Here is a 72,089-nt window from a genome sequence, read left to right on the forward strand (position 1 = left end):
GTCACTTTTGATACTCCAGTTGTCTCATCTTTCCACACTGGAAGACTTTTCAAGTTACATCCTTGTCTCTGTAGGCATGACATCCTTACTGTCTGGCTTTGAGTCTGGCTTTGAAGCCAGACAAAATGTTCCTGCCTCATAATGTGCACATCCTTCTCAAAACAAACAAACAAACAAACAAACAAACAAACAAACAAACAAGCAAAAATCAACTCTTTGCCTAAGGAGTATTAGCTCCTTTTAGTGAGAATTGGTATTTAGAAACTACAATCAGATGCTAGCGTTGCTCACCGCTACTAGGTTGTTATTGATGTCTTTTCTATCTACTTAGGAAGTTTCTAAGAAAGAAAAAATTAATCATGTCCGTACCGATATTTTCAGTTCACTGTTTAAGATTACATAGTTTTTAAATATAATATTTTGGTTGCATATTCTTTATCTCTTTCCCTTATGCTGAAAATCTTATAAGAACACACAAAAACACACATACACATGCATATGATACATACCAATATCACTAACAATATGATTCATGAAGTAATAAATGCCGTTGTTATCGTTATTGTTACATGACATTGTCATTACCATTTTTTCTATTACCATTTATCCATTTATTATTATTATCATTATTTGCAAATATGTATCTACCCCTACGTATGAACAAGCAAATGCTGTTTCAGGTACTTGATGGTTTTTCTCTGTATGACTTTACCACCAACTTGATTAACAGTTAAACTCAAATTTTAATTTTTTTAAAAATTTCACTGATTGCATTTTTAAAATTGTTAAGTTTGGGCTTTAGTTATGTAAAATATTTACATGGTTGCCAAGTATAATAACACATTATCTTTAATGTGATCTAGTCTTTATATCTATCTCATAGGTCCTATTTTCTCCCCTTTGACATAAGGTAGCCATTATTATTCAATTTTTGTTGTGATTATCCCATCCTTTTAAAAATATAAATACAAAAATGCATATACCACCCATTTCCCTACACATTTCCTACTGTCAAATAAAATTTAGTGCTCCATTTGATGTCCTTCATTCAAGGTCTAACAATCCATGGATTGGGAGAGTACATACATGATCTCACAAGCAGTGGAGGACTGTTCTTGAGGGATCTGTGGCAAGAGTGAGTCTTACAGAGCATTAGACCAGGCAGTGCATGATTAACTAGGAGATCAAGATTTCCTTAAAGGGCCAGCAGGTCCTGTGTTTTGGGGGTAAGGTAAACTAGCTAACACTGAGTTGGAGAGTTGTGACCAGCGTTCGTTAGGATTCCTTGACAGGTATTTCCCAGAAGAGCAGGCTGATACAGGTTTAGATTTGTGGTGTGGGCCGGGTCACTGGGGTGGCCTCCACTTTGTGGGTCCCAATATATAAATTAACTTCATCACTACACATGATAGAATCCTGTATTTTCCCTCCAGCGTCTTAAGAATATATACAAAATAGTATCAAGAGATGATCTTTGCCTCAGGATCTGGATGTGCCATGGTTCTCTACCAGTACTCTATTACAGAACATTTGAGGTGCTTCCTGCCTTTGCCAATTATTAATGTGCTGCACATAATTACTTTGTGTCAAAGTCACTTTGTTTTTGCCAATGTATCTTTGGGGTAGAATTCAGCTTGTTACTTATCTTTTTGTTTTGCTTATTTTTTGTCATCTGAAAGTGTCTTTAACGTAGTCAAATGTATTACTCTTTTTTTTCTTCTGGATTAAAGTCATAGTGAATAATTTTCTCCCTTTCCGGACTGTGAAGACTCTATTCATGTGTTATTCCATTAGTTACATGGTATCAAGTTTTTTCACTTAGAGTTCTTGATCTATTTAGAACTTGATTCTGTTTCATGGTATAAAAATGAATCCATTTTTATACTTTTCCATATAATTATCCAGTCATTCCTACACCACTTACTACAACTCCTTCTTTCCTCCATCCATTTCAGATGCCATCTAGGACTGTCCCAGCAATGGCGTGTGCTGTATTTGTAGTCAAGGAGAGTTTTCTTATAGAAAGAATTTGCTTGAGTTACTGCTCCCACCACGACAAGTTGAGGAAATGCATAGTGCTACCTGGCTGGGGCCGATTGTTACCCTTATGCTCTTGCCTTATTGGACTTTTCCAGGACCCTGGCTTTCTGTGATGCTCCTCCCTCTGCCAGAGGAGGCCAAGTGGTACAGCAAAGAAGGGCAGGAGAATGAATGAAAAATTGGGGATTGAAGGAACTAATGATTAATCATTTCCTTTCTCTTCTCTCAGACGAACTATTCCCAAGTGCAGTATTTCATTGGGTTTCTCAAAGAAAATACCATCAGGGTGAGCAATCAGTTAGAAGTTGTGGCAGTTCAATGGAGGGCACTCTCTAATGGGGTTTCCCAACTTTTCTGACTCACTTTTTCCCCCTTTCTCTTCTGTTTCCTTCAGGTTTCATCCTCAAATCTCTAGCTATAAGCTTTTGCCCCAGACTCAGTTTGTTTGAGAACCCCGACTGAGAATTATCTGTTTATACAAAGAGCAATCACAAGTTGTTTCAATTATAAAGGCTCTGTATTATTATTTAATAGTGACCAAGATGGCCTTAATGTTCTGGAACTAAATTTTAGGTAGACTGCTTGCTGCTTCTACGTTCCTGTTCTCCCTTTCCTTAAAGGCAATACGCTAGAAAATTTATCATTGTAGGGGCACCTGGGTGGCTCAGTCGGTAAGCTTCCGACTTCAGCTCAGGTCATGATCTCGCGGTTTGTGAGTTCCAGCCCCATGTCAGGCTCTGACACGGGCTGACAGCTTGGAGTCTGCTTTGGATTCTGTCGCTCTCTCTCTTTCTGCCCCTACATCACTCACACTCTCTCTTTCTCTCTCTCAAAAAAATAAATAAATAAACATTTTTAAAAATTTTTAAAAAGAAAAAAGAAAAGAAAATTTATCATTGTAAAGTCTGTCTCTTCCTCTTTGGCATGTAAATATTTCACAGAGCTTGCCAGTTTTACAACCCAGGCTGCAAATCAGAGATCAGGGCACCAGCATAGTGAGGTCCTTGGTGAGTGCCCTCTTCCTGGTCTGCAGAGGGCTATCTTCTTGCTGGGCCCTCACATGGTAGAAAGAGGGCTGGCTAGCTACATGGCTACTTCTTGTAAGGGCACTGATCCCATTCATGAGGACTTCACTCTCATGACCTAATTACCTCTCAAAGTCCTCATCTTCAAATACCATCACATTGGAATTAGAGTTTCAACATATGAATTCCGAGGCAGGGATGCACAAATTCATTCCACTGCAACATCTGAATAGTTCAGCAATAAGCCTACATTTAGTCATGGCTTGATTCAAGGGTCCCCAAAATGTCATAAGTCTTCTGTTTCCTTCTATCTCCTCTCTGGCATCTCTTGTATCTTCAGTTGGCTGCAGTCAAAAAAAAAAAAAAAAAAAAATCTTCCCTTGAGAAAGCAAGATATCCATGGCAACCCTTGATTTCACATTCCTTAGATTCAACTCTAGTTAGGAATATCACTGATGTTGTCCTAGCATTTATATGTCCTGTGGCTTTTCATTGTTTCTGCTTAGGCCATTTGTCCCTCTCAGAACTATTTACTATATTTAGGGAAACACAATAATTTAATTGACTCTGGCATAGATGATACACTTAATTAACCAAAACTAAAGTTTTACCCAAACAAACACAGGTGCTAATATTGGATGGGGAAGTAGATATCAACAAGTTTGTTTGAAGTTACTAGAAGACAGTGAGTGGGTTTTAAGAAAGAAAATAAAATCGATTCATAATGTCTATTTTGCTGCCCCAAATCTCAAGATGGCTTCCTATAATGGTGAAGCCATTGCTTCAGTCATATCAACTACACAATAGGACACCCAAGTGCTAATACTTAACCATCCAGTCCCCTTTGTGGTGAGTGACGTTGTCTTCCCAAATGCCTTAATAGGGGTACATTTAAACATAGTGCTTAAAACCAGATTATTTGTGTGAATATCTGCATACATAAAATTCTTAACATTAGTCCCTTGTGTCCCCAAAAAGGACATGCAACAAGGACTATCATTACTAGCATGCAAATATAATTTCACCCAGATTTTAATATCTAAGACAACTTCCAAATGTTTGTAGGGGAATCAAAGATTCAGGCCCTGCCCATAGGAACTGGAAAGTGTTGGGGAGAATTGCCTGTACCTATTGCAGAAGATAGTTAAAGAGATAGATGTATTTGAAAAAGAAGAAGAAGAGGAAGAAGAGGGAGAAGGAGAAGGAGAAAAAGAAGAAGGAAGAGATGGAAAACAACTAGTTTTCAGAAACATTCATTTTTGAGTTTCTAACAGATAGGTTCAACTAGGGGGAGGGAACTGACAACAATTGACTTTTTTTTTTTTTCCCATCAACTGCTTTATTGTACTTTCTGGAGTAGGATTCCAACTAGACCTGTTGAAATGGTGTAATAACCAAGATCTTACTTTGTGTCATTCTTATTTGAAAACTATCCTGGAGGCTACAAATCGATGGTAAAGTTTACCTTGTCAGCCTCTGGTTTTCATTGTGCCAGAGTAATTAATTGCATAAGCTCAATCCATTGTCTATGTAATGTAGGATAAATAGGATATTTGTCTTTAACAAGGTAATACTCCCCAACTCCTACCACCAAGACAAAGTTTTGCTTTGCTTTTCATTCTTTCTCAAAACTGACTGTAACTGAATATTTTTAACACTGATTTTATTTTTAGTTTGAGGAAAAGTCTGTGCAACGTTAATGCAAATGAGGATTCATTGTTGACGAATACAAATATGTCATAAAACAACTACGAAGTGTTCCAAAAATTCTCATTTTTCAGAGAAAACAAATCTTTTTATTTCCACCAATCACAGGGAAAAGGGAGGAATATGAGAGGTAGCTCCCATTTTAATCACAGTTGGTTTAATGTGACTCCTTTGTGATATGAAATACATACCATGCACTATTTATTACTTTTGAGATATAGTTACATTGAGTTAAATTTTGATTAGGTTTCTTCTTATGATTTACAAACACTTCCTTAGCAGCTGCCAAATTCAATTTATGTCTACCTGGCTTTCAAAATGAACAGTAAAGTGACAGGGATGAATCAAAAGCAGTAGTTTGAAGCCAGTGTATTATGCTAAATTTTAATGAGAGTCATTACATGTGATTTCCACAATTACAAAAATAAGAATGTTGAGTTCCACAAATTTGCACTAAAAATGACAGCTATGCTAACTATCAGTGAAATATTTTCTCCGAGTTAATGCCTCTTCCTCTTTGAACTGATTTCAAGTTAGCTTATTTGAAAGACTTGAATGGTAAACAAGGTGGTTAATGTTTCCTAAAATCTCCGTGGCTTTCTCATACTCCAGCTTCACTTTCAAAATCTAACGTGGTTATTTTCAGCACAGTTCACCCATTATTATGAATCTCACAAGATTCCTAATATGTATGAGAATAAAGCCCCAGTTCTTAAATATATGTTTTATATTAGGCTACCTAAGATTTCTCCTAATCACACTTGATTAATCTTTTTTTGGGGGGCGATGGTATAATTAACCTTTATTTTCAAAGCTGTAGATGCAGATTCTTAAGTAAAATGTAATGTAGAAAGGAAAGAATTCAAGCAAGTGTTTTCTATTCAGATGTGTGTCTGACACAGGTAAATGAAAAGAGTAAAGAAACACTAAGACCAAAGTTGTTCTCCCTGCATTAGCCAACTCAGTGAGGTTCTATCTTGATTTTAACACACGTCTCTTTCCTCATTAGTTCTCTGTGCAGAGTATCTAAAAGGTAAAGAAGGGATGAAGAATTATTTGGAGGTGCCTGGGTGGCTCAGTCAGTTATGTGTCAGACTCTTGAATTCAGCTCAGGTCATGATCTCACGGTTCATAAGGTTGAGCCCCATGTGGGGCTCTGCACTGACAGCAGAGAGCCTGCTTGGGATTTTCTTTCCCTCCCTCTCTCTCTACCCTACCCCATCTTACTCTCTCAAAATAAATAAGTAAACATTAAAAATGAATTATTGGGGCAAAATGAAGTCCAAGAAGGTTAAAGTGGTGGTGGTTCTTCCATAAGATCCAATCAATAAATATTTTTTGAACAAGTATTTTATGTCAAATATTATTCTAAGAATTTAGATCAGTCTATAAATAGAGTCAAGAATTGTGGCTTACTTTCTAGTAAAGAAACAGGATTTAACAGTAACAAAAATAACAAAAGTCAAGAAATTATATTTTATTAGATAGCGATAGATGCTGCGGAAAACAAACAAAAATATGGCAAGCAAGTTTAGGGAAAATGGGATTCAGATGGGGGAGGGTGGGGGTGGAATCTTCATATAGGAGTCAGCAGGCCTCATTGAAAAGATGAAATTTAAGCAAAATTTGGGGAAAGTGGGTAAAGAGGCCAGGAGACAACCTGGGGGAAACATTCCTTCTGGAAATAACCAACATCAACCGAAGTGTGCACTCAGTGCATTCATGGAACAGCAAAGTCATCACTGTGCCTGGAGGTGTGTGACTGCAATCTAAGACAATCCACCCATTCAAATACTTATTTCTAGAAATATCTCTAGAAGATATGCTTCGTATCTCCTCCCAAGCTTAGCGGAGAAATCTTTTATAAGTTGTCCATGTAATTTCAATGACCTCTCAGTCATTTAAAGTGTGACAGTTATATTACAAAGACAGGAAGTTATATTACAAAGACAGTTCCATCCTCAAGAAACTGATGATTCAAATAAGGCGTGGATTTAGAGAACATGCCTTATCCACTGTAAAAGGTGCTCAGGCCGATGTATGAGCAGTATGAGGAGAACCTCGTGGAAGAGGTGAGTATTGTCATGATGCCTAAAGTATATCCTGGTACAGATATTGGTAGAGAAAGAAGCCATATGTTTCAAGGAGAAGGAAGATCATACACAAAAATACAGAGGAATAGGTGCAGAGGACTCTGCTGAACACACTGTCAAAACTGTATAATGATTTTATTGAAGAGAAAAATGTACTGAGAGATTTGAAATTTGAGCTGGAGATTCTGACAAAAGGGGTCTTGGAAGTAGGTTGAACATTACTCAGAAGCATAATGGGAGCATTTGATTATGTAATCTGCAGAGTGGGATGACGAGATTGGCATTTTATTTTTTTTAATATGAAATTTATTGTCAAATTGGTTTCCATACAACATCCAGTACTCATCCCAACAGGTACGCTCCTCAATACCCATCACCCACCCTCCCTTCCCTCCCACCCCCCATCAACCCTCAGTTTGTTCTCAGTTTTTAACAGTCTCTTATGCTTTGGCTCCCTCCCTCTCTAACCTTTTGTTTTCCTCCCCCCACCCCACCATGGTCTTCTGTTAAGTTTCTCAGGATCCACATAAGAGTGAAAGCATATGGTATCCGTCTTTCTCTGTATGGCTTATTGCACTTAGCATAACACTCTCCAGCTCCATCCGTCTTGCTACAAGGCCATATTTCATTCTTTCTCATTGCCATGTAGTATTCCATTGTGTATATAAGCCACAATTTATTTATCCATTCATCAATTGATGGACATTTAGGCTCTTTCCGTCATTTGGCTATTGTTGAGAGTGCCGCTATAAACATGGGGGTGCCAGTGCCCCTATGCCTCAGCACTCCTGTATCCCTTGCGTAAATTCCTAGCAGTGCTATTGCTGGGTCATAGGGTAGGTCTATTTTTAATTTTGTGAGGAACCTCCACACTGTTTTCCAGAGAGGCTGCACCAGTTTGCATTCCCACCAACAGTGCAAGAGGGTTCCCGTTTCTCCACATCCTCTCCAGCATCTATAGTCTCCTGATTTTTTCATTTTAGCCACTCTGACTGGCGTGAGGTGATATCTGAGTGTGGTTTTGATTTGTATTTCCCTGATGGGGAGTGACGTTGAGCATCTTTTCATGTGCCTGTTGGCCATCCAGATGTCTTCTTTAGAGAAGTGTCTATTCATGCATTCTGCCCAATTCTTCACTGGGTTATTTGTTTTTCGGATGTGGAGTTTGGTGAGCTCTTTATAGATTTTGGATCCTAGTCCTTGGTCCGATATGTCATTTGCAAATATCCTTTCCCATTCTGTTGGTTGCCTTTTAGTTTTGTTGATTGTTTCCTTTGCAGTGTAGAAGCTTTTTATCTTCATGAGGTCCCAATAGTTCATTTTTGCTTTTAATTCCCTTGCCTTTGGAGACATGTCGATTGAGAAATTGCTGCAGCTGAGGTCAGAGAGGTTTTTTCGTTCTTTCTCCTCTAGGGTTTTGATGCTTTCTTGTTTCGAGATCAGGAGCACGACAGGGATGTCCACTCTCACCGCTGTTGTTTAACATAGTGTTGGAAGTTCTAGCATCAGCAATCAGACAACAAAAGGAAATCAAAGGCAACAAAATTGGCAAAGATGAAGTCAGACTTTCACTTTTTGCAGATGACATGATATTATACATGGAAAACCCAACATACTCCACCTAAAGTCTACTAGAACGGATACATGAATTCAGCAAAGTCGCAGGATACAAAATCATTGTACAGAAATCAGTTGCATTCTTATACACTAACAATGAAGCAACAGAAAGACAAATAAAGAAACTGATCCCATTCACAATTGCACCAAGAAGCATAAAATACCTAGGAATAAATCTAACCAAAGAGGCAAAAGATCTGTATGCTGAAAAGTATAGAAAGCTCATGAAGGAAATTGAAGAAGACATAAAGAAATGGAAAAACATTCTGTGCTCATGGATTGGAAGAATAAATATTGTTAAAATGTCAATACTACCCAAAGCTACCTACACATTCAATACAATCCCAATCAAAATTGCACCAGCATTTTTCTAGAAGCTAGAACAAGCAATCCTAAAATTTGTATGGAACCACAAAAGACCCCAAATAACCAAAGTAGTATTGAAGAAGAAGACCAAAGCGGGAGGCATCACAATCCCAGACTTTAGCCTCTACTACAAAGCTGTAATCATCAAGACAGCATGGTACTGGCACAAAAACAGACACATAGACCAATGAAATAGAATAGAGACTCCAGATCTGGACCCACAAAAGAATGGCCAACTAATCTTTGACAAAGCAGGAAAGAACATCTAATGGAAAAAAAGACAGTCTCTTTAACAAATGGTGCTGGGAGAACTGGACAGCAACATGCAGAAGGATGAAAGTAGACCACATTCTTACACCATTCACAAAAATAAACTCAAAGTGGATACAGGACCTGAATGTGAGATTGGCATTTTAAGAGAATGTTTAGCAGTCACGTGGGTGGCAGGTTAGAGTGAGGATTGCAATGGAGACAAGGGAACCGATCAGGAGGGTATTTAGTTAGTAGGAAAAAAAGTGGTGAAAACAATTTTAAACAGTTGCAGTGATCATAGAGTAGTGGACAGATTGAAACACGGATAGGATATAAAATTTACAGAATTTATCATTGATTGGATTTGAGGTTAATGGGGAAGCATCTAGTATGATTGCATTGATTTCTACTATGATCAAGAGGGCGACCATCCACTATCCACTATGATAAACAGAATTTTGCACCTTTTGGTAAAACATGTCTACTATCCGAAACTGTGTATATGAGTGTAAAATATTTTATAAATTACTGTTAAGTCTTCAAATCTATTTCTCTTATCTATTACCATAGATAAGATCACCATGAAGTCAATTTACTAAATTTGCTTTTTATTTTCCATGTTCCCACCATAATTTGAGCTCTCATTTAGACTACAAATGCTGATCTTTCAGCCCTCTGGACATTCTAATGTCACAGCCATCTTTATGGTGCATGGTTCAGATTGATGTGTGCTTTACTCTGACATGAGGTTACCCAATACTTAAACCATATTACATGTTAAAACCTTTCTGATATTAGAAACATGTGACTCCAAACGGCCTTCCAACTTTTGCTTTATTTTTATTTTATTACTTTATTTTTGTTTTTATTCAATGAAAGAATTTGCAATTTCTCGACATGTGCTGCATATTTCTACTTCCATATGCTTAACTTGTCTTACTGAAATTTATCTAGAAACATTGATTAAATCCATCTAAATGACAAATATTTAAACTCTCATCATTACATATATATTTCTGTTGTTGAATTTTACTGAAGCTGTTTTTTAATAATGTCAATATTTTCCATGCATCACTGTCAAAAATATACTATATAAAACATTCTCAAAAAGTTTTCATTTAACAATAGCAACAAGTAATTAAGGTTCTAGGTTACCACCCATATCTTATTCCTTTTACCAGAATAACCATTGTTAACCACTTAATGTGTGTACTGGGAGGCTATTTCTAATGCATTTGTATCTGTGTAAATGTGTATAGGTATGTAGATACAGATATTTAGATTTTCACATAAAAAATACTTCTTTTATCCTCACCTTGATTATACTTTACTTATCCTATGTCTTGAAAACATTCCTATGTCCATACTTAAGCTCTCTGATCATTTTAAATTGCTGCATATTTTCTATATCATGGATGAAATCCAGTTTATGTGCACACTGCTACATGAATGGACAGAATTTTTTAAATAGTCAGTCCTGGGGCGCCTGGGTGGCGCAGTCGGTTAAGCGTCCAACTTCAGCCAGGTCACGATCTCGCGGTCCGTGAGTTCGAGCCCCGCATCAGGCTCTGGGCTGATGGCTCAGAGCCTGGAGCCTGTTTCCGATTCTGTGTCTCCCTCTCTCTCTGCTCCTCCCCCGTTCATGCTCTGTCTCTCTCTGTCCCAAAAATAAATAAACGTTGAAAAAAAAATTAAAAAAAAATAAATAGTCAGTCCTAAAAAATATGTATTATATCAAAATTAGAAATTCTCATCATGACACTGTTAGGAAAATTTTAAAAAGTCCACAAACAGAGAAATATTCATAATATTTATATACAAATGACAACTTGTAGGTGAAATATATAAATTTCTTTTATAAAAGAATAAAAAAACCAGCAAACCATCCAACAAAAATGGGCAAACGTCTTCGACAAAAAGTTTATGAAAAAATACACGAATGGCAAATAAGAGCATGAAAATACATGCAAAGCCACTACAACAGGAAAATGCAAATTAGAACCAAAAATGAGATTCCATTATGACTAAAGTTAAAAAGATTATCATTTTAAGTGTTGAAGAAAATGCAGAGCAAGTGGAACTCTCATACACTCTTTTTTTTTTTCAATATATGAAATTTATTGTCAAATTGGTTTCCATACAACACACAGTGCTCATCCCAAAAGGTGCCCTCCTCACTACCCATCACCCACCCTCCCCTCCCTCCCACCCCCCATCAACCCTCAGTTTGTTCTCAGTTTTTAAGAGTCTCTTATGCTTTGGCTCTCTCCCTCTCTAACCTCTTTTTTTTTCCCCTTCCCCTCCTCCATGGGTTTCTGTTAAGTTTCTCAGGATCCACATAAGAGTGAAACCATATGGTATCTGTCTTTCTCTATATGGCTTATTTCACTTAGCATCACACTCTCCAGTTCCATCCACGTTGCTACAAAGGGCCATATTTCATTCTTTCTCATTGCCACGTAGTACTCCATTGTGTATATAAACCACAATTTCTTTATCCATTCATCAGTTGATGGACATTTCGGCTCTTTCCATAATTTGGCTATTGTTGAGAGTGCCGCTATAAACATTGGGGTGCCAGTGCCCCTATGCCTCAGCACTCCTGTATCCCTTGCGTAAATTCCTAGCAGTGCTATTGCTGGGTCATAGGGTTGGTCTATTTTTAATTTTGTGAGGAACCTCCACACTGTTTTCCAGAGTGGCTGCACCAGTTTGCATTCCCACCAACAGTGCAAGAGGGTTCCCGTTTCTCCACATCCTCTCCAGCATCTATAGTCTCCTGATTTTTTCATTTTAGCCACTCTGACTGGCGTGAGGTGATATCTGAGTGTGGTTTTGATTTGTATTTCCTTGATGAGGAGTGACGTTGAGCATCTTTTCATGTGCCTGTTGGCCATCCGGATGTCTTCTTTAGAGAAGTGTCTATTCATGCATTCTGCCCATTTCTTCACTGGGTTATTTGTTTTTCGGATGTGGAGTTTGGTGAGCTCTTTATAGATTTTGGATACTAGCCCTTTGTCCGATATGTCATTTGCAAATATCTTTTCCCATTCCGTTGGTTGCCTTTTAGTTTTGTTGGTTGTTTCCTTTGGTGTGCAGAAGCTTTTTATCTTCATAAGGTCCCAGTAGTTCATTTTTGCTTTTAATTCCCTTGTCTTTGGGGATGTGTCAAGTAAGGAATTGCTATGACTGAGGTCAGAGAGGTCTTTTCCTGCTTTCTCCTCTAGGGTTTTGATGGTTTCCTGTCTCACATTCAGGTCCTTTATCCATTTTGAGTTTATTTTTGTGAATGGTGTAAGAAAGCGGTGGATGCAGGGCTGGTTCAACATTCGCAAATCAATCAACGTGATACATCACATTAATAAAAGAAAAGATAAGACCATATGATCCTGTCAATCGATGCAGAAAAGGCATTTGACAAAATCCAGCACCCTTTCTTAATAAAAACCCTCGAGAAAGTAGGGATAGAAGGAACATACTTAAAGATCATAAAAGCCATTTATGAAAAGCCCACAGCTAACATCATCCTCAATGAGGAAAAACTGAGAGCTATTTCCCTGAGATCAGGAACATGACAGGGATGTCCAATCTCACCGCTGTTGTTTAACATAGTGTTGGAAGTTCTAGCATCAGCAATCAGACAACAAAAGGAAATCAAAGGCAACAAAATTGGCAAAGATAAAGTCAGACTTTCACTTTTTGCAGATGACATGATATTATACATGGAAAACCCAACATACTCCACCTAAAGTCTACTAGAACGGATACATGAATTCAGCAAAGTCGCAGGATACAAAATCATTGTACAGAAATCAGTTGCATTCTTATACACTAACAATGAAGCAACAGAAAGACAAATAAAGAAACTGATCCCATTCACAATTGCACCAAGAAGCATAAAATACCTAGGAATAAATCTAACCAAAGAGGTAAAAGATCTGTATGCTGAAAAGTATAGAAAGCTCATGAAGGAAATTGAGGAAGACATAAAGAAATGGAAAAACATTCTGTGCTCATGGATTGGAAGAATAAATATTGTTAAAATGTCAATACTACCCAAAGCTACCTACACATTCAATACAATCCCAATCAAAATTGCACCAGCATTCTTCTTGAAACTGGAACAAGCAATCCTAAAATTCATATGGAACCACAAAAGACCCCAAATAACCAAAGTAGTATTGAAGAAGAAGACCAAAGCGGGAGGCATCACAATCCCAGACTTTAGCCTCTACTACAAAGCTGTCATCATCAAGACAGCATGGTATTGGCACAAAAACAGACACATAGACCAATGGAATAGAATAGAAACCCCAGAACTAGACCCACAGAAGTATGGCCAACTAATCTTTGACAAAGCAGGGAAGAACATCCAATGGAAAAAAGACAGTCTCTTTAACAAATGGTGCTGGGAGAACTGAACAGCAACATGCAGAAGATTGAAACCAGACCACTTTCTTACACCATTCTCATACACTCTTGATGGTAATGTAAGATAGTAAAACCAGTTTGTAAAACCATTCAGCAGTTTCTTACAAAAGTAAAATATATACTTACTTTTGATCAAGCAACATTACTTGGGAATGAGTGAGAAATGAAAAGATATATCTATCAAAAAACTAGTATTGGAATGCTTTTGCAACTTCATCCATAATAGCTAAAATTTAGACACGAACTAGATGTCAATCAACAGAGGAACAGATAAAAAGTTGTGTGAAATTTGTATTTCGGTGGGAAAAAAAATCGAAAGATGGAACCACTACATATAAGTTGTTATATGTACACTTTAAATGTTGATAGGCCTTCCAAATTTCCAACCATAAATATGTAAACGTGATAATGACAAAATGTTACAATCAGATGTTCTTCCACTCTCAGAACAGTTTATCATCCCATTTCATAGTATATTATTAAGTCATATGAAGCTTCAGAGTTAATATTAAGTAGTTCTGAATCTTGTACAGATTTTAGAACTCAGATTTAGAGTTAAATGAAGCTTAAAAAGTGTCTATTAGCAGGATGAATTGACATGTTTCAGATTTTAAAATTAATATAATTAGACATAAAGCCAGTCTCTGATTATTCTTTCTGCTATGTGTCGAGAAGGTAACAGTTCAGAGCACTCCACAAAAAAAATGCCATTGCACATTAGAAAAATAATAAATAACTCATGAAACAGCTGAAAATTACATTAATCTGGGCACAGTTTATCAGGTGAAAGTGGCGTTCGGTCCACCTAAAAGAATTCTAGCTGCAGGTAAAGGTTTTGAACTGCAGTGTATGATAACTTTTCAGTTTAATTCTTAACATTATTCTACTAAGTTTTGGTAGAGAAAATCTCATTACCATGCCTACTGGCACCAGTACAAATTCATAGCTTCTTACCTCATAGGGAAATTATTTTCCTTGCTGCTCTTCAGATTTTTCTCATTCTTTGTTCCACAGTCTTTTCTACTCTTCTCATCATCCCCTTCTCTCCACCCACCTTACCCTCCCTCTCTGTGGTGACGTCATGTCTGCCTCTTCAGAAAAGTAGAAACTCTTACATATGACATCTCTTGAGGTCACAAAATCTTAGTAGGACTTGACTGTCATAACACTCAATCCACACTTTTCAATTCTTAGAAAAAAGGCTGCCCTTCTTCTCTAAAATGTAGCTCTCTGGGATGCCTGGGGGCTTAGTCAGTTAAGTGTACGACTTTGGTTCAGGTCATGATCTCAGGGTTCTTGGGTTTGAGCCTCACATTCGGCTCTGTGCTGACAGCTCAGAGTCTGGAGCCCATTTCGGATTCTGTGTCTCCCTCTCGCTCTGCCCCTCCCCCTCTCATCCTCTGTCTCTCTCTCAAAAATAAATAAGCATTACAAAAATAAAATAAATAAAAATTTGTTCTCAATCTACACATTAGATCTCATTTTCTACCCTCTTCTTCTGGAAATTTGTTCTTTCGACTCTCCCCTGTCTTTAATTTCAACATTAAGTTTTCTCTGGGGTGTGTGTGTGTGTGTGTGTGTGTGTGTGTGAGGTGTTTGTGTGTATGGATTATGTGGTTGGTGCAGTATGTCTGAATTATGCCTCAGTAAGCAGCCTGCATCCGATGACGGATACCTCATCTTAAACTGATCAACACATTTTTAACCTAATTTACAGCTGTGTAAATCCTATGGTCATTGGTTGGGTAGCTGAGGCAGTAGGTACACTGATCATGTTGAACACCAATATATTAGAGTTCATTAAATATAAAAGCCCTGCTGGGGCGCCTGGGTGGCGCAGTCGGTTAAGCGTCCGACTTCAGCCAGGTCACGATCTCGCAGTCCCGGAGTTCGAGCCCCGCGTCAGGCTCTGGGCTGATGGCTCAGAGCCTGGAGCCTGTTTCCGATTCTGTGTCTCCCTCTCTCTCTGCTCCTCCCCCGTTCATGCTCTGTCTCTCTCTGTCCCAAAAATAAATAAACGTTAAAAAAAAAAAAAAAAAAAAAAAAAAAAAAAAAAGCCCTGGAGTTTTCACAGATGAATGGCACGGCTCTTAAGATGCGTGCTGCACCCCCACTCTCAACGCTCCAAGTTTTGGTCTCTGTCCGGAAGGTCTGCGCCTCTGTCTGAGAACTTCTATCAGATCCAATGTACATTGGCAGCTGAGACAGGTGCTAAAGAGATCGAAGTGACCATTTCAGGTGACCAATGTACTGTCACTGATATTTACCTGGAAGTTTCAGTTCTGTGGTCTTTTGCCTCTACCCCAAAGAAGTATGTGTCTGTGCCAGAAGTATGTGTTGTGTGTACAAAGAAAAAGATTTAATTTTAGATCCATCTGGCGATTTTATTTTTGATGATCTCTCTTCCATTGAATTAATTCTCTACAATGGCTACCTGGAGTTGGTTTGTGCTTTTGTGACGTTGAGGTAACCTGGTTCACTGCGGGTCTTAGACCATTTGGCTTGATGTTCTGCCTCCTTTCCTTTAGCTTTGCAGGTAAGTTTTACTTTGTTACTTTCTAAGGTATGTCCTCATTAACCCTTCCTTTTATCTTAACTGTAGCTTCTGGTCTTACATACTGCTTCCACTTCTGCAACTCACAATTAAGGTGGACTTTCCCATCCTGTCAATGATATCTCCTGTACACACCTCCCACACAGTCATTAGATAAGGACATTGAAGTGTTTTTTTCCCCCAATTCTGGGCAAACTTCTGTGTACATGCGGTCTCAAGCCTGCCAAGTGCTCAGGATGGGCTGCACCAAAGAGCCGCTTATACTTAGAAATTCTGGAGCTTCTCAAAGCTTCATATGACTTGAGAGAGCACTATTCCCTCTACCCGTGAAGAAACTTCCTGTCCATATCAAATGGTTTACTTAAGACAAATGGTTTATGTTAAATCTTTCTTTCTCCTACTCATCTATCTAAACGTTGCAGCATTTTCAGCAAGATTCCTATATATATATATATATATATATATATATATATATATATATATATATTTAAGTTTATTTATTTAGTTTCAGAGAGAAAGCACAAGCAGGGGAGGGGCAGAGAGAGAGAATCGCATGCTGTCCGTGCGGAGCCGATGCAGGGCTTGAACCCAAGAACTGTGAGACCATGATGTGAGCTGAAACCAAGAGTCAGACGCTTAACTGAGCCACCCAGGCGCCCCAAGATCGCTATATCTTAAAACTCTCCTATCTTGTATACAACACTTTCCAAGCTCTTCCATTTTTGACAGTGTCTTCCGAGGTGACTTCTTAATTGAGTACTCTTCTTCAGCTTGTGTAGATTTGGATGTGGTTGCTGAGTCTTTATCTTTCCATTTCCCGTTCACATACTGCCCTGGAGGTGTGACCCATTTAATAAAAAACTGACAGCTATTGGATGGAAAAGGTTGCCTCATATATTTCCAGCAAGTTATGGTCTACCATGCAGGTGAAGTTCTGGAAGAAACTTGAAAGTTCTGAACTTCCAGTTGAGCTCTTATTTTCTTCCCTAGGATGCTTTCACATCTGATCTTGTCACAGTTGGCAAACAAACAAAATCAGTATTTTAAGCTCTTTTTCTTTCTATAATCTCATATCCAAATTTTATGTCATCCTCTTAGTTCTACCTCTGTAAAATCTCCTGAGTATATAACTGAATATTTATCCCCACTACCAACAGCTTAGTGAATCTTTGACCTGGAAAATTATAGTCATAGCCTAACTTTTTTTTTTTTTTTGCACATTTTTTTTGGCCTTAATCCGTATCATTTAAAAAATAGTTTACACTATAGTTTAAATATTTAAAAAGTATCCATGCTTTCCCCATGCTAAAAGATGCAGCGATGTATTAAGTAACTTCTATGTACATGTCACTCTTCTATGATTAAAGTTATCCCTGGGTTTCCATTTTGATACAAGATAAAAAGTTCAAGGCTGTACCTTGTCATACACACTATTGTAGAAGTATCAACTCCCTCCAGTATCTTACATTTTGCAAATCCCATTATATACATGCACTTACACACAGAATAAAACCCTGCACATGCACACATATATGTGTCATTAATATGGGCTCAGTGTCTAATTTAAGTATGCAGTGACTAGTGATTAGCATGATGCTTACTTTATTTTGTTATTGATGCTGTTACCCATATCCCACAGTTACACAGTATGCATTATTGATAACTTCTAAGCTAGTTTCAAAAAGCATAGTTTTTCGTTCCAAGTTCAATCCTCTTCATTATTCTTGAATCTCAAGGCATAAAATTATCATAGTATTTTATTTGGGCTAAACTTCTGAATGAATCAAATATGGAAGCATTCTGAAGAGTTACTTTTGCAACCTAAACATAAGGGCTTCTCAATGGGAAAAATAAATAACAATAATTCCAATTAAAGATAAGCTTATAACAAAACATCTTAAAACATAGAAAGCATCAGGATACCATCCCTGAAAGTCAACAGATAAATTAAAAGTAGGATTAGAAATTCATTAGAGTAACTCATATGTGAGTAAAATATAGAATGATTATGTCTACAATAAGTATATAAATGATAGAAGGGATTAAAATCATTTGTAAGAAAAGAAAAAGTGCATCTATAAAAAGAACAAGCAGATTGGGAAATTAACAGTGCAGAAATTTTAGAAATATTATTTAAAATACTTAACAATAAAATCATAAAAGATTGATTACACATAGATGATGTGTTTATACACTGCAAGATAGACATTGGAAACTATTCTATAAGGAAATCTAGGGAAATAAATAGATGAAACAAAAAAGAGTGATTAAGGGAAAAGAATATTCTTGGCAACAGGAAGGATGAGAAGTTCTGAGCAAGAAAATAAAAATAAATTCACATGTAGAAAATATCAGAGTATCTTTAGGATACCAAAAGCATTTAATCAACTCAAAAGTGAAAAACTAGAATCCCAAGCCTAAAAACCAAAGTCTTGAAACCCATATTAGAGATGCAATGATATAAGAATACTTTCAGAATAATCAGAATATTCAGAGTAAAAACTAATATTAATACAGTATGATATACTCATCTAAGTTAATTATCAAGAGTGAGGAAGGAAAAATAAAAATATTTTTAAGACAAATGAATAAATTTTAGATATCCAGGAACAATGGACCAAATTTTTCATGAATGTTCTACAATTCTCAGTGGTACAGCATTAGATTATTAATACTTAACTATAATTACAAGATTATTAAAATAGTTCATCATTTTTCTTTTGAACTCAGCATCAGAGTGACTATCTAGGATGTTGAAATTTGAGATTTTCGGAAAACACCATGGTGCAATATTTGGGAAGAAATATCTTAAAAGAGTAACAGAGAGAGAGAAAGACAGAGCCCATGAGTGGGGGAGGGGCAGAGAGAGAGGGAGAGAAAGAATCCCAAACCATCTCCCTGCTGTCAGTGCAGAGCCCAATGCAAGGCTCGAACTCACAAACTGTGAGATCCTGACCTGAGCCAAAATCAAGAGTCAGACATTTATCTGACTGTGCAACTCAGGTTCCCCAACATTATTAATCAGATTTATACAATTAACAATACTACCTGCTTTACACATATAAAGAAATTAAAATTTAAAGGCAAAAGTGATTGCCCAAGGTAACATGGTGGATAGCACAGGATTAAGGCGGGTCTTCTTACCCTCAAGTTAGCGTCTTCTACACTCTACAATATGGTTTCTTTTTTTTTTTTTTTTTTTTCAACGTTTATTTATTTTTGGGACAGAGAGAGACAGAGCATAAACAGGGGAGGGGCAGAGAGAGGGAGACATAGAATCGGAAACAGGCTCCAGGCTCTGAGCCATCAGCCCAGAGCCTGATGCGGGGCTCGAACTCACGGACCGCAAGATCGTGACCTGGCGGAAGCCGGACGCTTAACCGACTGCGCCACCCAGGCGCCCCTACAATATGGTTTCTAATGATTTTATTGTCATGGTATCTTCTAAAATATATTTTGTAAATAAGATGATTTTAATAGAAAATCTTAATATTTAAATGTAGCATATATACATATATGTATTCACCTCAACTATTTGTGTTTTTGAATTTTGGTAATATTGATATAAAATATTTATATTTTAAAGAAAAAGTAATTTCAGATTAGTTGTAAGAAGTAATTCTTTCACCTGTAACTTGTTTCATTATGTCCCCAACACAAGAAAAGTTTAAAATTTGGGATCATATTATGTAATGTTATGAAATATTTTACTTCCAGAATATCTGTTCTTTAGTCCACAGTTTTTATTAAATAGTTATTGAATTTGAAGGTTACTAGCCAAAGACATTATCATTGGTGTGATATATATATATATATATATATATATATATATATATATATAATTCTTATGGAAATTCAAAAGGCAGGAAGAGTCCTTCTAGGTAGCGTATTTGAGAATACTTGATCAATAAGCAGAATTTAGATGTGGGGGAAGAATGGAGGTGTAGAATTGACTGGAGAAATGGAGGAGTGTGCAGATTAGACGTGCCCAGAGTCCAGTTTCAGTGGAACCTCTGATGGGTAAGGAGAGTAAGATTAATGGTGAAGCCAGATGATGGAGGCAGAGGGCCAGATCGTGCTGTGCTAAGGATTCTAGGCTGTGTCTGAAAGCCAATGGAAAGGCATGGATGGATATGTTATCTGTCTGCACAATATATAACACAGAAAAGTATAATAAGCTTATTTTCTATAACAGATTTATAGCTTCTATATCTTCTAAGTTTATTCTCCGAAGTGGCTAAGAGATAACTCCCTTATGAAGCTGATAATGGTGCTATAATTGCAAGAGTCACAGTGCTATGAGAAGAACCTCGACCTTAGAAGAAAACTGGAGTCTTTCCTCTTCTTCAATTTATTACCCAAAGGTATGTTAAATTCCCAGTGCCCTAGTTTCTTCAGCTGTAAAATAAAAAAGAGTGAAAATCTCTGCTAAGATAGCTCAGGGATCTGCAGTCTAAGGAAACACTAAAAATGTACTGATGAAACAGAGGAATTAAATCATCCTTCGATTGCCACAAATGTTAGCACTCCATATATACCAAAGAATTTCTAACAACTCTAACCCATTCTAATCCAAATTGATAAGAGACTTGGCTGAGATTATGCATAGAGGAATAATTTATTCAAACCAGATAAAATGATCACTGTGTTTCAACATGAGATCTATGATCTTTTTTTTTTTTTTTTCGGCTGTACTGATTTCGAGGTGATTCTCCACTTCATTCACCGATGTGTTAACTATGGAACACGACTAAATTCTGCAACTACTACCATTCCCAACAGGTTCAATCTTTTGTGAATACGCCCCTGAGACTGCGCAGTTGCAAAAGCCTACCTTTTACTTTTTCCAGCCTCCTGTGTACCTTCCCCAAGCCTCTTGTAAAAGGGGGAATTCGGCTCATCTTTTATTTATTTAGCCATGATAGGCTAACCCTGGAGAAATAAACTGGCAGGGACTCCTCGTAAAGCTCTCTCTTTTCTCTGGCTCACACACACAAGAATTTTGTCTACTGGGGTATTGTAATACTGATATCCCGCTTTTTTGTTGTTGTTTGGTTTTGTTTGATTGCGTATTTGTTCATGTGTTTTCCAGATTCTTTGCCTGTATGAAGCCACCACAAAATGCATAACATTTAATCACACTGGGATCAAGAACGCCAACAGTAGCTCCCCAAAACTGTCTGCTCATGAGATTTACCATGCTACAGGAAGAAACCTGAATGATCTTCAGACATAGGCCTTATTCTTGTGATAGGTATGACCGGAGCAGTCAATTCCTGTGTCCCACTTAGAAATTAACACTAGAAAATGTGGGGGTATGAAAGCAGGGGCCACTGGGTTCTATGGGAAAGCTTTTTACTTTAATGTTTACTTATTTTTGAGAGAGAGAGAGACTGAGCATGAGCTGGCAAGGGGAAAAGAGAGAGAGGGAGACACAGAATCTGAAGCAGGCTCCAGGCTCTGAGCTGTTAGCACAGAGCCTGACATGGGGCTTGAAACCACGAACCATGAGATCGTGACCTGAGGTGAGGTCAGGTGCCCCAATGAGAAAGCTCTTAATTCAGCTTTAGATTCTTACGGGAGACACAGAGTTGAAAAAATGACTGTAGATCAAAAAAAGAAGGCACAAACTTACATTTGACTTTGATTTTCACTTCTTACTTTTAAAATCTCATTTTTTTTTCACTTTTGCACAATGCTTCTGGGAAATGACTTTTATAACTAGTGATTTTCTAAGGAAGGGGGAACCAAGTCAAGTCCAAAACTTCAGAGCCCTGACAATTGTACTGCACAAGTTTTCTACCTCTGAAATTTTATTAAGAGCCTTGATTTCACACATCCCCTACAGATATTGGTATGCTGAGATTTTCATGCAGAATTCTGTTAATATTGTCCACGGAGTGAATAACTTTGGGTAGAAAACACCTGAAGGGATTCTGAGAGCTTGCCAGAGAGGACTCAAGAATTAGAACAAACATAATTTCCTGTGACTTCCTTCAAATCACTGCCAAGGTTCATTTGACTGAAGCTGTACCTCACCTGGTCAATCATCAATCATTCACACTATCACTATTAACATGATCTCTCCAGACGTTAAAATAAATGAATACAGAATAAATATTTTTTAAATGTTCATTTATCTTTGAGAGAGGGAAAGAGAGAGAGACAGAGTGTGAGCAGGGGAGGGAAAGAGAGGGAGACACAGAATCTGAAGCACGCTCCAGAATCCGAGCTGTCAGCACAGAGCCGGACACGGGGCTCGAACTCATGAACCGTGACATTATGACCTGAACTGAAGTCGGACGCCTGACTGACTGAGCCACCCGGGCACCCCAAAATACAAAATGCATATTGAATAAAATATAAAACATCAAAAAAATATTTCTTACCAAAGGGAATTGTGATTCTGCACAGGATTCAGGTTGAAATGCTACATACAAGGGAGTAACGAAGAAAAAGAAGAGACATGACTAATGACGGCATCATCATTGAATTAGAAGAAAAAGCAGCTGTTTCATCAGTTGTATCTCAGAATGTTGATTCTCAAGTGACTTGCTGGACTCTGCAGAATGTGTCCAACTTTGTCAAGGAGTACGGCAAGAAGCTTCCCTTTCTTCTTCCATGGATAAATGACTAAATAATACTATAATTGGTATGTAAATAAATCAAAACAGATTTATTCAAACCATGAATGGTGGTGCCTGGGTGGCTCAGTGGGTTAAGCATGGGACTCTTGCTTTTGGCTCAGGTCATGATCTTGCAGTTCAAGAGTTCTAAGTAAATGATAGAAAATCTAGCTTGCAGCAGGAAAAGCTAACTTAATGATATTGCTTATCACTATGTGATGGAAAGAAGTTTCAAAAGTTAGTACACAAATCACCTTTATTATTTTTTTTTTTTTAAATTTTTTTTTTTCAACATTTATTTATTTTTGGGACAGAGAGAGACAAAGCATGAACGGGGGAGGGGCAGAGAGAGAGGGAGACACAGAATCGGAAACAGGCTCCAGGCTCTGAGCCATCAGCCCAGAGCCTGACGCGGGGCTCGAACTCCCGGACCGCGAGATCGTGACCTGGCTGAAGTCGGTCGCTTAACCGACTGCGCCACCCAGGCGCCCCAACAAATCACCTTTAATTGAAGTCAAAGCCTTGATTCGAACATTGACCCTTTTCTCGGTACGTATGTTTTGGTGCACATATACATGAATTTCTTTGACATATGTGTCTAAGAGCAAAGTTGCTGGGTCATAGTCATGTGTATGTTCTGCTAAAATAGATACTGCCCCCAAAAAGTTGTATAATTTGTTCTCCAGTCAGCAAAGTCTGAAAGTTCCAGATGTTCCACATCCTTGCCAACTGGCAGAGTCAATTTTTAAATTCTGCGACTCTAGTGAGTACAGTGTTACTGATGTGGTTTTAATTTACATTTCCCTGACAGCTAATGAGATTGAACATCTAACACTCTTATTAGCTTCTTGAGAGATCCTCTACCTCAAAATATCTGTTTAAGAATTTATTTGCCAATTTTTCCTGGGCAGACTCTCTCTTAGTGGCTTTTAGGTGTTCTTTATGTATTCAGGAATGGGTCCTTCGCCAGATATTCGCATTACAGGCACCTTCTATCGTGGGGCTTGTCTTTTCATTCTCTTCAGGGTGTCTGTTGAAGAACTATTTTCCATTTTCAGAGAGTTCAAGGTACTTATCTTTCCATCTACTGCTGGTGCTGGCTACATCCTGTCTAATAAATTATTGTGGATTCCAGGAGCACATAGATCACAAAGATGATTATCTGGATTTTCCCTCAGAAGTTTTATATAAAACCCATCCAGAATTGACAGCTGGACATAAAATAATGTGGGTGAAGTCAAGATACTTTTTTTCCCCATAGGCACGTTCAGTTGATCCTGTACAGTTTATTCAAAATACTCATTTTGGGGGCCCCTGGGTGGCTCAGTAGGTTAAGCATCCGACTTCGGCTCGGTCATGATCTCACAGTTCATGGGTTTGAGGCCCACATCAGGCTCTGTGCTGACAGCTCAGAACTTGGAGCCTCCTTCAGATTTTGTGTCTCCTGCTCTCTCTGCCCCACCCCCACTCATACTCTGTTTCTCTCTCTCCAAAAAAAGCAAATAAATGTTTAAAAAAAATACTGATTTTCTCCCCAACTTCACTGTAGTATAGGCCTCTTATAAAATTAAGCGATGTACGTGGATCTCTTTTTGGACTAGATTCTTTTATATTAGTCTATTTGTCTTACCTTTCACTAATAGCACTCTGGCTTATTTATTACAATTTTATAATAGGGTAGTATCTGGTCATATAGATCAGTCATTGTTATTCTTCAGATTGTACAGCCTATTTTTGACCCTCTGCTTTTATATATAATTTTAGAATCACCCTGTCAATTTTTATTTAAAAAAGGATAGATTCTTATTGTCATTGCATAGAATTTGTAGTTCAGTTGGAAAGTAATTGCTGTTTGCAGGTATTGAGACTTATACTTCTTCAGTCTATGAAGATGCTATGAAGATGCTTCATTCAATTTTTCTAAAAATAATTCTTTGTGGCTTTCTATATAGAGATCTTGCAAAGTCTTAGGTTTATTCAAATATATTTTTTAAAAAAGATAAAAAAGAGGGGTGCCTGAGTGGCTCGGTCCATTGAGCGTCCTACACCAGCTTCGGTCATGAACTGTGGTCTGTGGGTTCCAGCCTTGTGTCGGGCTCTGTGCTGATAGCTCAGAGTCTGGATCCTGCTTCAGATCCTGTGTCTCCTTCTCTCTCTGCCCCTCCCCAACTCGTGCTCTCTGTCTCTCAAAATTGAATAAACATTAAAAAACAATTTTTAAAAAAGGTAAAAAATAAAATTAATCTATGCCGACCTTGGTTTTAAGTACTTCTCCTTTATTCTTATTAATTTGATCAATTTGTGTAGATTATTGTATTCCTTATGTACAAAAGAATGATGTTTGTAAATAATGAGTTTTATTTCTTCTATTGCGATACGAATAACTTTTATTTCTTTTTCTTGACGTTGTAGGCTAAAACTACTAATACAATGATAAATAGACATGATGATGGTAAACATCCTTGACTCCTGCTGGATCCTGAGGAAACACTTTCAATTCCCCACCATTAACAAAGATATTTTCTATACTGTTTTTAGGTACTTTACATATGATTTAGGGAAAGGATTTCCGTTCCTGATTGCTAACAGTTTTTTTTTTTTTATTAATTCATTCGTGCTGAATTTTATTAATTGCTTTCTGCATCTTCTGAGATATTTTTATTCTGTTAATGAAGAGAATTACATTGCCAAGTTTCAATTATTACACCAAAAATTTACTTCTGGAATTATGCCTGCTTGGATTTCATCTGTTCATTCTTTAAAATATCAAAGAATTAGAATTTGATTTCTTCATTCTTCTTAGTTTTGGATTAATGTTAATGAGAAAGATTGGTATGTATTTCCCTTTTTTTGTAATGTCCATGTTGATTTTTGCTACTAAGGGTTTTCTGGCCTTATAAGGTTAATTAATGTATGTGTCTCCTTTTATTATTTCTTTTAAATAATTTACGTAAGGTAGGCACTATTTCTTCCTTAAATGTTTGGAATAATTCAAGACACTTAGGCAAGAGCTTTTTTTGAAAGGTTTTTACAACTCTTTAGTTTTATAAACCGATATAGGCTTATTTGGATTTTCACCTACTCCTTGTGTTTGCTTTGTTAGTTTCATTTTTCTAGGAATTTGTCCCATGTAATAAAACTTTTTAAACTTAATGTTATTTCTAATATCTCCTTGTGATGTTCACATGGGATGTAAATTCTTTGGTGATAATCTCATTATACTATTGACAGTGGCAATCTCTGTCTCTTGATATCATTCTGATTATTTTTAGGTAAATTAACATTAGAATTTCATAAATTTTGTTTAGTTTTTTCATAGAAACAATACTTTTTATAATATATTTCTCTATTTTACCATTTTCCATTATATTTATTGTCCTCCTATTTTTACACTTCATTGTTGTTGTTGCTTGCTATTTATTTTAGTTCAATTATATTTATAGAACATACTCATATTTTTTTTTTTTTTTTTTAAATTTTTTTTTTTTTCAACGTTTATTTATTTTTGGGACAGAGAGAGACAGAGCATGAACGGGGGAGGGGCAGAGAGAGAGGGAGACACAGAATCAGAAACAGGCTCCAGGCTCTGAGCCATCAGCCCAGAGCCCAACGCGGGGCTCGAACTCACCGACCGTGAGATCGTGACCTGGCTGAAGTCGGACGCTTAACCGACTGCGCCACCCAGGCGCCCCCATACTCATATTTTAAAATACAGCATAATTCCTCATCAGTAGTGTTGTTTTAGATGTTATCAATGGATTTGGTTTTGCTATTTAGATTTTCTATTTGCTTTAATTGTAGGATTTGGGAATATTAAAATATACTTTCGCTCTTGCCTTTTTTTTTTTTTTTTTGAGAACCATGACTCTTAGTGCTATGAAACCTTGACATAGAAAAAAATTGAATAAAGCTTAATATTTTTTAGACTATATATTTCTATTTTTATGGTTTTCTTGATATATGCTTCAGTCCAGTGTTTTATTGCCCGAGACTTAATCTTTAGGCCCCAAGGGCTGGTATAAAGTTCACCTGTTGCCACCTTTCACAAACTCCTGACAAGCTGGTTCACTTGCCTTGGGACCATGTATCTCTCCATGAAAGTAAAATTGTGGCTTATTATTTATGAAAGCAAATTCCATGTAAGGATGAAGCATTTTAAATAACCGTGTGATTCAGTAATATTGAGTTAGAAATAAAAATGAGAATTTATATGTCTACATATGTATTAATAGTAGTGATAATATTGATGATGTATAATTAGCAACCTACTCATGTGTCAGCACTGGGGTCTATGAAATAGCTCGTGAATTAAAAAAAAAAAAAAACAGACAACCAAGGTTAATTATTGGTTTGACTTATTATTATTTTTCGTGATACAGATTTTATATTAGTTTTCTGATATGGTTCTCATATTTGGAAAGAATGTATCTTAGAGAAAAAAAACACTCCAACTACGCTTTTCATGTTTGTTTTTAAATTTAATGTATATTATTTTATTTTTTAAGGTTTCTTTTGAGAAGAGACAGATTGTAAGCCTGGGAAGGGCAGATATAGAGGGAAACACAATCCGAAACAGGCTCCAGGCTCCAAACTGTCAGCACAGAGTCCAATGTGGGGCTTGAACTCACAACCTGCTAGATCATGACCTGAGCCAAAGTCAGACGCTCAACCGACTGAGCCACCCAGGCACCCCATAAATTTAATATTTATTTTTTATGCTTTAAAATTAATTGGTTGTGGGGATGAAGTGGCCAAGAGGTTAAGGTGATGGGTTGCTAAAATTAATTGGTTCTCTAATGAAATACAAACATTAACAAAACAAAAGGAGAAATAAAGTTTTAATATTTCTTTTTTTTTTTTAATGGAGTCTCTTTTTTTAAGACCATTTTTTTTAGAGCAGTTTTAGATTCACAGCAAAATTGAGAGGTAGATACAGAGATTTCCTACTTACTCCCTATCCCCACTAGAATCTTTTATTTTTATTTTTTTTTAAAGTTTATTTATTTATTTTGAGAGAGAGAGAGCATGAGAGGGAGAGGGACAGAGAGAGAGAATCCCAAGAAAGCACCGCACTGACAGTGCAGAACCCGAAGCAGGACTCAAACTCAGGAAACCAGGAGATAGTGACCTGAATAGAAACCAAGAATCAGATGCTTAACCGACTGAATGAGGCGCCCCTAGAATCTATTTTTAAATCCTCTAAAATTAAAATTGTTTTCACTTAATTGTATTTGAAACTTAAGACAAGTTTAGCTTTTTCCTAAGCCAATTTAAAACAAAGCGCTAAAGAAATTATTTCTCATTTCAAGAATATAGCAATGAATCATTGTTACATCTTTTTTTCTTGGATTCCATCTGAGAATGGAACTTAATCTGAGGTATTAGTTAGTACTTAGATAAGTTTAAAGCCAGATATTCTTTTCTAATATATATAAATGATCAAGGGTTAATTAGACTCTAGCAGGCTCTTGTCCTGAGTACAGGGAACAAGTACATCTATCAAAACTATGGCCCTGTAGGATTCCCCATGGTGACATGATGCCCAAATGGCAATTATGGCTTGCAGAATTTTAAGGAAATATATATTGTCTTCATAATATTCCTCAAATTAGTGGTTGTAGCCTATAAATGTCACAAGTACAGAATAAAAGAGACTATTTTTAAATTTAAGAAATGTTGTGTCTCTATATCTTTCAAAATAAAACAACATTTTAGAAGAAAGAGGACTTTATACTACAGATTGTTTATGGAAAATACATATGCTAAAATATAAAATCATGTAGAATATACACAAATTCAAAACAGTATCTGTTTAAAGGAAAAATTAAGGAAAATTTAATGTAGTAGAAGTAAAAAGGAATTTTATCTTAACCTGTAATGTTTGATTTCCTAAATAAAGATTAAGATGTAAAGCACATAGGACAAAAGTTAATATTTATTTATTTTGGGTGGTATGTAGTTACCTTATTGACTTGGAACTTTTGTTTTCTCATAATTCTTAGAAATGAGTGGCAAAAAAATAAGAGTATCACATTTTCAATTAAAAAAGTGAAATATTTAAAAAACTTACAACAAAGACAGATGAGAAAAATCATCACGTGTTCAATTTTTTTTTAACGTTAAGTAACCACTGGTCTAGGCATCTATCTGTCATATGGACAAATAGGTCAACTATATAGATGGGTGGTACAATTATATCTGGTTTAAATATACCAACAGGTCAACTGATACATCTATAAAATTTGGTCGTATTTTACATGGAAATTTTAAACTGTTCTTATCAAAGAAAAAGAGAGAGATCAAAAGGATCTCTTGAATTTAAGATGGGTTTCTTTCTAACAGTGATATCAGGCCCTAAAATACTCTGAACTTTAAGGGGGAAAACAATAGTGAAATGCATTTATATGGGTATCTTCATGCTCCATGTTTCAATTTTAGACACTATCAGTTAACTCTGTGCAGTGAAACATTTAAAAAAAATCTCGAAACTTCTCACATGTCTTTTCCATTCATTCTTTGGCCTTCTAATTTGGGGACCATATGAAATTTTTCTCTGTTGTCCAACCAGCATTGACTGACATTGTGAAAATACTTCAGATCATTCTGATTTTTCTTCTATATTTGAATTTTTTTTCTTTTTTTCTCTTTTTGAATAATAAAGAACACTTTCTTTAGCCATGATGTTCAGTAAGTTAAAGAAGATGTACTTCAATGATGATTTTTAAAATTACATTTCATGAAATATGATATTTCTCTTTGGATTACAGAGAAGGCCCTTTAGTCAGTAAAGATGGTGAAAATGATTTTATAGATATTCTTTTTTATCAAAATGCTAGGTTCTCAACATAAGGAATACCAATTTACTTGTCTGAATTTCATATTTAATATCTTCTTTGTAATTGCTTTAATGCTTGTTTTCGTATATTCTCATTATATTAAAACATTTTCCTGTTTCAATGCATTGTTCAGTCATATCTTCTTTGTTTACATATATCTTTAATGTGCTTATTAGTAATAAAAGAAAAAAGAGAGTTAGTTTAAGCTTTAATTTTCCTAACATTACAATTTCAATTTTCATCCTAAGTTTTGTTTTATCATGTTTCACTCAATTTAGGCCCTTATTAGGAGAACAAATTGTGGGGGTGCCTGGGTGGCTCAGTCAGTTAAGCGACCCACTTTGGCTCAAGTCATGTTCTTGCGGTTGGTGAGTTCAAGCCCTGCATCAGGCTCTGTGCTGACAGTTCAGAGCCTAGAGCTTCCTTTGGATTCTATGTCTCCCTCTCTTTCTGCCCCTCCCCTGCTCATAGTCTGTCTCTCAAAAATAAAAAAATGAGGGGCGCCTGGGTGGCGCAGTCGGTTAAGTGTCCGACTTCAGCCAGGTCACGATCTCGCGGTCCGTGAGTTCGAGCCCCGCCTCAGGCTCTGGGCTGATGGCTCAGAGCCTGGAGCCTGTTTCCGATTCTGTGTCTCCCTCTCTCTCTGCCCCTCCCCCGTTTATGCTCTGTCTCTCTCTGCCCCAAAAATAAATAAACGTTGAAAAAAAAAATTTTAAAAATAAAAAAATGAAATAAAATAAAAAAGGAAAACAAATAGTGTGTGTGTAAGTGTGTATATGTGTGTGCACATAACATGATTTTTTTTTTCTTGGTCTTTATGCTCGAGTTTCCTTTCAGTTTTGCTTCTTCATCATCTTTTGGAAAGTTCCTCCAACATTTTCTTCTAGAAGTTTCATTCTTTTAACATTTATATTTGGCTAGATGTTTTTTTGACCCAATTGTTTATGATTCAGTTGTTTAAATTTATTTATGAGTTGCCATGAATTAGGGTTTGAGGTTTATCACTTTAAAAAATGTTGTTACAGCACCAGTTACTGAAAAGATTTGCTTTTCAACATTATATTACCCTGATGCCTTTTTGAAAATCAATTGACTGTGAATATGTGGATCTATTCTGGACCTTACTGTGTTTAATTAATCTGTATGTCTCTTCTAACACCAATATATGTTGTCTGGATTACTGGTACTTTATTTTAAGCTTTGGAATGAGGAAAGAAATTTTGTTCTTTTTCAAAATAGTTCTGGGAATTCTAGATCCTCTGCATTTTCATATACATTTTAGAATAAGTTTATTAATTCCTTTCTATAAAAATTTGTTTTGACTGTATCGAATTTTAATGAATTCTGTATGACATGTCCGGGACGATTGCCATCTTAAGATACTGAGTTTTCTAATTCATTTGTATACTCTTGATCTCCATTTAATTAGGTCCCCTTTAATTTCTCTTGGCAATGTTATATAGTTACAGTTTAAAAGTCTTACATATATTTAAAAAAAATGATCTTCATATGGTGCCTTTATGATCATGATAAAAATAAAATTGGTTTTTTAAAAAAATTTGCTTTTAGTTCTTCAATGCTAGTATATACATTAAAATTTATTTTTTGCATTTATCCTAATATTCTGTGACTTTTCTAAATTCATTTACTAGAATGTAAGTCATCTGTCAGTTTATTTGTAGTTGCCTTTACCAGATGAGGGACTTCTCTTCAATTTCTGGTGTTCAGTGATATTTTTAAATGAATAAGCCTGCAATTTTGTTTAAGCCCAGTTCTGTATTTATTTGAGATTATAGTATTGGGTTGTTTGTCCTCTCTGTTCTTTGGATTGGATAGTTTCTATTGCTGGTTTTTTTTTTTTTTTTTTTTATTGTTACTTTTTCTAAATGTTAAATATGCTGTTAAAATGCATCCAATGAATTTGACATTTCAGATACTGTTTTTTTTCCCATTAAATACTTCCATTTTTATGATAGTTTCTTCTTCATCATTTCCATGTTTTCCTTGAACTACTTTTGCATATTTTATACTTTTTGTCTTCTAATTGCATCATCTTTGTATTTTTTTATATACCTATATTAGCTGATTTTTCTCTTTTTTGTGGGTCACGTTTTCCTGCTTATTTGCAGTTCTAGTATTTTCTGTTTGTTTATTGCTGGACAGTGTAATTGCTACACTGCCTATGGATTGCCTTTGCCTGTGGATCAGTTTGCTATTTTCAAGCTTTGTTTCCAGATTTCTGAGGACAGAAAAGAATAATCTTTTCCTAGAGCTACTTTAATCCTATTTACAAAATGTAATCCTTTCTGGATCTCTAATTGCTATCCTGGTGTTTAACAAGTTCTTGTCAGTCTTAATGGTTGAAAATTGACTGCTTTTGAGTCTTGTGTGAGCATTAAAAAATGGTCAGTTTTGGGGCACTTGAGTGGCTCAGTCGGTTAAACGTCCAACTTTGGCTCAGGTCATGATCTCGCAGTTTGTGAGTTCCAGCCCCACATCAGGCTCTGTGCTGACAGCTCAGAGCCTGGAGCCTGCTTCAGATTGTGTCTCCCTCTCTCTCTCTGCCCCTCTCTTGCTCACATTCTGTCTCTCTCTGTCTCAAGAATAAATAAACATTAAAAACAAAAAAATTTTTTTTAAAAAAAGTCAGTTTATAGCTTCCTGATAGTGCTTAACCAGCTTCACTGAATTTCACCACACACACACGTAGATTACCATTCAGCCAGACTCCAGGGTACTTCATACAGATTTCTGGAGATCTTTCTCTGCATGGCTCGCTCCTCTCTTTTACTCTGTCCATAAAGTACAGCAGCCTTGGCCTCTCCATAGTCCAAACTGCCTCTTCAACTAAGACCCTCGGTGCTCTGTTTTGGTTCTCACTCTGAGCTGCAGTCTAGACGGTGTCTTGCGCAGAAAGCAAAAACAATTGCAGGGTTCACTTCATTTGTTTTACTTCTTTCAGGAATCACATACAGCCTTGCACTAGTTGTTGGCTCATTTCTGCAGACTTTCCATATATTTTCTTCAGCTTTTCAGTTGTTTTCTAAGACAGGTCAGGTTTCAGACAAAATGTATGACTAGAAGCAAGAGGCCTCTCTTTAACTTTTGTCACTTTCTGTTTTTCCACAGTAAATTTCCAAGTGCATGTATATATGTATCACTGTTCATAAGAATAAAATCACTTGTAATACAAAAAATTTCCCTTTACATTTTCCTCATTGCTTCCAATTTCCAAATACATTGCCCAGGTATTAACTTTTCCTTTTTTTGGTTAATCATATGACATTGTATTCTTTTTTATTTTAACCTTAAGTATTAGAAGAGAGAGAGTACAGGATCTTCTTCACATAGATTTACTAGTTGACTATAATCTTAATTTAATTTATATTATCAAAAAAACATTACACGGACATACTTTGCATATGAAAGAATATTATCAGTCTTAAAAAAAAATATAGGCCCTCTCCATCCAACCAAGAATAGGGCAGTGAAGCTATTCTGTATGATACTATAATGGCGACTCCATGGTGTTAATATGTGTCCAAATTGATAGAATGTAGAGCACTAAGAGTGAACCCCAATATAAACTATGGACTTGGAGTGATTATTATGTGTCAGTTTAACTTCATCACTTGTAACAAATATCCCACTCTGGTGGGAGATACTGATAATGAGGGGAAGACTATGCATGTGTGGAGACAGAGGGCATATGAGAAATCTGATTTCCTTCTTTTTGATTTTGCTATGAATATAAAACTACTCTAAAAGTTTTCAAAACAAAAGCAAGCAAACAAAAGCAGGAAGAGATGTTCAAACAGATTGTTTAGAAAAATATTGATGAGATCAGTTAGGACTTTTACAATATTTTTTGGTTAGCTCAGTAATTTATCGAATGCTTTTGTTCTGCTAACATTCACTGTTTCATAAGATTCTGGTTATTGTTTTAAAAGCTTGACATACTTGGTCTTACACTATTGTCACAACACTTTCTGTAATAGATACTTTTATTATCCCTATTTTACATATATAGATAGTGTGATTTAGAGGGAAATGGGAAATTTGCATAATCACACAAATAGTAGTGGGTTGAGCCAGGTGACAAGACTAGAAACTATTTCTGGAACTGGAAATCTTACTTTTTGCTTTGTCACACTTACCTTGGGTCATAAATATGTTAACCCATGGATTCTAAATAAGATTGAAAAGAATCTCTGAGTATGTTTTTATTTATGAACTGGAGAGTAAGTAGGAGTTATCTAGTCACAACATATAAGAAAAGCAATAAAAATACATTTTAAGACTTGGGGACTTTAAAGAAATCTAGTTTGACTGGAGAAGAGTGAATCATAGCTAACGGGGGAGGTGGTCATATAATACCATAATTTACACTCTGAATTTCTATGGAAATAGAACCAATGAAAGGTCATAAGCAAGAAAACGTTACATCCTGATCACTCTGACCACTGTGTGAGAAGGGATGTGGTGGTGAAGCGATGTGATGGTAGGCCAGTTTTTTAGAGAAGTATAAAAACCAGTCTAGCTTACCCTCGAGGCTAGAAATAATGAATATTCTAGATATCACTCTGATGAATGCAGCTGTTATCCAGCAGCACTGAGCTGGTTTGGCAAAGGATAAGAGATGGCCGTTGTGGCAGACTGGGGAGAAAGGACTATATGATGATGGAGACGTAAAGGGTGGGAGCAGCTGGGTTTCTAGATGATTTTTATCCAGCCGACGTCATGGAATTTAGAGTTGAGGATTGCCGGGTTTGATCAGCAAACCCTGGGGTGGCGATGACAGATTGCTCCAGACTCCTATTATCAGAAAAAGGAGAGGTCTAGGGGGGCAAGCTCTCTGGTCGGGATGGCCTCGAGCAAAACTCTTCTCCAGTTTTTATTGAGAATTTTATCAGTACATTTTAAGGGGTGCAGGGGAAAGTAATTTGTAGTTTCAAGAGCAGGAAAAAAGCATAGTCATAAATTATTGGGGGGAGAACACAATCAGGGTAGTGACACGCAGGCAGAGGAGCAGAACCTGATGGGGACAGAGTATACATCATAGGAAGGGGGTTGTTTTACTACTTTAGATTAAACGTTTATAGAGTGAGAAAACATGTAGATCCACGGGCAAGGTTCCGCTGCTTTCAGCCTTGACATTTCAAAGGAGATCTGGTTTTCTTGGTCTGCTTTGCTGTTTCACAACCAGCCACTTCCCAGGCTGCAAACATTCCTTTCTTTTCTTTTTTTTTTTTTTTTTTTAATTTTTAATATAATTTATTGTCAAGTTAGCTAATATACAGTGTATACAGTGTGCTCTTGACTTTGGCAGTAGATTCCCATGATTCATCGCTTACACACAACACCCAGACGGCCAGGCTCTATGAGCCTCCATGCGGAATACTGGACTGACGCAGTTAAGGGAAATGTTATTAAGAGTCACGTTTCCTTTCTCTGAAGAGTCAGCAGATTGGTGCTTTCTAAAGCTAGTAATTTGACAGAAATATAGGATGGCTAACAGACTCAAGTACTAAGAGGTTGTTATGTGCCCCGGATCAGTATTTATATTATGATGTCACTATTCTTTGGTTAGTTAAAAGCAAATTGTGTCTTTTTTTTTTTTTTTTTTAACGTTTAAATTCTTAAAAGATGTTGTTTTCACATAACCTAGTGAACAAAGAATAGTTTTTGAAATCTCTTGTACCATATACCTAACTTCAGTAATGAGCAATTAGTGGGCAATCTTATTTTTCTTATATCTCTAGTCAAACCTCCAGATAATTCTGAAGCAATCAAAGATACAATTTTATACACATACTTCAGTATATTTCTCTAAAAATAGTTTCCTTTAAAACTATATACGTATGTAAGCATAAAGCCATTACCACATCTAAAAATGTTTAACAATAATATCCTTAACATCCAGTGTTCCTCTTTCCTTTACTTCTCATACGTTTTGACTTATTTTGAATTAGGATCCAAATAAGGTCCATAAGCTGAAATTGTTGATAGTTATCTTAGTTCTCTTTAAACATATGAGTTCTTTCTCTCTCCCATAGCAATTTATTTCTTGAATAAATTGGTCCATTTGTTCTGAAGTTTACCATGGAATGCCTACTGCTGATTGCATTCCTGATGACATTTAACATGTTTTTATCTCTCTCCTATATATCTTATAAATTAGTAGTTAGCTAGAGGCTTAATTAGATACAGGTTTGATTTTATGGCAGGAATCCTTCATTGGTGGTTTTATGTATTTCCATCAGGAGGCATGTAAAGTCTCGCTGTACCTTTTGTGCCGTTAGCAGCCATTGATGATTAGTTTAGATATATTTAATTAAATAGACATTTAAAAATGGTAACGTCCCAATTTATCACTTATTTTTCATTTAATGCCTAGATTATTTCTAAAAATAAGGCTGTATTTCTATATACCTATAGTGGACGGACTTCCCCTCTTGAACCACTTACTAGAACTAATGTAGATTTAACATCAGCAAGTCAAGAAAAAATGGTCGATTTCCCCCACTCCACTTACCATTTCTAAAACTTTATTATTCCAGAACCTTATTCCTTTGGTATCCTTTGAAGGATGTGTGACATTATAGACTCACTGACGGAAAAATATTTCAAATGTTTCAATTAATTGCAGTTATTGTTATATCGGTGGATCTTTCAGGAATCAGTTGCTAATAGAGTAAGTAGTTTGAGATTTACTGGGGATAAATCCTGTAAGAGATACAAGTGGAAAAAGCAGGACTGGGCATGAGAAACTTCAGACTAGAGTGATAATCTGACAAAATCCTGGCCAACCAGCACAGAGCTATGAAACAGAGATTTTTGACAGAGAAGTTCCATATTGAGCAGAAATGTCCATGCCCTAGCTCTGCTGTGCTTAGCCACTGACTGTCTACATAAAATACGGAGAGCAATGTAGAAGTTTTTAGCCATGGGTTAAATGGTATTATATTGTTTACAATCTACATTTTAAAAGAACACTGTATAGAAAACTATCCATCAATTTACATGCTGAGTCACTCATTCTTGGGTTCTAAACTTTGGCATATCTTTCAGGTAAGTGAGTTATATCTGAGAACAATTTTATAAACTGTTTCACGGGTACCATTTTTTCTGAGCTATTACACACTTGGAATTGTTTTTGTTGCCTTCACCCATGAAAAAACATATGGTTGATCATTTTAGGCTCAGGGTAGTGACTCAGGTAGGCTCAGGTAGCTCAGGTATTTTCTTCAAAATTCTCCACCTATTTAAAAGATAAAGGAAAGTCTACCAATAATTCCTGTTCCTTTATAATTGATTTTTTAATTTTTTTGCTTGATTTTTTAAAAAGTCAGTAAGTTCCATTTTTTTAAAAAAAATCTTTTTTACATTTATTTATTTTTTGAGAGACATAGAGAGACAGAGCACAAGTTGGGGAGGGGCATAGAGAGAAGGAGACACAGAATCCGAAGCAGGGTCCAGGCTCCAAGCCGTCAGCACAGAGCCCGACGCGGGGCTCGAACTCACAAACCGTGAGATCATGACCTGAACCGAAGTCGGAGAATTTCTATTCTAAAAATATTTTTTAGAACAGGGGTGCTTTTGTCCTTACTTCCTATTCCTTTGTTTTAGGTGTTTAATAGAGATTCCTTTATTTTTGGTTCCTTATGAGGGATGACCAGCTATTACCTATAAGTTGATTCTCTTCTCTGTCTGTTGCTTTATCCTATGAAACTTTCATATATTTTGTACTGTTCTTCTTAATTTTTTTTGTTTGTTGTTGTTCTTGACTTTCTGTCTACTTTTTTTTTTTTTCCATCTGAGAAGAATATCCATATCTAGGACCCAGCAGATTGTCCAAGACAGAGGTCTGTGAACTTATTTTGTGAAGAGCCAGATAACAGGTATTTTAGACTTTGCAGGCCATATGGCGTCTGTCACAACTACTCAACTCTACTATGGCAGCACAAAAGCAGCCACAAACAATCAATATGTAAGCAAAGAGTCATAAGGTTCTCATAAAACTTTATTTAAAAAATATTGTTAGGAGATAGTTCTCTATGATTCCGGTTTCTTCAGGTCTTCTGAGAAAAGGACGCTTCAAGGATGTGTTCATAACATTTCTCTAAGATACAGAGTCCAAAATATTCCAGAATAGTAAAATTTTCCTCCTTTTTGGGAGATGTGCCTTTAAATCTAGGTAAAATTTATACTAAAGACTTTCACCTTACCCCTGGAGATATTTAACTATATACTAAAGTAAAATAATAAGGTCTGCCTCTGAGGCAAACCTTAGGCAGGTTTGCTAGCAGCTTCCTTATAAGATTAGGAGAATTCTAGGCTCAGTGGTCCTTGTCTAAAACACTGACTTACATGTGTAGCGCTCACCTAGATTAGCAATGCATTCTTCCCCATGGAAGTGGGTGAGGGTGAGGGTGAAGAGGGAGAACCAATGTAATTAAATTTGTTAAAATAAATTGTCTAAAGTTATCTGGGCTTGTTGTTTTCTTACCAATTGAATTTCTGGAAGTGTGACAAGGAAACCTTAGGATTTGCTTGACCACCTGACTTGACAGATAGCAGGTCATATTTGGCCGAGAGACTGTGGCTTGCTGACCCCTTCTCTGGGTGGTTATGATTCCTTACAATATGCACATGGAGTGTGCACTCACCATTCTGGTTCTAAGTGGCTAGTCCTGGGATTTTCTCCCACACAGTAATCAAATGAGTTATCCTAGGGATACAAACCCGGAAAGGTAGCTTCTTGATTTGATCCCCCCCCACTCATTCAGTTTGTCATTCAAAAACTCCAGCTAACCCTCTGAGTAGTTGACAGTGATGAGAGAATTGGGCAAAATTCTTGACTACTTCGTAAAAAAGTATGAAGGACGTAGTATTTGCTAAATGTTTAATTGGATTAGGTATTAGTGTCACCAAACTAAGGATAGATAATGAGGATGAGTTTTAATCTCCTGTTACCTTCTTCCTATCTGGCTCTTCCTATTTAGTTCTTTTTTCCTATTTGCCTCTGTGGAGCTCAGGGAAATGTTTCCCCACTTTTGGCAAAGGTTTGATGTCTTCTAGCCTTGCATTGATGTTAAGCTGTGTTGATTTTCCTTCATAATTATGTTAATATGAAAAGACTTATGTAACTTATGCCATAAGAAACTCAATTCAATTGAAAATATATATATGTTTATTTTTACAATGCTAATAATATAATAATAATGTTATTATTTTATAATAATTATATACATTTATATTTATGTAAATGTATATATTATATATAAATATAAAATAAAATAATAGTAATTTTTATAATGTCTGTGCAAACTTTATATTAAAATTTAGAGGAGCACCTGGGTGGCTCATTTGGTTAAGTGTCTGACTCCTGATCTCAGCTTGGGTCATAATTCATTGTTTGTGAGTTTGAGCCCCACCTCAGGCACAGCGCTGATGGTGCAGAGCCTGCTTGGGATTCTCTCTCCCCTCTCTCTGCCCCTATCCCTCTCTCTCTCTCAAAATAAATAAATAAACTTAAAAATAATTAAAAATAATCAGAATGAATTAAAAAAAATTAACATTTATTTATTTTTGAGACAGAGAGAGACAGAGCATGAGCAGGGGGGAGGGGCAGAGAGAGAGGGAGACACAGAATCTGAAACAGGCTCCAGGTCCTGAGCTGTCAGCCCAGAGCCCGACGCAGGGCTCGAACTCACGGACCGCGAGATCATGACCCGAGCCGAAGTCGGACGCCCAACCGGCTGAGCCACCCAGGTGCCCCAATCAGAATGAATTTTAAATGTATACAAAAGTAAAATACATTTTATGACGGTTTAGAAACTTCAGTTTTATTCTGCACCTGGATTTCAAGTTGCAGCTAAAATTGTAAACAAAATTTCAAATAAAAACCCAAACCCTACTATAAAAAGGTACAGTAATTCATCTGAAGGGTGGTGTATAACTAAACCCATTGATAAAATGTAAATAGATCCTTTAGAAATGGTATGTCACATCCGTGGATACTTATGGGGCAACAAAAAGCACCTGAATCTCCAACATGAATTTCCAGAAGCCTAAAACTTTTTTGGAACTCCATTCAGGGAAGAGTTGACAGATTTTGAGAGTCTTTCCCCTTTTCAGGAGAATTAGTAAATGAATTAACCATATCCAACAGTGTTGCTGTACTTATAGTCTTCAAAATACCCATTCATGTGTCTGCAAATATTTGCCCATAGAAAGTAAAGGTATACTACTTAAATAATTAACTCTAACTGTAACATTTGGTAGGCTTGGAGTCTCAATAAAGAGTTTATCAACTAAGCTTAATTACATCCATCTCATTTTAATAGAAGCCTGGAAGAGCTACTTTATTAGTTTTCCGTTTCTTTGACAGATTGGAAACCAACTATCAGGGCACCTGGGTGGCTCAGTCAGTTGATCATCTGTCTGTTGATTTCGGATCAGTTCATGGGATTGAGCCGCACCTTGGGCTCTGCATTGACAGTACAGAGTCTCCTTGGGATTCTCTCCCTCTCTCTCTCTCTGCCCCTCCCCTACTCACCGCTCTCTCTCCCTCAAAATAAATAAATGAACATTAAAGAAAAGAAAGCCAACTATCCATGTTGATATGTTCTATTCCATACATGTTATCGGTGATATGAAAATAACAGTGCATCTTTCTAGTTTGTGTACTGTGTGTAACTGAAGGTAGTTTGGATGTAAGATGTATGCTTGTTCCTATACTCAGAAATAAATGCTGAATGTGATTCTTAACACTGCCAGTCTCTTGTAAGGGATCACACTTTCTATGTGGATATCTGGATATATATGTGTCCACATACACACATATAAAGAGTTTTATAACTTATCTTATGCCAAAGGAATTCAAAAATGTGTGAATATATATATGTATATGTATATATATATTCTCTCAAAATGTGTATATACACATTCAAAAATGTATATATATGTATATATATTTTAAAATATATATGTGTATATACAACTACATACATTTAAATAAATGCATATGTGTGTATGCATATGTCATAAATTTATATAATATATATAAATTAAATTTATATGTATAAACTTAATGCATATAAATCTATTTAGACATTACATAGATTATATGCATATATAACTTAAATGGATTTTTGTCTACTCCATAGCTTATAGTATAATTAATCTGTTCTTAGAAAATGATTTGCCCACAAGTTCTAACCAGTTCTACTTGGCATGGTTTGAATGTGAAGCAATTGTTGCCAGAGCATCGATCTTTACAGAGTTATGTGTTATTTGTTTCAGAAAGTCATGACAAGTTGACTTAAGGAAACTACCTGGTGATAACAGATTTTAGCATGAGGGATAAACCGGGGTAAATTATATTCATATGTTATTCCCAGTGAATGCATCCTAGTTTGTTCTTTCATAACCACTTCAGGAGTATATTCTGGGCAGGCTAAACAGCCATGAATACAGCTCTATTTTAACCCCTGGCATCACAGATTTTAAACTTCTTTGCACCCACAGTAGGCCCAGGAGACTTATTGCAAGACAGAAGAGGAAATGTTAATCTTGGTAGGTGACCTTGTAGATTTTGGAGAATCTTTCATTGGTACCAGAAGGAGACCCATTTCTCCTCAGAATTTAGTTTGTTATTCATTTATGAACAAAGAGAAACCACAAATATCCATGATTTTTCTCTTTATAGCAACTATGGAGATATTTAACTTTTTTAATGTTTATTTATTTTTGAGAGAGAGACAGAGTGTGAATGGGGGAGGGACAGAGAGCAAGGGAGACACAGAATCTGAAGCAGGCTTCAGGCTCCGAGCCTTCAGCACAGAGCCCGATGCGGGTGTCAAACACATGAGCTGCAAGATCATGACCTGAGCCGAATAAGACTCTTAACCACCTGAGCCACCCAGACACCCCCAACTGTGGAGATACTTAATTTATGAAACCTACCTAACAATGTTTAAAAACATGAATTTTGAGTTTTGATGTTACTTTTGGTTTTATCTTATTTTTCCTATCTGTATCTTTATTCTGCCCCAATTTGTCAACTTCTTTTATTATTTTTTAAAGCTTATTTATTTATCTTGAGAGAGAGAGAGAGAGAGACAGAGAGAAAGAGAGGAAGAGAGAGAGAGAGAGGATGAGTGGTGGTGGGGCAGAGAGAGAATCCCAAGCAGGCTCCATAGTGTGAGCACAGAGCCCTACATGGAGTTCGAACTCACAAACATAGATCATGACCCAAGCCGAAATCAAGAGTCAGATGCTCCAACTGAGCCACCCAGGAGCCCCTGTCAACATCTTACTCTTCCTAGAATAAGACGTGTAGATTAACCATGTAAGTACATATATTAAGCATAGGTGAGATATTATCAACTTGTCTGGCACAAATTTGACCAAAGTATCGTGACCTTCTTCTTTTATTTATTTTTTTTAATTTTATGGTTAATGTTAAGATTCAGTAACTTTTATGTTCTTACATTTACTTTTGTGTTCTCATGAGTATTGGCCATTTTCATTCTTTTAATTTTAAGTTTGATTTATTGGCCAAAAAAAATCATCCTCCAACTTATTTTTATTATAGAGTTTGAAATCAACTCACAGCTATTATAGCCATCTTTATATCATTGCCATTATCTAAGTAATAAAGTCTCATACTATCATTATAATAACTGCATGCCATCTGATACTCTCATCATGAGTAAGGGATTATTGCTCTGCTGAGGCAGCCATATTATTTGATCAAAATCTCCAGAAATTCTCAACTTGTTTATCTCCCTTTTTCAGGAACAAATTTCCTCAGCACTCTTTCCAGTAAGTTAGCAGCTTCAACAAATGAAAATTAGCCACTGAACTCTATACAGCCATGGCAACTTCAAAAAGGAAAATGATTTCCTTCTACAAATCCATAATCCGTGACTAAGATGACCATATATCCAAGTTGCCAGAACAGTCCTGATTTATACCTGTTGTCTAGACAGTCTGGTTAAAGCTTTGTGTTGGTTTTATTTTTTAATAAAATATTTTTAATAACAGTTCCATTAAAATAAGATGGGATTAATATGACCTCCATTTATACTGTTAGCTTTTGCTATGTTTTTGTTTAATAGCCTTTGACATACACATGCAAAGAACATATTTCTGGTGTTTAATGTGGTGGAGTCGAAAGGTGGCTAACCATAACTTGATGCTTCCCAGAATCAGCACTACTAAAAACTTCCTTTCAAGGACAGCAAGAAGGGCTTTACTGATAATATGAAATGTGCTGGGACTCTGTGAAACCAAGGGGTAGGTGGAGCTAAGTCCTGCTTTCAGAGGTGAAGATTATATGATGATGCTGTGTCTACTGCCCACCTTGGGTACCTGCCAGTGAGCTCCAATGAACCACGCTGTGGCCTGAAAAAACGTACCAAGCCTCCAGGCTACTAACTGGTGACATCAGTAGGAAAGTGAGAAATTTAGGTTATGTTTAGAGAAATTGGCTGAGAAATGAGTTGTCCAGGTTTGAGTTACAAAGAACAGTACTCATGAAGATGTTATTGTATCATAATTTTTTTTTTCATTTAGTACTAAAATTGTCTATATCAATGAGCTAAATTTGAAAGTACATCTTTAATGAAAAATGAGGGACTAAACTGGTGTTTCTCAGGAAGGGGATGATAAACATAGAACTTGAACAAAGTGTTGACATTTTCCATCATTGTGGGGACAATATTGATTTCACTAACACATGACAACCAGAAGACACAAATCTGCTAAAGAAAATTCTACATTTGTGTCATAGGGTAAGTACATTTTTTAAGGAAGACTAAAACTGAAGATTATATTTTAACACTTGTAGCCACAGAAGATAAGTGCTGTTTCATTCAATGAAGCATGATTTTTTTTCTTTAATAAATCATTTAAGGGGAAACTGCATGGCTCAGTGGTGGGTTGAATGTCTGACTCTTGGTTTTGGCTGAGGTCATGATGTTAGGGTCCTGGGATCGAGCTCCATGTCAGACTCTGTGCTAAGCATGGAGCCTGCTTAAGATTCTCCCTCTCTCTGTCTCTCTCTGTCTCTTTCTCTCTCTCAAAAAATTAAAATTAAAAAAGAAATCATTTAAATAATTTTCTTTCATTTTTTATTCCAAAAATTTTTATGTACAAAAGTAATGTGGTAGCTCTTAAAGTATTATCCTCATTGACAGTTGTATATCAGTGTCAGAAATTTAAAAAAAAAATATTTGGTTTAATAAAATTTGACTTTTTAAATTCAAGTTAAACTGTCAAAAAAAATTGCAAATCCCTTCCATAAAACTTGAAACACATTACATGACTGCCAATATTATGGTAAATTCAGATAAGAAGCCTAACAGTAAAAATAAAATTATTTTCCTAGTGGTGATAATGCACATACAAATTTTGATGGAGCATTGTATTGAATTAGAAACAATATTTTTAGGAAATTAAGAACCTAGGACACAAATATGCTTCGATGTGGTATACATTGCACACATAGTTTAAAATTGGGTATGATCAAGTCACAATATTCTATAATCCAAGTACACACTTAAGTTGTCAAAGTGTATAAGTGTTTTCTTTTCATCAATACATAGAATAACTGGACTTTTAATATGTGTGAACAAAGCCGATGTTGGATAGAAAAAAACTACTTCAGCATGACAGAAAACACTTTCATTAACTGCTGCCTGTTATTCATAGAAATGCTTGAGAATTTGAAATACTTTTGCAAATGGAACTAAATGATTTAAACTCTATTGAATTTTTTGCTAATGGGTTTTTAAAATTTTATTTGCATTTTATTCCCAATCTTTGAAAATACTTAATCGAGTTTTCAATAAATGGAGGAACAAAAAACTTTAGTTTTCAAAGCCTTTGTCAAAGAGTAATTACAAAGAATACACTTAGAAACAAGAAGGTAAATGGGGCACCTGGGTGATTCAGTTGGTTGAGTGACTGACTCTTGTTTTTGGCTCAGGTCATGATGCCAGGGTCATGGGATCTAACCCTGGGTCAGGCTCCTCGCTGAGCATGGAACCTGCTTTAAATTCTCTCTCTCCCTCTACCACTTGCTACTTCTCATGCATGCATGTGCTCTCTCTCTCGCTCTCTCTCTCTCTCTCTCTCTCAAAACCAAAAATAAACAAAGAAGGTATTGACATTTACCTGTATAAAAGCAAGGGAGGAATGTTACAAATTAAACAACTAGGGCATGGGAATGCAAGCTGGTGCAGCCACTCTGGAAAACAGTATGGAAGTTCCTCAAATAACTAAAAATAGAACTACCCTACAACCCAGCAATTGCACTACTCAGCATTTATCCAAGGGATACAGGTGTGTTATTTCGAAGGGACACATGCACCCCCATGTTTATAGCAGCACTGTCAACAATATCCAAAGTATGGAAAGAGCCCAAATGTCCATCGATGGATGAATGGATAAAGAAGATATAGTGTATATATATAATGGAGTATTACTTGGTAATCAAAAGTAATGAAATTTTGCTATTTGCAACTACATGGATGGAACTGGAGGGGATTATGCTAAGTGAAATTGGTCAGTCAGAGAAAGACAAAAATCAAATGACTTCACTCATATGAGGACTTTAAGAGACAAAACAGATGAACATAAGGGAAGGGAAACAAAAATAATATAAAAACAGGGAGGGGGACAAAACAGAAGAGACTCATAAATATGGGGAACAAACTGAGGGTTACTGGAGGGGTTGTGGGAGGGGGGATAGGCTAAATGGGTAAGGGGCACTAAGAAATCTACTCCTGAAATCATTGTTGCACTATATGCTAACTAATTTGGATGTAATTTTTTAAAAAAATATATAAAATTAAATTAAAAAAAACAATTGGGGCACATGTAAGACACACATTATAATTTTAAAATTATATGCCTGTTTTTGGAATATTTCAACCTATGGAAGAAATTTTTGATTGACCTCCAATTTGTAGTTGGATAAATTTGTATTGTGTACCAGAATGGAAATAGATTTCAAAGGTTTCTAATTTTGAAGCATCTAAACTCAGTTCAATATTTAAAAAATCATGAACATAAAGCATTTTTGACAAGTTTTGTTTCTTGTAAAAATATATGCCAAAGTAGGCACTGGGACTTGAGAAGGAAAAATGTACCTATGAAAATATTTCAGCAGTGACCTTAAGTATTTATAGATTTAAATATGAAGATATAGAATTTAAAATATCATCCATTTAGCAGAATTTTCTCTTAATTTACTAGATCACCTAGGATCAATATTTTCTGTCTAAAATATTATAGTTCATATGTCAACTATACACTAATTAAAGGTTTTTTTTTAAAAGAAAATATGATTTATAGAGAAAAATCAATTGAAGATGTAAATATTATTAGTTTTGTTAACCCCAAAATAAAACTTTAGAGGAAATTTCAGGAAATTGTTTGGAAACGTTAAAATGAATACATATTAAAAGACACATATTCTTCAAAAAATAAAATAAAATCAATAGCATTGAATTTTAGAGATATGGGTAGAAAACAGATTACTGTACATGAATATTATTTATAGTATTCAAATATTTCATAATCAATACAAAGATTTTTTTCTCTAATATATAGAAATAAAAGAAGTTCAAAATATTTATAGATCTATCAACTATATTAAAGCAATCTATCAGGTAATAAACATTTTAAAATACATAATTTTAATTATTTCAGCATTCTCTTTTACTCTCAAAAATTTCTGTTTGATAAATTTACGTTTTTTCTATTTACTGAATATAATATCAGAAAATAACTATATTAATATGTTAGTTAAAACCTCTCATTTTACAGATGGTAACCTATAGTGGAAAATGATTATGCGACAGATGCAATATCTCTCAACCAATTTAAAGAGCCCGGACAAAACATCCTACTTTCATTTCAAATTTAGTGGGTTTTTTTTTTTTCTGTCTGTTTGTATTTTGAATTATACAACCTGAGATACAGATAACATTTTTTTTTTTTAGGTTTATTTACTTACTTTGAGAGAGAGAGACAGAGCATGAGCAGGGGAGGGGCAGAGAGAGAATCTCAAGCAGGCTGTGCACTGCCCGCACAGACCCCGATGTGGGGCTTGAACACACAAACTGTGATCAAGACTTGAACCGCAATCCAGAGTCAGACACTTAACCAACTGAGCCACCGAGGCACCGTCAGATGGTTTGTTTTCAGCCAAGGTAAGCTTATATGATTTTTATTCCACCAAAGGAGGTACGAAGGAATTATTTATAAAATGTTTTTTTTTTCAGTAAACCCATGTTGAATACTGAATTTCTTTTTTTTTTTTTTTAATTTTTTTTTTTCAACGTTTATTTATTTTTGGGACAGAGAGAAGACAGAGCATGAACGGGGGAGGGGCAGAGAGAGAGGGAGACACAGCATCGGAAACAGGCTCCAGGCTCTGAGCCATCAGCCCAGAGCCTGATGCGGGGCTCGAACTCACGGACCGCGAGATCGTGACCTGGCTGAAGTCGGACGCTTAACCGACTGCGCCACCCAGGCGCCCCATGAATACTGAGTTTCAATCCCATTGAGCTGGCAGAAAACTAAATCGTAGTGATTTTTGGAGTTTCCTCTCTATTCATATTTTTGAGCCTCCTCCAAGCATTTCATTTCACTTATGAAAGCATCCACTGTTCTACATTGTTCCACATGTTACTATTGAGATGCTTAGGAACCAAGTCCAAGTGATTTTTTTTTTTTTTTTTTGAGATTCAAATGGTTCTGTGTGTTTTCAAATCTCTCTACACAGCTAGTTGTATTCTTGAACATTTAGAAAGAATAAGTCATAACTCTTATTATATTGGAGAATCTGTGTATCTCAAATCCCTCTTGAGACTCGGAGAAAATTCTCTCCCTTTGTCTAGTTGTGTCTCTATCGTTTTGAAGTCCCTCATCATTCCCTCCTCCCCTTCTAGAAGGCTAAACACCATTTCTTCAACTTGGATATAAATAGCGGCAGAGAGAGGGGTTCTCTACAGTTTTATATTTGTAGCTTTTACAATCTACCTAAAGGCTGAGGTACAAAAGTTCTGGCCACCTTTTAACTTTATTAGTAGGAGCAAAAGAGAAACTGTAATGTCAGTAAATTATCCTAGCACATCTGTATATGGCTTCATCTACCATTTCACTCAGGCCTGACATGGTTCTATGTATGCATTTCTCACCAAGGAGAATATGCTGTTTCCTTCTGATTACGATCACATAGGAGAATTACTTGGTAGCAGCAAGGCTTAGAGAAAAGAGTGCAAGGGTATAAAATATACATGCTATGTGTGAATTTCCAGTTTCTGCATCTATTAGGTGTATAGGCAGTAATAAATACCTAAATAAGTCTTAGGTCCTCATTCATGGAACAGTAGTAACAATACAAAGGACATGAAGATCGTGTGAGAATCCTGTTGGCATTTAGTATTTTCTCAGATTTCATTTTTCCCATCCACCTCAAATTTGAGATAGTTGGTAGTGGTGGGTATAGCATAATAGATTAGGTCAAAATGCATTTGTAATGTATTATCTTCGTTTGTTTGTTTGTGTTGTCCCCAATAATTTAAAGGCTGAACTTCCCAATTAACAACAAAAATACATGGTGCAATCTGGAACATTGTTCAGTTAACAAGTTAAAACTAAAGGTCTCCTTGTCCTAGGTGCTAATGCCCCAGGTGTGGATTAAGCCAAATTTAAAAGACGTGAACCTTATCTTTTAAGTTACAATAAAGGTATTTTGTTTTGATAGCAAGCAACTTCCTTCAGGCTTAGGTTAGAATGTCTCTGAAATAAAATGACAACATATCTGTACTTTTCCACACTTCTCAGTAAACCGTTAGAGCTGTGTTTTGGCAATCTTGTAAAATTTATGTGTTTCTTAAAATTCCCTACACATTTATTTTAAGACTACAAGGTCAAGGATGTCTGTCTGCAGTGGGCCTTCTCAGATCCATATCACCAACCCAAGGAAGAGGAGAAAATGTTCCTACTATTTTCTTAATTGAGCTTCTTCCAGATTTCCTAAGAACTTATATTTCTTTGCATCCAGTTACACACTGAAACGGTCTTCTTGCATTCAAGTTTTTCTTTTCAAGGGAGAGGCTCACCCCTCCAACATTTAATAGTCTCATTCAGAGTATTACAGCTATGTATCTTTTCCTCCTGAACTGTCTGCATTCATTTCTCTTATTGGTGATATCTCCATAACATCATTACCCAGAAATGCTATGGCAGTGGGAAAAATAGAACAGATGCTACACGCATGTGCATTATGACCAAAGAGCAGGGAGGGGAACTGAGTAGATACAACCCTTGATGGGGTTATTGAGCTATCTGTGGTGGATCCCCTGGAATTTATTACTTTCTTAACCACAGATAGGTGGTATTTACTCTGGGTCTTGAGTGCTTGAATGGTTGCATTGTTATCCTGATATTACGCCCAAAGATGCTAATGACTGGACCTTTGATTACAGGCTTCCCTTTAAAACACATACCCGGGCTTGTGACAATGATGTACTTTGAGATGACTCAGAGGTTGATCTTCCTTTTTCTAAAAAAAAGTGTTTCAGTAGCAGCTGTGTTTGCTGGCAACAATCGCGGCCAATGGTGACCTAGCTTGACCCTGGAGGTCCCTTTCTGAAATACATTTTGTAGATAGGTTTCTTATTAACAAGTGAACCTTATTAAGGTCCAGTAAGAGATACCCAGACACTAGCGAAACTTTATAGTTTTGCATCATTTTACTTTTTAACTTTTATTCATTTCATCACAACAATGCAATTATCTATATTGCAGTAGGCAAAACATTAATAAATGAAAGTGCAATTATAGCCAAGATTGATGTTTATTTTATATATATTTTGGTTATTCTGACTGTGAAGATGTAAAAGTACTTCATATTTTTTGTCAAATTCTCCAATAGTTTGAGTGCCTTCCCCCATTCACCACCCCAGCTACGTTGGAAATTTCTTTAGAATCCCTGGACCTGCACACAGGGAGCTTATAGGATCCGGCTCCAACTATGTCTACTGTTGGATTTGATTGGTGCCATTTTTGCTAGGCAGCCCCAAGGATCCCACTCTTCAGGGACCACTCTTGATCACACATGTTCAAGAGTAGTGTGGTTCATATCTCAGGCACCAAGTAAATTGTTGCGACACAATATGACGGTGTTGACAACTGATAAAATCTTAACAGTATTATAAGAGCTGAAAAAAATTTAATTTGATTGTTTTTAGTTCTCTGATGTTAATTAAGAAAGGATCTAGTGGCATCAGCAAGAGGGCGGAATGGGAGATTCCAGCCCTTACCTCCCACAGAAACATTATTTTACAATCATCCATAGATGAAAACACCTTAGTGAGAGCTCCAGAATCCAGGTGATAGGTTATAGCATGCATACAAAAAAGAAAGAATGCATTAAAAAAAAAAAAAAGTTAACAGCAAGTTTATTTTACCTGCATCATCTGTATCCAAGCCAGTACGGTTTTTTGGCCTACAAATCTCTAGAGGAAAGAGGAAGTAAAGTGAGTGTTTAACTACCTCGGTCTTTCTAGGCACTACCCAGGAGGTCTGCTTTTGTTGGACTCTTCACAAAACACTGTAGGAATCAGCACAGCTAGAGGATCCCAACAGCCACCATGGTCACTGGTAGAGGGCCCTCTTGTGGACCCAGCCAGCTAGACCACCTACAGATTCCACCAACAAATCCACCCAGAATGTTGGCCAGCCTCACTGATGAAGTTTTCCTTGCCAAAAACAGTCCATAAAGACTGAAAAAACATGACTGCTTCTTCAAATGCATAGACATGAACACAAAGGTACAAGGATCATGAAGAGTCATGGAAATGTGACACCACCAAAGGAACAAAATTAAGCTCCAACAATCAATCTTTAAAAAATGGAGATCTTGGAGACACCTGGGTCAACCAGTCAGTTAAGCATCCGACTTTGGCTCAGGTCATAATGTCATGGTTTATGAGTTCCTGTGACAGGTTCTGTGCTGACAGCTAAGAGCCTGGAGACTGCCTCAGATTCTGTGTCTCCCTCTCTCTTTGCTCCTCTCCTGTTCATGCTCTCTCTCTCTCTCTCTCTCTCTCTCTCAAAACAAAAACAAAAACAAAAACAAAACATTAAAAACAATTAAAAAAAACGGAGATCTTGGGGTGACTGGGTGGCTCAGTCAGGCATCCAACTTTGGCTCAGGTCATGAGCTCACAGTTTGTGAGTTCAAGCCCCATGTCACAATCTGTGCTGACAGCTCAGAGCCTGGAGCCTGCTTCAGATGCTGTGTCTCCCTCTCTCTCTCTGCCCCTCCCCTGCTCATGCTCTGTCTCTCAAAAATAAATAAACATTAAAAAAGTGGAGCTTTATAATATCCCAAGATATGGAATAAAGCTAAGTATCTGTCATTAGATAAATGGATAAAGAAAATGCTATATGCATATAATGGAATATTATTCAGCCTTAAAAAGGAAGGAAATCCTGTCATTTGTGACAACCTAAATATACCAGAAGTACATTATGCTAAGTGAAATAAACCAGGAAAGGAAGACAAATGCTGCATGATCTCACTTATTTGTGTAATCTAAAAAAAGGTTGAACTAATCAAAGCAGAGAGTAGAATGATGATTACCAGGGCTAGGGAGTGGAGTGGTAGGAGAGATGAGATGCTGTTCAAAGAGTGCAAAGTTTTAGCTGCAGTGGATGGATAAATCAAGAATCTAATGATTCTAATCTAATGATTCATATGATGACTATATTTAATAATACTGTACTGAGTAATGGAAATATATTAAGAGAGTATATTTCATCTGTTCTCAGCATACACAAAAATGGCAAATATGTGAGATGATATGTTAATTAGATGGACTACAGTAATTATCTCACTACTGATATATATGTGTGTGTATATATATATATATATATACATACATATATATATAATTTTTAAAAAAGAAAAGAAATGAAGATCTATGAACTGACTGAGAATTCAAAATGATTATTTTGAAACTCAGAGAACTACAAGTGAACACAGATACACAACTAACACAAAATCAGGGAAACAAAATATGAAAAAAATGAGAAGTTCAACAAAAAGGACAAACATTGAAAACCATTAAAAAAATCTGGAGGTGAAGAATACAATGACTCTACTGAAAAATTCAATAGAGGGTTTCAATGGCAGACTCAACCAAGCAGAGAAAAGAATCAGTGAACTCGAAGACAGGTCATTTGAAATTATCCAGTCAGAAGAACAAAAAGAAAAAAAATGAGGAGAGAGAATAATAAATACTACTGTTGCTATTAAGATAATTCTTCTATACTTAGTGAATGAAAGTTATACAATGACTATCGATTTAATGGAGACACCTTTACAAAGCTTACTGTAATTTCATACAGAAGTATGGCTCAAATCGATTACTGAGGTAGTGACAGTTGTATTCAAAAATATCATGCCAACAATTGACACTTTGCAAAATATCAGACTGATCTCATGGATGATTCATATATAGAAAACTTGTACATTATGTAGTATATGCAGAGAGATTACAAATTTAGGCCAACAACAAAGTTAGAGGGCAGAGTATTCTGAATTGCCCTCACTTCTGACACCAACTACAGACTCAGATGGTTCCCTAAACCACCCTCAGATTTGATAATTCACTAGAAAGACTCACAGAACTCACTGAGATATCTTATACTCACAACTAAAATTTATTACAGGGAAAAGATACAGATGAAGGTCAGCCAGAAGAAGAGATTCATAGATCACAGTCTAGAAGGATTCAGATGTGAACCTTTCATTGTCCTCCACCACCGGAGTTAGGATGCATTACTCCTCCAGCATTGACGGGTGATAATATTCATGGATTATTGACAACCAGAGACTCACTGAAGCTTCAACATCCAGAGTTTTTATTAAAGTTCCATTATTAGACATGATTGATAAATTGATTGATTTCCCACATGGCTGATTTCAGTCTCTAAGATGATTCATACCTCATAAACCAAAGCCCCTACGCAAAGTCACATTGTTAAAACTATTCAGTATGACCCAGAGTCCTCAAGTAAAGCAAGATATGTCTATCATGCACAGCATTCCAGGGACCAAGATCTTACCTCCTAGAAGGTGATGGCAAAGGCAAGAACTCTCTTTGGACAACTGTAAACACTTTGCTATACAAATAACATATAATTTTTCAAATTTGAATATTAACTCACTAGTTATTAATATCACATATACCACTTCTGATTAGATCCATGTAAAAGAAAATAATACATTTTTAATTTTTTTTAATTTTTAAAAACGTTTATTTATTTTTGAGAGAAACAGACAGACAGAGTGCAAGTGGGAGAGGCACAGAGAGAGAAGGAGACACAATCCAAAGCAGGCTCCAGACTCTGAGCTGTCAGCACAGAGCCCAATGCAGGGCTTGAACTCATGGACCATGAGACCATGACTTGATCTGAAGTCACTCAGACACTTAACCGACTGAGCCACCCAGATGCCCCAAAAATGTTTTAATTTTAATCTTTGTAGTTTTTTTTTTCTGTTTCTAGTATGTGGTATATATCATTTATAACTAAAAGTAAAATGTATATATTAAAAATATTACCAGAATATTTTCTTCCTACTAGAACAAGACACTTCAGAAAAAATCTGAAGCTTCTACTTATTTAAAATAACTATTCCTTTGATAGATTAAAAAAAAAATCATTATATTAGGTATAGTATGTGTTGATAAATATACAGCTGCATTTTATTAGAAATTACTATTAAGTTTATGGTGTTAGAAATTAAGTGTCCTTTTACTGTAGTTTTTACTTGTTTTGTTTTGCATATTTTTCTTATTGATTGTAAAATGTTTTCAAGGTGTAAGAAGGCATCTTCTCCTTGTTCGCATGACTCTGAATTCTGGAATATTATTTTTTAAACTCCTAGATCATATTTCTAAAGTATCTCTACATTGTACCTTTATAAATAAATTCTCTTGGATTTGTTGGTCTTTTTTCTTGATGTAGCACCCCTGACATGACTTGAAATTTAGAGGTGGAGGTTGAAATATTCAGCCATAAAATCTTGTTTTTCTCTTTTGCAGTTCTAAGGAAAAAAAAAAAAATAGTGGATGGCTTTATGTGACATTTGCCATCAATTAAAAGAGTTAAGCTTAAAAACTCCACTGCTTGGACATCTGTTCATTTTCTTCAATTTAATTTTGCCTAAAACCCGTTTGTCACCAGCTAAGAGACCCTTCCTTATAAAAAAATCTTACGACTCAAACTGCAAAATTGCCCCTCAGACGAAGCTAAGAGAGGGGGTTATTATCACCTCTCCTCTGAAAGTTTCCAAATTTCATTAACAGATAAACTACTTGGGCAAGTCAGATATAAATTCACATTCTTCTTTTTGAATCAGAGTTTTTATGGCCAGGTTGTGTTACTTGTCCCTTTTGCGGCCCCACCCTAGAAGCACATCACGTAAGGGTGGGAGCTGGGTTCCTTTCTCTTTGTGCTTCATCAGGTAAGAGTATGGCTGCTAGTATGACACCCTTGCATGGTTCTTTATTTCCTCGGGATTTAAGTACTATTTGCTTCATGTTTGCACTAATGGAGCCTCCTAAGCAATTGATACTTGATGGATTCTAATGAGGGCAGGGATGCTAACATTGTCCTTATTAATGTTTTGTAACTGATTTGGACTAAACTGCTGTGTACACTTTTGAAATTAATGATTCCAATCAAGTAAAAATTGACCAAGTTCTTAAGGTCAGTCAATAAAGCAGTCAGTGATTCATTAAAATCGTGCTCATCATTAGGACAGACGAGTGTGTAAGAGGCAAGAGAGAAGAGAGTGGATATCAGTGGCTTCCTGCCAAGTGGTGGGTTGCAGGTCAGCAGCTTATGCTTTTTAATATTAAAAAGAAAAAAAAACTACTTTATGTTAACATAGGACATTTTATCGGCGTTATCTTGAAACCCCTGACAAAACATGAGACATTAATCCAAACCAAGTAGAGGAGAGTTTTCTTAAGAAAAAAAAAAGTTATTATTTCATGTCAAGCTGATGATCATTTTGGCTGAACTTGCGGATACAGATCTCCACCAACTCCCTCTTTCACTCCTCGGCAAAAAAATAAATAAATAAAAAAGGCGTGTCATCAGCTTGATTGCAATTTCATTACTGCCTACACTGAAGTAACATTCACCTGGCGGCAGAACCCATTTAATAATTGACTGCATGTTCTCTGGAGCTTCTGACATGCACAAGTAACCACTAATTGTTTGGTCTCTGACTGGTTCCCTTCAGGCTCTGGGAGTACCAGGTCTCCCCGATTAGCTTCCTATTTACCTTGGCAATTTCACCTCAGGCAAATGCAGTGCACAAAAATGTGAGCGTGACTGTCTACATTTGAAAAATATCTATAAACTTCCATTAAGACCTCCTGCAAAAGGAGAGGCGGGCATCCACATCATAAAGAACAAAATCAATTATGGAAAATCAAATGTTCTTCCCCTATGGCTGGGTGATATCAACAACTTGCAGAACAGATGTTTTGCACCTGGTAATCGGCAGAACACGGGGACACCAGGAAGCACGTAAACTTTCCAACTTGACTCATTTTAAAGGCCAACTCACTGGGTGTTGTATGGGAACCAAGTTGACAATAAATTTCATATTAAAAAAATGAAATAAGATAAAAAAAAAAATAAGGTCCAAGAATGCATGGGAAAAAAAAAAAAAAGGTCATCTCAGAGTTCTCTCTTCTTTTACAGAGGTCTCCTTACAGTGAAGATGCTTACTGCCTGCACCATATGATGGAAAACAGTTAACTCACTTTAAATGTTTATGATGACCACTAAATCAGGAAGCATGGAAAGGCCAGCAATGAGAACAAAATTGAGACTTTTTTTTTTTTTTTTACATCAGCTTATACTGAATTATTTTGTTGTTCCAAGCTGGATTTGCAAGCTGTTTCAAATAATTTGTCTTGTGATTGGGGTAGAGATATTGCTTTGAAACCCCGGGGGGGGGGGGGGGGGGGGAAGAAACCATTCTAGTTGTAGCAAATACATTCTGAAAGTTAAATATTTAATAAAATCAGTATCTATAATTCTCAGGCATCCGTGGGAACAAAGGGACGAAGGGCATGAGTAGAGTCTAATAGTGGTAGCTCCAAATCTTCAGGGTATTATTTAGCCATGAAATGCCAGATCCCATGACATTTCTGGCAGTTAGATTTACTTAACACTTATTACTGGTTTAGGTAAAGTTTAAAATAAGTCCCCTGCCCTGAGCCCATCATCGCTACCAACCGAGAAGGGATCGATCCAAGTACATTCTGAGAAGCATGCAGCACAACCAGCGGGGCTGAAATAACTTTCAGTTGTCCTCAACAAAATGAATAATTTACTGGCAAATAAGCGAGTCAGCAGCGTTGAATCATTTAAATATCAACCAAAATGTAAGGCGCATTCATTTAAAATCATTTAAAAATCCCCCTTTGTGTGTATAAGATTTTGAAACAATTAAGTGAAAATATATGGAAATGGCTTCAAAATATCTTAACATACATTACATTTCAGCGTCCCGTTTTGGACACCACCAGTGAGAATATAAACTAGATGACAACTGGACAACCAAAAGAGTTTAAAATATGCACCGATTGGGGCGCCTGGGTGGTGCAGTCGGCTGGGCGTCCGACTTCAGCCAGGTCACGATCTCGCGGTCCGTGAGTTCGAGCCCCGCGTCGGGCTCTGGGCTGATGGCTCAGAGCCTGGAGCCTGTTTCCGATTCTGTGTCTCCCTCTCTCTCTGCCCCTCCCCCGTTCGTGCTCTGTCTCTCTCTGTCCCAAAAATAAATAAACGTTGAAAAAAAAAAATTAAAAAAAAAAATAAATAAAATATGCACCGATTTTACCCCAAACTTCTACTTTGAGAAATAAACACTAAGGACATGAACAATGTGCATAAAAATATGCCCAACAAAGTAGAGTTTACAATAGCCAAAAAAACTGGAAACAATTTAGATGCTAGTGAACTGGTAAAATATATATGTAGGTGGTAACCTCCTTGGACCAGAGCACAGTAATGCTGGATCCCACCAGAGGCCCACACTCGGTCCTAAGATGACAGCGAGCCAAAGAATGATGGGATCTTCAGGCAAAGCTTCTCTTGTACACGCGGAACTTATTCAGCAATGTTGCCAATGTCCTGATGTGACCTGAACTCCTCCTGCCCTGCAGGACCTTCGACCTGCCTATCAGCTTTCCAGAGGGCTGTCTGTTCAAGGTTCAACAGCGGAGAGGCTTGCCTGCCCATCACCAGCAATGGTAACTGGAAGCCTTAGCTCCAAGTCTTAGAGTCCTCAACCAGCTGGTAAATAGACCAGACCTGGGGCAATCCATTTGGGTGGAGCTCGTTGACCTGCTGACACAGGACCCAGAACTGTCAACAGGGAGGCCAGAGAGTTCACCCTCAAGTATGGAGTGGGCCAGTCCTCCTAACTCTGGTTCTGACCCATCTCTGCATGGGATCCTCTCTGCATAATGGATGGACATATCTCACTGACTGGGGGTCAGAGACACTCTGTGCCCCCTTCCCTGCACATTTGTTCCATTTTTTCCTTCTTAGGTTATTAGGGGTGTGTGTGTGTGTGTGTGTGTGTGTGTGTGTGTGTGTGTGTGTGTCTGACTGGTGTGGATGCACTCTCCAGTTCACCCGACCACAGGTGTGCTTTGCCCACTCCCTTTCTCTGCCCCAGAGGCAGGGGAGCTCAGGTTTGTGGGATTACAGGCCAGCTGTCCAGGGTACAATGATTTGGAAATCCTGGTCCTACTAATTGTTCCATCTTAGAGACACAGGTCACCTCCCAGGCCATCTGGCCAGAAATGAATCCAGAAACCAACTGGAATTGCCCTAAAGCCCAGGCACCAGGGAGCAAAGACGCGGGGAGTATGGGTGGGAGACAGGGCACTTGGAGGGAATCATATCTACGATGGAGTGATTGAAATTAGCCAGGCTACTGATAGATACTGCATGTCGAGATTTAGGTGCTAATCTGATGAGTCACAAAATGAAGAATATAATCTCCATCCCGGAAATCTGACTACACAGTTTTAAGACCACTTGCAACCCCATTAGTTTGCCAGTTCCTGGGGGCCAAGCTTCAGGCTGGGAGTGTTTCCTGCGGCTTCCAGTCCAGGGGTGGGGCATGAGAACTATATGCTTGTTCATCCATTGAAGTCACCGATGAGGGGTGCCTGGGTGTCTCAGTTGTTTGAGCATGTGACTTCATCTCAGGTCATGATCTTGTGGTTTGGGGGTTTGAGTCCCACATCAGGCCCTGTGCTGACAGCTCAGAGCCTGGAGCCTGCTTCGGATTCTGTGTCTCCCTCTCTCTGCTTCTCCCCCACTCATGCTCTGTCTCTCTGTCTCTCTCTCAAAAATAAATAAACATTAAAAAATAATAAAGTCACAGATGAAAAAAATATGTGGTAACCTCCTATATGGCTGATATTACCAATAACTACAATTAACATTATTGAGGGTTTACCATGTATCAGACAATACTCTAAGCACTTTACATGAATTAACTCAAATTCCCGTAGCTTTACATTAATTCCTCCATTTTATTTTTAGAATTATTATTCTTATTTTACAGATGGGAAAGCAGACTCACAGAGGTTAACTAACTTATTTTGTGTTATAACAATAATAGAAGGTAAAGCAGGTTATGAACTCAGGTTTGTGCTGTTAACCCCTACACTCAAAACCATTAAAAATACCAAGACAAATATCGACATAAGATGATGATCACAACATTTTCTAGTCTACAGCAAAAGCGGTGTTCATAATTTTTATAGATAGTTTTATATATAATACATATAATTATATACTTACTTTTTCTAACTATTATGTAAAAATTTAATTTCAAACACGTGTGTTTGTTCTGAACCAAAGTAGTTTGCTTTATGATAATCTATTATACATAATTTTATGCATACACACACCATCCATGTACACACATTCATAGAAGTATGCGACATAATTTCATACATACTTTGAGCGATGATAAAAAATTAACGAATGTTTCATGTTTTCTATGTGGATCTGTAGTCTTGATTTATTAGAACGTAAAACAATATACACTGTCAAACTGAACAGGAACTCTTTCCATCTTTCTTCTATATTCTTTGCAACTATTTGGATAATATGCATATACAGTAAAAAGAGATGCACTGAGATATTGGAAAATCATAGTAAGAATTTAAAGATGACTACCTAGGGGCACCTGGGTGGCTTAGTCGGTTAAGCATCCGACTTCAGCTCAGGTAATGATCTCACAGTTCGTGAGTTCGAGCCCCACATAGGGCTCTCTGCTATCAGTGCAAAGCTCACCTTGGGTCTCTATCCCCCTCTCTCTCTGCCTCTCCCACACTGGTTCTCTCTCTCTCTCTCTCTCTCTCTCTGTGTGTGTGTCTCTCTCTCTCAAAATAAATAAATTAAAAATAGAACCCTTTTGAGATAAAGCCTGGCTTATTTATGGCTAGAATTGTAATTTAACAAATGAACAGAGAATGGATCAATTTCTCAAAGACAGACTCTAAATAATAAAGCTTACAAGTTCATTAGAATAAACCAGAAATCTAAATTTAGAAGAAGAAAAAAAATGTTCAAGGAGAAATCATATGTATGTGCATATGCTGGCATATACATGCACATATTAATATATTGGTATATATATTATCTATATTTATTTATGCATATAACATGTATATATGATCACTTTTCCATACACAAAGACATGCCTATATCTTCTTTTGCTATAGAATGGCAACATGTGATGTCAAGTTATAATCAGTTGGCTTCTTAGTGAGTTTTAGAGTAAAACTTTACTTTGCATAGCAAGGAACTCTGGCCCAGACTGTGAAGGAATTATAGTTAACATGTACCTTTGAATACATGCCTTTAAAAATTTGTTCTTTCCAGAGAACCTGGGTGGCTCAGTCAGTTAGGCATCTGACTTCAGCTCAGGTCATGATCTCATGGTTTGTGGGTTCGAACCCCACATCAGGCTCTGTGTTAACAGCCCCCAGGCTGGAGCCTGCTTTGGATTCTGTGCCTCCCTCTTTCTTTGCCCCCTCCCCCACTCACACTCTGTCTCTCTCAAAAATGAATAAACATTAAAAAAAATTTAAAAATTTGTTCTTCCCACACTGATAAAGTATGGGAGATAAGAGAGCTGGCAGGAAGTAATGTCATATGCTTTCTACAACTATCCTGATAATTAAAAAAAACTATTTTCCTCTATTTTCCAATGAAAACATAAAGCAAGAGTATAATCGAGGGCAGAGATCAAGATCACTGTGACCAGAGGTCTTCCTTGATGTACCTCCCTTGAAAGGGTACTCAGGTAAGTAGCAGTAGGGGGAATGTACAGCAAAACGCTCGATGGCCGGATATTGAGACTCCTGAGTAAAGGAAGCCCAGAGTCTTTTGGAACCATCTGCTTTTTCCCCATGATAGTGGCCTCTGTGGCGTTCAGATAAAGTCTGCATTTCATTTTCCAAGGTTAGAACATCATGAATCTCATTTCATTGGTTGCAAGCTGTGAGTACTTCAGCTGGGCTGTGTCGGTCAGCTGTTGAGCGCTGGCTGTAGCAGCAGTAAATGTTATAGCAGCAATTGTCTCAAACGCTACTGCTCTGGTTATCTATTGCTGCATGGCAAACTACCCCCAAACTTCGTGCTGTAAAACAAGAACAGTTTTATTATGCTCATGGATTCTGTGGGTCAGGAATTTGAACAGATCCCAGCAGGTATGACTTAGCTCCCAGATTGCATTTTCCAAAAATAACTGGACTGTGTCTCCTATCTTGAATGCTTTTCTGAAAAGTGACCTTGCTATGTCCCCATCAAGATGTGGAGCCCAATTCTTATCACATGCATTTGGGCTGGCCTTAAGGGACTCGGAGGTAGAAGTGATGTCGTGTACCTTTGGAAGCTAGGTCAGTAAATGCCACACAGCTCCTGTCTGGTTCTCATGGAACATTTGTTGTCTGAACATTGCCCCTTGGAAGGCTTCGTCTCGGGACCTGTTTGCTCTGCCGTGACCAGGCCAGGTGGGGGAGCCTCATGTCACAGCTCTGTTTGATAGTCACGCTTCATCTCCTCCCTTTTCTTCTTCTGTCTTATACTCTGGCTAAAGAGAAATTTAGTTACTAGAGAAAAGCTGTTTGGGCCCAGCCACCATGTTACCGTGGAAGAGGTTTTGTATTGTAATTCAGACAAGGAAAGGGGAAAATGCCCTTTTCATCGAATGAAGGGAGAGTTACTCTTTTGTCACAATGAGATAGGCATTATGTTACCAGGAGGGATTTGTCACCCAGATCAATAAGGAAGGTGTTGGAATGAGACAATTAGTCCTCAGAGAATGAGGTCTGTTTTAGAATTGTAGTTGCCAGAAGATAAACTTAGCCATGCTGCAAGGAAGGAAGAGACGCCGGCCTTCCCACCATGCCTCATGCTGTCCCTCACTCCTCTGGTAGACGAATCTCATCTTGCTGTCTCCGGGAGAACCAACAGACTGGATGGACACCCCAGGCTTCATAACCTCACAGCTGAAGGGAGAAGTAGATTCAAGAGGCTGAAATAGTAATACAAATGGGAAGGGCCTGAGGGAAAGTGAGATGTGATTATGTCACCCAGAGCAGTTAGCAGAACCTAGGAAAGGCATGGACCAAAGAAGGAAAATTGTAATAGGAAAGAGCAAAGGGAGTGAGGAGGGACTGAGGGGGCAAAGAAGAGGATGCACATGGGCCAGCACTTTCCAGGCTTAGGCCGTGAGGCGTTGCTCCTAGCAAAAGAGATCTCCCAGCCCATGGGGTCAATTCCTCCATCCCCAGTATCTCCACCATTGCTCACTTGCATCTTTCCACAGGACTGGAAATATTAATTCTAGAAACAATCAAGCAAACAATACAACTGCTTTGCCTTCTTCAAGTTTCCTTTCAAGGGAAAGTGAAAGGAAGCTGTATTTAAATGAGATCTAGAATAAACTCCTCCTTAACAGACATAGAAACTTCACTAGCATCTCATTATTGACTGGTGTAGACAATCCATCACCTGATGATGGTCTACCTGTAGAATCACCTGGGTGGACTACAGCTGCGACTACCCTAGTCCCAGACTATAGCAACAACCAAATATATTACCTATGTTAGAAATTTTTCACGACATCATGAAAAAGTTATAGGCTAAGAACGCCATTATCACTAATTAGTTTGTGGGCAAAAAGGTATAGGCATTGAATACTGGATGTAAGAGTACTCTCTTCTTTTAGATATATCATATTACTAAGCAAATGAACGGGAGCTCCTTCTTTAGGTTGACTCTGTACCTCTGATTTCATCTATGCGTTGATTTTATTGGTTAATGTGATATGCGTTTTATGTCCGAATTCCATATTGTTTTCTGGTGGCGGGCATAGTGGAATTTCTAATTCACATTTCCAAATCAACTCTGTGTGTGTGCAGAGAGAGAGGGAGTTAATGATGTACTTGTGTGGTCAGTAAGAATAAGAAAAAGGGAAACAGATCAAGCAGATACTGGAGGCAGGTCAGATGATAGAGCAGGATCAGATGTTCAATTTGAAATCTTATGCATAAAAGCGAGTAGCAAGACAAGAAGTTGATTGATCACAAGCCTGAGAGCAGGACAAAAACAAAGGAGGTCCAAAGATGTAAAGAAATATGTATGGCATTGCAAACGGATCTAAAGAACCAAGTGAAAAAAGATAAACCCATGGTAGGTCCAAGGTGCAAGGACAAGAAATCGAATGCCACTTATCTGCCTCCCAGAAGGCCTGAGCTGGCTTCCATGGATACGGGAGAACACCTTCTGGGACAGCAAGTGAATGAAGTGGCCAAGTTGCGGAAGTATCAGATTTTTAGCTCTTTCGTCGTTATTTCCATTCAGTTTGTAAAAATAAAAACCAAGACTCAGAATGGGTATTTAAAAATAAATTGTGATGAATAGGATTTGGTCTCTAATGCACACTCAAACCACAAAGGGATACAACAACTAATCTATGTGACTTGGTGAATGGCAAATAGCTTCTGAATCTCAGCCCTAAATTTCTCCATGGTCTTGGGCCAGTGGGACAGTACGAATTTGTAAATGTTCTGTAATGTATTAAAATATATACCATTATGTTTTAGAAAAAAAAAATATTTAAGGCTCTATTCAGCCATAAATACTAGTATGGGATTTCAGTAAGAAACATTGAAAATGATTTTTTGATTTACTTTATATGCCCTGATGATTTCTAAAAGGTCATCTATCTTAACAATGCATTTTCATGTTTTTTCTTAATAGCATCCACAAGTGAAAGTTGAACTGAACTTTAAAGTTACAAGAAATATTGACATGTCTTTTATGATCCCAATAACTTTTTTGGTGTAATGGAGCCGTTATTAATCATGCTAAGCATTCTATTCTTTATAATATAGATTTTCCTTTAATGTAACCATATATTGTAAGTTCATTTCACAAATCCCATGTTCAATTGAGCTATTTTTATTATTCACACTATTATTTTATAAATAATTCACATCCTTTTACTTTTTTCATTTTGAAGATTCTTCCATTTTATCTGAATTTTTAATTACAATGTTAAAAAGCCCATATTGAACTCTTAAAAGATCTCTATTTGAGAGTGATGAGTACATTTTATTTTCGGTAGTGGTTGAAAGCATGAATTCTTATGCCTAGGTTAAACTTGATGTTGTGTAAATGACCAGAAATGAGACTTCAGGCATATTATCCTCCAAGTCGTAATTTCTTAATCTGTGAAATGAAAACAATAATCATACAGATTTATAGGATTATTTGTGACTAAAATTCAATAATCTATGTAAAACTTTTAGTACAGTGCATCAAAAATTGTAGGCACTCACTAAATGTATTTTTGAATATTAATAATTGGTTTTGCAAAGGAGAGAAAAGGTTATGGTGGGGAGAAGTGGATGTGCAAAGTTTGAGATTGTTGAAGAGAACGTGGAAGTAGAAAGTAGAATGCTTAGGCAAAAGGATAGTGGTAACTGACCCAGATAGGAGGGAACAAAGGGCTTATTTGCCATGCTACATACCTCATCCATGGGGCAACATAAAGCCCTTTGAGAACTTTAAGCAAGACTATAAAAGAAAGCCCTTTGAGAACTTTAAGCAAGACTATAAAAGATCAGATTTACATTTAAGATGGCTAAATTAGCAATATAATGGAAGCCAGCTTACCTTCAGATTACAGAAAATGACATGATTTAGGATAATAACATTGGGATCTAATAGAAGACCATGGAAAGTATAATAAGTCACTGGTAAAAGGAATAGATAAGTCAATGGTTAAGAAGAAATCAAAATAGAATTCAAGCATAAAAAATAATGGTAATGAGAGAAAATAGGCAATTGAGAATCATTTTAAAGGATTCAGTTTGAGTGATTGGTTAGCTAGTGGTGATGTCAGGAAGAAATGTAACATAAAAGTGTAACTAAGATCTTTGGAGTCAGAAAGAATGGGCTTCGAGTGTTACTTTACAATTTGTAAGACTGTTTCTTTGGATGAGCTTCTTAACTTCTCAGCATTTTTCTAGATTCATCATAGAGAGGACCTTAAAGAGAAAATCTGTAGAGGAGACAATGCATTGTCACAAATATAGTAGTTGATAAAATCTGAATATACTTTTCCAATAACTGAGGGAAGGAATGGATGATAATATTTAAGAGAATACAAAAGAAGAGATAGCATTTTTGAAAAAAAAGAGCAGTTCAATTCTAGGTATTTTAAATTTGAATAATTTATCTAAAAGCCACAAAAACATGATGTTTTTATTAGAAAATCTAGGATTTGAAACTCAGAAGAGGGATCGGTTCTGAAGTTATATTAATTTGGGACCCATAGAGGTTAGAAGTGGATGGATCCATGGGTTTTTATTCATTCCAAAACAGTTGTAAAAAACACTGCAATGCCAAGAATCTTAAATCAAGTAAGTCGAACTGTTACCTTAGAACTAAATAATTAAACCAATATATAAATGATCCAATCAGGGAAATGCAAAAACTATCCAAAAGAGGTTCCATGTTTCCCCAAGTCTTTCTAAAGAAAGAAAGAGGTGCTGGATTAGTGAACAACTGGAAATACAGAAAGAGGAGAGTATGGGGCCCTCGGAGGCTCCCAGCCAACTATTATCCTAGGAAGCTACATCTTGGTCCAAATATTTTCCTTATTTCAGGCAGGCATATCTCTATTGTGTAGACAAATGTAGCATCTTTAACTGGTGATATTAAATAAAATTAAAACTAATCCTTCTCTTCTGGATGTTGTCTCAGTAAGCAAACTGCCTATTTAAATTTCATTCCCCATCTATCACATCTACAAGGGGAAAATGCACTGGTTAGAGAACGCCATCTACCCCTCTCTTTGGAATTTATAATTTTCCGTGTAAATCGAGATATTGTTACTCTAGCCTTTATACTTTAGTCTTTGGGAAAGAAGTTAATAAGTCTGCCAATTTGGAATGATAGATCCTCTCTGGAGTGATGACACATCAGGCTTCTTAGCCCGAAAACTGTATAGCCTGAGGTTGGACTATGGTAAATTCACCTGGGAAATGTTACTCTGTAGGGTTTTCTTTGGGAGCTAGTCAGTCTTATCCAGGCATCGCTAGATAAACTAAACTAAATGAGGAGATCTCTAAATTCTCTATAGAAGGAGAAAGGCTTGAAAATGCTGTTATTTAAGAAAAGAAAAAATCAGGAGGGAATAGAAGTTTAAGAACAAGGATGTATTCAAAAGAGTTCAAATAAGATGAGAATTCAAATGCAGGAGTACAGCACATTTGGAAGGTTGTATGTCACCACAGATGTTAACTATGATAATGTTAATGTAAATGCAATTCAGAAAAATGGGCATCATTAAATGAATATTGAAAAAAAGCATTATGGTATTTGCTCTCAAGAAGTTTCATACATCTAGGACAAGTCTTTCTCTCTCTATAACAATTAATGAAAACTGGTGAGTGGTTAGTCATATATAATAAAAGAATTAGTGCCTTTAGAAATAGGAAAAACCTGTGTCCAGTTTATTTATAGACCATAAAAACGAATTTAGGTCACAACAGCTTAGACAAAATGGTACAAATATATTTGGGAAGCCTTAACTTTTGTAGACAAAAGTTGTATTTACTGCTATGGAGGAAGATTAAAACAAAATAGGTTTTATTTATTTATTTATTTAATAAAACCTATTTTATTTTAATCCTTGTTATTTTAATCCAAATTTAATCCAAATTTCTTATATTTTTTGCTAAGAGTGAGAATAGACTGGCAAAAGTCCACCACTCTCCTAATAGATTCCAGAGCAAGTAAATGTTACAGTGTTCATTTGAAAATGCTTTTTATTACATCAATATAATATGAGTTGGATAAAGATTGTTGTAAAATGTAAGAAGGCTGTTAGCAGTTGTATCAAGAATTAAAATACTGGGGCGCCTAGGTGGCTCAGTCCGTTAAGCATCGGACTTCAGCTCGGGTCATGATCTCATGGTTCCTGGGTTCAAGCTCCCCAGTCAGGCTTTGCGCTGATAGCTCAGAGCCTGGAGCCTGCTTTAGATTCTGTGTCTACCTCCCTCTCTCTGCCCTTCCCCTGCTCATGCTCTCTCTCTCTCTCAAAAATAAATAAACATTAAAAATTTTTAAGGAAAATAATTAAAATACTATTTTTAAAGCAAAATTTCATTTAAAAATTTTTTTTCAACGTTTATTTATTTTTGGGACAGAGAGAGACAGAGCATGAATGGGGGAGGGGCAGAGAGAGAGAGACACAGAATCGGAAACAGGCTCCAGGCTCTGAGCCATCAGCCCAGAGCCCGACGCGGGGCTCGAACTCACGGACCGCGAGATCGTGACCTGGCTGAAGTCGGACGCTTAACCGACTGCGCCACCCAGGCGCCCCCAAAATTTCATTTTTTTTTTTTAATTTTTTTTTTTCAACGTTTTTTATTTATTATTGGGACAGAGCGAGACAGAGCATGAACGGGGGAGGGGCAGAGAGAAGGAGACACAGAATCGGAAACAGGCTCCAGGCTCCGAGCCATCAGCCCAGAGCCTGACGCGGGGCTCGAACTCACGGACCGCGAGATCATGACCTGGCTGAAGTCGGACGCTTAACCGACTGTGCCACCCAGGCGCCCCCAAAATTTCATTTTAAATCATGCATGGCTCTTTCACAACTATCATAAATGTTTCTGTATGGGGATGACAATTTGATGGTGTTTGCATCTTAGAACTTTGTTAATTTAAATGTATTATATTTTGTCCTTCTTGTCAAATTTACATAAATTTATTCTTATTTGATTGCCTGCTCAGGAGGCTACCTAAATAATTAATCAAGCTCCATCTGATAGTGAATCAAGTGGGTTACAGTTTTCATATTTCTGTGTGATTCTGTGTACGTTGATTTGCTTAGACAGATTGAGATTTTCTCCATAGTTAATATACAAATATTCTGTGTTTATTTTTATAATGCTATATATTATAGATTGCCTAGATATTGAAGAATTTTATGATCCAGTTGCCTGTATTGGTGGTTATATATACTGCATAGTTCTACTTATTTAGTTCTGATATGGATTTGGAATAAATAAGACCGCCAACACCACCTTTAATCATCTAGAGGATATTTAGATAGTAACGATTTAGATAGTGTATCAGTCACAGTCTCTATAAACAGAATCAATAAGATGCATAAATATATAGAAAGATTTATTGAAGGAATTGACTCATGTGTTCTATTAAGGCCTTCAAATGATTGGAGGAAGCCCAACACATCACAGAGAGTAATCTGCTTCAATTCAGTCAACCAATTTAAATGTTAATGTCATTCTTAAATATCCTCATAGACACATCTAGAATAACGTTTGACCAAATGTCTGAACACCCAATGCTCCAGTCAAGTTGACACATAAAAGCCACCATCGCAGATAGTAGTCTCTTTATTGTTTCTAAAGTAGCATATTACTTTGGATATTAGTAAGACTGTAAATGATCTTTTATCTCTGATTGGTATTAGATTCTCAAACCATGTGCTGCTTCTGACTTTTGACAAACGATACCCTGCCATCATGATGAGGCTATTAGAATCATTTCAAGTTATTTTCGTGAAAATGACAGTAATACCCTTTAAAAAATTGCCATTATTTATGAAGTGTTCACATGTAGCAGAGGAAAACGATTTGTTTTATAGTATTTATTCCAAAAAGGAGATATAGGACTCTACAGATTGAATTTATTAGGGGGATGATTTTAACTCAGTGTAGGCAACTGCCATCTAAAACTAGATACAAGCAGCAAGGGAGACATTTATCAAGAATTATAGAAACCTGGTCATGGGGCTTAAATGTACACTGGGGGACCACGCACCAATGTCTGTTTTTGGAATTGGTTCCAGGGCCAGGTAGGATGTTGTTCTTTACCACATCACTTTCTACTCTTCTAACAATGGTAAGATTAAATATCTGAAAGACAGATTTCTAGTATCTGGTTTCACATTTATAAAACACAAATCCTAGCTTTTGGGCAAAGAGCAAATCAGATATTAAGTGAACTATTTTTAAGATTACAAAACTGGAATTTGGTATGCCATCACAATAACAAACAGCAATACTTAATTTCCAGAGTGTCCTTATGGGGCCATGTCTCTCTGAAGCATCTTACACACTCAGCAAACTTTGCAATATTTCCTTGAAGTATGAATGATTAGCCCCATTTTAAAATGAGTAAATGAAATCTCACAGGTACTATGTAAAGTATCCAAAGTCACAAATTCACATAGGCAAAACGTACTGGTGGTGCAGTGTTATATGAAATTGGACAAACCTCTTAGCAATACTTGGAGAAAATCATTTTACAATTGATGAGGTTTAGTTATCAAGGGCATCAGGTCTTATTTTGTGCAGATCCTTACAGAATATCCATTAGTGGTCTTCCGAGTTTCATTCATGTCTCTGAAACTTTTGGGGAAAATTATGCTTCGTGTGTACATTTGTGCTTCTCTCAGGAGAGACTGCATATATTTTTGCAGATTTATCCTCAGGGCCTTGGATCTGCACAAAATTGAAAGCCACAGAATTCTGTTAAAATGTGTTCATTTGGCAGAAGAGGCAACGGACACCTGAAGTGGTTACAGTACGTGACAACATTTAAAAACAGATCCAGACCTAGAAGAAATGGCCAACACCAGGATTGCAGTATACAAGATGAGCCTGTAGTATTTTGTATCATCAGAAAATAAGAAGTAAAAAGATGTATTAAAAAATGGGTCATATTAAGGTCCACAGAGAGTAATCTGAAAGACCTCCCAATGGAAAAACTAGAACATTTTGAGCAACAAAATGAATAACACAGTATTGATTTATAATTCAAAGTATAGAGTACATATTTGTGAATCTGTACTGATATAAATAAATAATTCAATTAATCAATGGGGGAGAACAGGAAATCTTCCTTAAAGAATTCTAAACAATACATAGAGAAACTCTCTCCTCCTGAGAGGTGAAATATAATTCCTTGCCTCTTAATTATAGGCTAGACTTAATTACTCACTTTGAAAGAACAGAGTATACAAAGGGAAAAATAGTGACTGGCATAGAGAAAATGGCAAACACTCCCTTAACCAAATGATCAAGGTTAACATCACCAGTAATAAGTTACATTGATGTCACATCTCTTCTAATACAATGTGAGGAGAAAGGCACACACAGCATCTTGGCAGTAATTTTCCCCCAAAATCCATAACTCCAGTGTAATAAAAAAAAATAGACAAACATAAATTGAAGAACTTTCTACAAAATACCTCTCAATACTCTTCAAATTCACAAGGTCATAAAAAAATCAAGAAAGACTGAGAAACTATAGTAGTTCCAAGGAAACTGGGACACTAAAAGGAATGTGGCATCCTATATTGAACACTGGAGTGAAAAACAGCATGAATGGAAAAAAAAAATTGTTGAAATCTGAATAAATTCAGTAGAATAGTAGTAATAATGTACCAATGTTAATTTCTTACTTTGGCAAGTGGCTATAGTAATGTAAGATATTAATATAAGGAATTTTTAAAATTAATTTATTTATTTTAAGAGAGAGTGTGAGCAGGGGAGGGACAGAGAGAGAGAGAGAGAGAGAGAGAGAGAGAATCCCAAGTAGGCTCCATGCTGCCAGCACAGACCCTGATGCAGGGTCTCACGAACTGTGAGATCATGACCTGAACCAAATTCAAGAGTCGGATGGTTAACCAACTGAGTCACCCAAGCACCACAATATAAGGAGATGTTGAAGGGTATATGAGAATTTGGTTTACTATCTTTGGCTAAAACTTTTTCTGTTAACCTGAAATATTTCCAAAAAGAAATAAAACATCCAAAGCCAGAAGTTCAACCCATATCGATGGTATTTTGCTCCTATATTCTACCCGCCACACCAAATTGAATCTATTAAAATATATAACATGAATAAATATATTTAAAATGGATGTCTATTCTCAGCTTCTCTCTGAGTTCATAAAGCAATCTTATAAGTGCTATTCTTATTGGCAGAAACGGTCATGGGCATGATAAAACGTACACTGGTTACAATGCAAATCTCCAAATGTACGGCTTTTTACCAACACTACTGAATAATAACAAAAGGATATCTGTAGAAAATCTCTTTGATAAATTCTACTTCAGTGCTTCTTGTTCCCTTTTATATCACCAAAGTTTGTTTTTTTTTTATTAAATTTTTTTTTCAACGTTTTTATTTATTTTTGGGACAGAGAGAGACAGAGCATGAACGGGGGAGGGGCAGAGAGAGAGGGAGACACAGAATCGGAAACAGGCTCCAGGCTCTGAGCCATCAGCCCAGAGCCCGACGCGGGGCTCGAACTCCCGGACCGCGAGATTGTGACCTGGTTGAAGTCGGACGCTCAACCGACTGCGCCACCCAGGCGCCCCTATATCACCAAAGTTTTATGATGACAGATTACTTGTTTACATGCCATGAAAAGATGCACTGTTTACATCACCTAAACAATGATGCCAGGTCATTACAAATAAAAAGTTTAGTTCTTATGGTTCTCATTTGCTGGACATCGCCATTGGCATACACAGAGGATATGATCTGGTAGTAACTGAGGGCATGAGTAGGAGACTAATTGGCTTTCAGTGGGAGTCCATGGACAAGAACTGGCTATTCTGATTAAGTCAGTAATAATATATATTTTTTTATTTTTTTTTCAACGTTTTTTTATTTATTTTTGGGACAGAGAGAGACAGAGCATGAACGGGGGAGGGGCAGAGAGAGAGGGAGACACAGAATCGGAAACAGGCTCCAGGCTCCGAGCCATCAGCCCAGAGCCCGACGCGGGGCTCGAACTCACGGACGGCGAGATTGTGACCTGAGCTGAAGTCGGATGCTCAACTGACTGCGCCACCCAGGCGCCCCAGTAATAATATATTTTTGAGGCACAGAGACTCAGTAAAATAAGATACGGTTCTATTAAACAGTGAGATACATAAATTGAACAATATACATTAGAAAGAAACTGCAGGCGGTATAAAATGTTTGAAAACGTAGTTAATATTGTACAGTCATTAACTGAAACTCCTACAAACATTATTTGATACCACAGAAATGTGAAGTTTTCAGTCACATTGTTTTTAATTATTTAAAACGTATCAGATAAGAGCTGAAACAATTTCAGACATAGAAATTTTAGGGCTTATTATCACCCCTGAAGAAGTAAAGCAATGTTTCTTCCCAACATTTTTTATGAAGGGAAATGACAGGAAAAGCCTATTATCTTTATGGGTAAAAATATTTCTTCTTTGTCCCTGAATTTAGGATGAGCATGGAGAAGTTAGGTTATATAAACCTATTAAGTAGGTAATGTTTTTTGGTACACATCATTATCTTTTGCTATAAAATTCACAGCTGTTCTTCCAACCTGTATTCAGCAATAGTCTCAAACCATTTTTCAGGTGGAGAAAGAAGTCACTGGATAAGGAGATTGTCGAGATCTGTAATCTAGAAATAGAAAATGATGGGGGCGCCTGGGTGGCGCAGTCGGTTGAGCGTCCGACTTCAGCCAGGTCACGATCTCGCGGTCCGTGGGTTCGAGCCCCGCGTCAGGCTCTGGGCTGATGGCTCAGAGCCTGGAGCCTGCTTCCGATTCTGTGTCTCCCTCTCTCTCTGCCCCTCCCCCGTTCATGCTCTGTCTCTCTCTGTCCCAAAAATAAATAAACATTGAAAAATTAAAAAAAAAAAAAAAAAAAAAAAAAAAAAAGAAAATGATGTAACTTTTCATATTACAGTAGATTTAGTAATTGCCTTTGCGTATTTCTAAAATAAAAAAAATGGATATTTTTCAATAAAAGAAAAAAATAAGTAATTTTTATATTAGATCTTTGTCA

General features: G+C 36.7%; 1 pseudogene; it reads left to right on the forward strand.

The window, feature by feature from the left end:
- Positions 1–22,551: 22,551 nt before the first annotated feature.
- Positions 22,552–57,092, forward strand: LOC147575961 (ubiquitin/ISG15-conjugating enzyme E2 L6-like; annotated as a pseudogene).
- The last annotated feature ends 14,997 nt before the right edge of the window (positions 57,093–72,089 follow it).

This window comes from Puma concolor, chromosome D2 (genome assembly GCF_028749965.1).
Source record: "Puma concolor isolate L17-30 chromosome D2, mPumCon1.1.hap2, whole genome shotgun sequence".
Classification (NCBI taxonomy): Eukaryota; Metazoa; Chordata; class Mammalia; order Carnivora; family Felidae; genus Puma; species Puma concolor.